This window comes from Neophocaena asiaeorientalis, unplaced genomic scaffold, assembly GCF_003031525.2.
Source record: "Neophocaena asiaeorientalis asiaeorientalis breed wild unplaced genomic scaffold, Neophocaena_asiaeorientalis_V1.1 scaffold32, whole genome shotgun sequence".
Taxonomy (NCBI): Eukaryota; Metazoa; Chordata; class Mammalia; order Artiodactyla; family Phocoenidae; genus Neophocaena; species Neophocaena asiaeorientalis.
Window position 1 is genome coordinate 4,446,117 of NW_020185327.1, and position 72,089 is coordinate 4,518,205.

Genomic DNA, 72,089 nt, shown 5'->3' on the forward strand with positions numbered 1-72,089 from the left:
CTTGTTATGGTACACACCTAAGAGGGATCCAGCTGATTGTGACTTTTAGCTGAGAGGATTAAGTAGCAAAAATGAAGTCACTAATTTTCTTGGCTATGGTAGAAAACAAATTACTTCAAAATGAGGGAGCAGGAAAAAAGCTACATAAGAACAAGCTTTGCTTTTGAAAAAAGAAAAAATATATTTTATCCAGTTGGCTTTAACATAGAAATGCAAAAGTTAACCAGAGCAATTATTCTAATCTCAGCCCTGAGAGAACCATTAAAGAGAAGAAAGACTCCATTTCAGAATGACACAAATTTAGCATAAACTTTCAAAGGCTTTCATTCCTATTTTTATTTAAAAATCTTTTAAAAATGCACAACCTTATAAAATTGAAAGCTTTGTATAATTCCTTAGAAGAATCTATTTGATAAAAGAAAAGCAGCTTGAATTAAAATGTTATGACTCAATATGAAAAATTGTCATGGGAAAGCACAGAAGACAAGTTTTTCATACATTAGTGTATAACATGGATGGTGATATCCATGCCCCTAAATGGACAGGAAAGACCATAAGTTCATCCATTCAATTTCCTAAAACAGTCCTGCTTATCTTCAGGCAGATGGGATGTTTTTACCAACAAGCATAAAGGAAAATCTCAGGGCCCCCTGGAATCCACTTCAGAACCACTATGGTAGACGTGCTTAACAAAGGTTGATCCTGGATAATTAAACTCTAGGAACAAAGTGAGAGATGAGTAATGTCCCATGGCACTTAACATGCTAATCAATTAAATGTTTAAATTCTGGAAACGTACCCTCTTCATACTGAACAAATATTTTTACTGAGTACCTGCTAGAGTAGATAGCTATTGGTCACCTTCACATTTTCCTCTACCTCATGTGAGAAATTGATGATGATTTTTGTAGACTAGTGAAATAGCTGTTAACTTGTAGCCTAACGTTTATACATGGATCCTTTGCCTAACAATGCTACAGCATTAGAGGCATGGCTAATACATCAGGATGGTGTTACTTGATTGCTATTTCTTGTAGCTTCAGTAAGTTTATTCATCATAGGAATAAGTTACTTTGAAACTGTCCTGTCCTCTGAAAGAAGAGGAAGGTCTACAGTTTTGCTATGAGAGGTCTTGTCTGCTCAAGGAGTTCAATCCATGTTGATAAGACTTCAATATTGAATAATTTCACAATTGGAAAGTTAGATTTTCTATCTCAAATTCTAGCACTAGTTCTGACAAAGGTAGTAAAGTTAAAAACCTTGGCAGATTTTAAGACTGGGACCCAGGAAAAGCCAGATCCCCAAATCCTCCCCAAACAATTCTAGTAGCTCAATTTTTGTTTGTAAAAGGGGACAGTCACTTCAATGTAGAGCTGGGATGCAGCCTGGGATAAGAGGACAGTTTACCTTTACCTTGTCTCCCCAGTCTACTTTGGTCAATTTAATAAAGGAGAATTTTAAACTGAGGGTTAAAAAGATAGAAATACTTGTTAAGAGTGGACAGAAATGTTCAAGCTCATTACTGGCCACAAACATTGGCTAGAGAAGATTCCATGATGTCTGGGACATGAAATTATTAGAAAATAAAGATTTTGAAAATAAAAACTCTGACTCCATTTTTTATATGGAACTGCAAACATCTTTTAAGCTTTATTCCTCCTTCTTTCCCTTCTGTCAGAAATCTGGGGAACCTAATAAATCTGGGTGTTCCCTCCACTGAGGTCATTGGAGATTCAAACCACACAAACCCTCACCCATGTGTGGGAATACTCACCACAGGTGCAATCTCTAACCACAATAAACACCTGAAGCCAGTACTTTTTTTTTAATTTAATTTAATTTTTTTATACAGCAGGTTCTTATTAATCATCCATTTTATACACATGGGTGTATACATGTCAATCCCAGTCTCCCAATTCATCCCACCCCCCCCCCACCCCCTGCTGCTTTCCCCCCTTGGTGTCCATACGTTTGTTCTTTACATCTGTGTCTCAATTTCTGCCCTGCAAACCGGTTCATCTGTACCATTTTTCTAGGTTCCACATATATGCGTTAATATATGATATTTGTTTTTCTCTTTCTGACTTACTTCACTCTGTATGACAGTCTCTAGATCCATCCACGTCTCAACAAATGACCCAATTTCATTCCTTTTTATGGCTGAGTAATATTCCTTTGTATATATGTACCACATCTTCTTTATGCATTCGTCAGCCAGTACTCTTTTTTGGTTTTGTTTTGTTTTGCTTCCTCAAGCCATTTTCAGATCAGCTTGGGAAGTCTGCCCATCTATCCCCAGAAAAGCCCCATTATTATGTAAGTGATAAACCTTTCCATACCTTCTGGGTGTGCATGTGTCATCATCAGTCTCAACATCTAACCCAAATTTTTGGTGGGAGACTTCCCAGCCTTTGTAAGTGTGACCAAAACAGACCTAAAGCCCACTGAGAATTTAGAAGATGTATTGCGAGTAAACCTCAAGTCTGATTCCCAGTGGCTTATAATGTGGGGCAAGGTCCAGGCCCCTGAGTTTACACCACATAGAAACAGGCTGGTTTTTAATATTTCCTATTTTGAAGGACAACTTCCCCAAAGGGAGGTTACATACAATCTTGGAGAAGAGATAAATGGGCGTGAACCATTTACTCTGAAGAGCAAAACCTGGGTTCAGCTGGTGGACTGAGACCTCACTTCTCCAACAAGGCAGGTAGATTTTGTTACTGTTGTCCAGAGGATATTCTCTGTGTTGTGGACAAGTGATCCCTGTTTCTCGTTTCTAGATATTCCTTCTGCAAGTGATATTTTTTTTCTTTGAGATATTTTATTTATTTATTTGCTTATATTTATTGAGATAACATTCATTTATAACATTAAATAATTTTCTAGTGTACAACATTATATTTCTATAGCATGCTTCCACCAAAAATGTTTCCACCTGTCACCATACATTTGATCCCCCTTACCCATTTCATCCTCCCCCAGCCCACCCTCCTTATCTGGTAACCACTACTCTGTTCTCTATATCTATGTGTATGTTTTTGTTTGATCATTTATTTTGTTTGTTTGTTTGTTTACTAGTTTTCAAAATATTCCACATATGAGTGAAATAATATGGTATTTGTCTTTCTTCGTTTGACTTATTTTACTTAGCATAATACCCTCAAGGTCCACCCATGTTGTGGCAAATGGCAAGATTTCCTTTTTTATGGCTGAGTAGTATTCCACTGTGTATATACACCACATCTTATCTTTATCTATTCATCTGTTGATGGGCACTTAAGTTGTTTCCATATCATGTTTATTGTAAGTAATGCGTCGATGAACATAGGGGTTCATATATCTTTTTGAATTATTGTTTCTGTATTCTTTGGTTGAATAGCCAGAAGTGAGATAGCTGGATCATGTGGTAGTTCTATTCTTAAGTTTTTGAGGAACCGCTATACTCTTCTCCATAGTGGCTGCACCAACTTACATTCCCGCAAACACTGTATGAGTTTCCCTTTTTTTCAACATTCTCACCACACCAACACTTATTTGTTGTCTTTTTGATAATAGCCACTCTGGCAGGTGTGAGGTGATATCTCATTGTGGTTTTTCCCTAATAATTAGCAATATTTAACATCTTTTCATGTGCATATTGGCCATCTGTATGTCTTCTTTGGAAAAATGTCTATTCAGCTCCTCTGCCCATTTTTTAATTGGATTTTTTGGGGGTTTGTTGTCGTTGTTGTTAAGTCATATGAGTTCTGTATATTAGGGGGATATTAACACCTTACTGGATATATCATTTGCAAATATCTCTTCTATTCGGTAGGTTGTCTTTTAGTTTTATTGATTGTCCCCTTTACTGTGCAGAAGCTTTGCAGTTTGATGTAGTCCCATTTGTTTATTTTTGCTTTTGTTTCCCTTGCCTGAAGAGACATATCTATAAATATATTGTTAAGACTAATGTCAAAGAATATTCTGCATGGTAATTTTTATTAGAGTTTATATGTTGGAGTGGATAATTTTTTTTTTTAACAATAGGTACTGGAATGTGAGAAGGTATATCTGTGCCTGATTAAGAGGACTGAACATCATCCAGTGAACCTAAAAATCAGAGCTAGATCTGAATGAGACTTTTGTTATCTACTTTTGTAAAGAAAATGAGTAAAGTCCAGGTTGATAAGAGTATATTGGAAAAGAGCATAGAGATGGTGTGGCTATTCATCGGTCAAATAGATTATTGTGAGTAGTTGTCAGTTTCTTCTCTAATATCCATTCACCCTTCTTTGTAACTCCCAAGGTATAACAAAAATCCCTGTGGTTTAGGCAAGCTGATTCCATCCCTTAGTTTCTGGAGCAGCTCACGTTTTCTAAGACAGTTAATCCCAGGACTCTTCTTATACATTTTATAATAGAGAGGCCATCCTCTTATTTTGGATAACATAGCTTGCAGATGTTAAGTTTGAAACTGCTGCAGCCTTTTTTTTCCATGAACAATACCAGTCTGGGCTTCCCTGGTGGTGCAGTGGTTGAGAGTCCGCCTGCCGATGCAGAGGACGCGGGTTCGTGCCCCGGTCCGGGAAGATCCCACATGCCACGGAGCGGCTGGGCCCGTGAGCCGTGGCCGCTGAGCCTGCATGTCCAGAACCTGTGCAAAACCATACCAGTCTGACTCTGAAGGATTAGAAAAAAAGAGTTAAGAAAATCTCAGGAGAATGGGGCTGGAGCACTGAGCAAATTACACTTGGAGGCTGCCCTACCCACGAACCTTTTCATTTCCACTAACCCATAAAGGCAACAAATTCTCTCTGTGTCTTTTTTAAAGTGTGGAGTTTTTGGTTATTCACAGTAATAAACATCCAGGGCATTACGGATTGAAAGAAAAGGTCATAACACATTGTTTCCCACAAACATGGCTCTCTCTTCTACTGTAGCATGAGGAAAAATGCCATCAAGTGTTAGAAGGCCAGGATCGTCCACTATTCATTCCAAAAAGAGACAAGAACAAAATAAAATTGAGCTCTGAGTTAAACTCAAATGTCTAACTTGCAACTAGACACCTTACATTGGATTTCTAAAATTAATACTTTTATTCAATATAGCTAATTTAATTTTCTGATCTTCACCTGAAATCTGCTCCTATTACCATGGCACCAGTGAATGTTACCACCAATCTTTCCTTAAGTAGGCAAGAAAGTGTGGCGTCATCCCTCCTTTATGTCATTCTCCATATATAATCTGTCTCTGTTGCTTGTAGGTTTACCATCCAGACAGCTCTCACTTTTTCCCCTCCAATAGATTTTACTCAGGAACTATTACATTAGGGGAATAGAGACCTCAGTATAGAACTGGGCTCAATTCCAAATACTGTATAGATAAGTAGAGATTCATAGCCAAGGAGTAGGGTGGGGGTGAGTGGACAGAAAATTGCTAAGAGGAAATATCAGAGGTAAAGGGGGATTTCTGGGCAAATGGATTTAACAGGATTCTTGCTGAAGTTGGGCCAGGATAATCAGGTGACTAGGGCGATTGTAGAGGATGAGGAATTTGATCAGATATCAAAGATGGGTAGTTCTTTCTAAACTGAATTCACATGATTCTTGGTGAAATTGGGTGATACAGGCCAAACAGGGACAGACACTGAAGGTCAAGGCCTAGAGGGCTTAGAGGCACCTGACTAGAGTTTAGTTAAGGAGAGGGTCTTGTCAGTAGCTTAGGAAAATATATAACCCTCCAAAGCCTCACTTTCTTCATTTATAAACTAGCCATAATAAACCCATCAAACTCACTCCGTGGGGACTTCCCTGGTGGTCCAGTGGTTAGAACTTGGCGCTTTCACTGCCAGGGGCCGGGGTTTGATCCCTGGTCAGGGAACTAAGCCACACAGCACAGCCAAAAAAAAAAAAAAACAAACAAAAAAACTCACTCCATGGAATTATTTAGATCATATAGTATGTCCACCATCAACAATTTCAGGCATTTAGACCTAGACATTGTCATACTGAGTGAAGTAAGACAGACAGAAAAAGTCAAATACCATATGATATCACTTACATGTGGAGTCTTAAAAAATGGTAGAAATGAACTTTACAAAATAGAAATAGAGTCACAGATGTAGAAAACAAATTTATGGTTACCAGGGGGGATGGGGGGTAGGGATAAACTGGCAATTGGGATTGATATATACACACTATTATGTATAAAATAGATAATTAATAAGAACCTACTGTACAGCACAGGGAACTCTACTCAATACTCTGTAATGACCTATATGGGAAGAGAATCTAAAAAGTGTATATGTGTATATGTGTAACTGATTCACTTTGCTGTACACCTGAAACTAACACAACATTGTAAATCAACTATACTCCAATGTAATTTTTTTTTTTAAATACAGATTTAGATTCCTTATCTTCCTCCTGGATGGGAAGAGGGAGAGTTTTTCTTTAGAATCCGAGAAGCATGTTGTTGTTTTTTGGTTTGGGTTTTTTTTTTGTGGTACGCGGGCCTCTCACTGTTGTGGCCTCTCCCGTTGCAGAGCACAGGCTCCGGACGCGCAGGCTCAGCGGCCATGGCTCACGGGCCCAGCCGCTCCACGGCACGTGGGATCTTCCTGGACCGGGGCACGAACCCGTGTCCCCTGTATCGGCAGGCAGACTCTCAACCACTGCGCCACCAGGGAAGCCCAAGCATGTTGTTTTTATTGCAATGACATTTTCTACATTTCTGCCTGTTACATCCACAGGCTTTCTACCTGGAAAACTCTTGTCAACTTAATTCATCTGATACTATAGACAATGACTCATATGCAAGTCAGGCATGATGTTGCCAGGTAGAGAATTGACACTACTTCTATATGGACACTAAAGAATTTGGGGCAAGCTAGAGAGAGACATTGGCTTTAAAGAAATGCAGTTCTGTCCAAATCCTGCCTCCACCACTTAATTACCTGTGACCTTAAGTAATCTTATGATTTTCAACCTGCTCCTCATGGAGATACTGGGAGGATTAAAAATAATGGGTACAGAACCTGGTATAGTTCCTGATACTTAGTTAGTGGATAGCAAATAGTAACCACTGGTGTTGCTGTTGTTATCATTTTTATCATTATTGAGAAATGTCACCTTCATGAGATTCATGATATAGAAAAAGGCAGAAATAGTAAGTCTATGATGCAACCATGTTTCATACTTCTTTGTGAATAGTCGTATATATCATTTACTGACTCATTCAAAATTTAATAAGGAAATCTGTTTTAGTTAGTTAATATATGTACTCCTCATAATAATTTTCAGAGAAAGATCCTTAATAAATTTTCTTTATTAATGAGCACATAGTTCTTCAATTCAATATAAAGTATATGATGGAACTGGGCTTCCAGAATACCCTGACAACTATGCCTACCATCATACAACTCTTGATACTTATCCCTTTACAAAAATTAACCCTACTTTTAGCTTTTGACTCATATACCACAGAATCTTCAAAGATGAATGAGATAGGTGCAGCTATATGCTATATGCCATAGAGATGAATATGGCACAGTCCTTGTCACTAACACTCTTTTAAGCTATACATAATACATTGTATTGTATTGCTTACTAGTATGATAATACATGTATACACAATGCATTAGAAATATAGGGTAGAAAGCCCCTATGCTTTAATCATTTAATATTTGAGTATTTGCTCAGAGTCACACCATATGTCCGGGATTATACCTGTAAACTGCTGATATAACAAGTTCTTTCGTTGACTTTTAAAATCAGCTGATCTCTGGGTAATAGTTTGACAAGCAGTGCAACTTGGCCCTGCACACATTAGGAGTTCTATAAACAAATTTAATTTGATTGCCATTGAAACTTAATGATATTATATAATAGAAGCTATTTTTATCTATATGAACACACAGGTTAAAGCATTATGAACAAGGTTAATTTAAGGTACAGTGGAAATAAGGTATAATAAAAAGATGATCAGTTTAAATTGGGTATTAATAAATGCAGCAGTCAGAGAAGCAAGTGTTTTAATGTCTTAAGTAGGTGACCTAAGGGACAAAATTTAAATGATCAATGTCTGAACTATAGGGGAGGGAGTAAATGAACCTTGAAAATATTAGCCTGGCTCTACTAGTTATAAGTAAAATTTGGCATTAATAACCACTGGTTTCAAAAAGATATCATTTATAAAAGAGAAAGCAAGAGTGAGAGTGAGAGAAAATGAGACAGAGAGTGGAGAAAAATGGGAGGATATAGTGAATTGAATTGTAACCCTCCAAAAGATATATCAACCTGGAGCCTGTGAATGTGATCATATTTGGAAAAAGGTCTTTGGGCATATAATTACATTAAAAATCTTGAGATTTTCCTGGATTTGGGGTGGGCCCTAAATACAATGACAGACATTCTTATAGAGCAGGAGAAACACAGAGACATAGAGGAGAAGACCATGTGGAAATGGAGGCAGAGATGGAAGATATGCAGCTACAAGCCCAGGAACTTGAAGGGGGATTGTGGAAATTCCCATGTTTGAGACCAAACTCCGACAGAAGTGCAGGTAGTTCAGGGATCTCTCCTGTGCCTGGCATCTAGCAAAAGCAGTCTTGTTAAGGACCTTGCCCTTTAACATGTGAGATCTGACACTAACCCTAAGGAGTTAGTTAGAATTGAAGGACTTTGCCCTTATCTTGTGGCATCTACACAAATTCTGGATAGTTAGTGACAGAACTGAATTGTAGGACACCTAGTTGGTGTCAGGGTGGGAGAGTTTCTGTTCATAAAGCATGCTCTGAAGAGAAAGCCAAAGATGTGGCTGAACCACATTTTGCTGAAGGGACCAGGGAAGTGGCTCATGGATCCAAGTACGCATCTCAGCAGAAACCAGGAATAGAGATGAGATCATACAGAAAAGATTTGTAGAGGACTGTTGTCTAATGGCATGGACCTGAGTTATACACAGGAGACCAACATGGTTTTCGAGAATCAGCAGAAACACTATGATCTTAGATTGAAAGGTACAGAAACAGGACACAATGACAAAAGACTGTGGGACCTCTAAAATTCTACAGGCAAGAATGGAATCATAGAGCTACTTGGCTGCAAACACATACTGCTATACAAGAAAAAGGAAGAATGACTCTGAGAGCAGCACAAACGCGGGGGGAGGGGAGGGAACTGGGGTAGGGGGCATACTGACAGCTCAGAGGACAAGGCTTCAAGCCACAGAGGATTATTCTCAGGCCTTGGACCCTAATGAAATTGTCTCTGATGGGTTTTGAACTTGCTGGGATCTGAATCAACCCTTTCTCCTTCCTATTTCTCCCTTTGGAATAGGTAATATCTATTCTATGCCTGTCCTACAATTGTGTTTTGGAAGAAGTAGATAACTTGTATTCTAGGTTCACAGGTCCACAGATGGAGAACAACTTTGCCCCAGGATAGACCATACTGTTGAAGTGGAGCCCAACCAACAGTTACACCTCCAATGGCTTGCTGTTGTTCACAGAAATACTTGCTGTTCAAGTTATGCCTTGGAAAAGTAGAAATTTTATATTCATCTCTTCGTTTTACCCTAAACAAACTTAGAGGCCTTAACAGAGCACCGAATTATTTATTGGAAAGGAGAAAAGCTGTGTTATTACCAATACTGTAAGGAATAAATATTGACAAAAAGAGGAGACAGATAAAAATAACAAAGGAAGGTTTGAAAAATATATAAGTAAGGTTTGAAAATCAGTGGGATGGGATGGGAAATTTAAAACATGATCAATAATAAATTTATAGTAAAAAATTCTTTTTCTACCTAAATTTATAGGATAGATAAATCCAGAACAGCAATGTACAAGATTCCTATTCGGACAGAATCATATTCTAAAATCAAATGTAATACCTTAATTCCCAATTACATATACATTTTTCTTTATAATACAACATTAAGCACAGAGAAGAAAGAAAAAAAAATACAATGCATGAAATGTAAGTAATTTTTTAAGAACATAATGTATACCTCAAAATCCAGAGGACATTTGTTGTGAATATAACTAACACATGCATATCCAGCAAGGGTTATAAATGGTGCAAATTAAACTGAATAATGACTTCACTGTCTAGTTGGTTTCTACATAAGAGATAAACATGGGGTTTGAAGCAAGTCAGTATTTATAATGCAATATAGAGTATAAGTCATACTCCAAGTTGGGATTTCTGAAATGTCACCAACACACTAATTTACTACTATTTCCAGAAGAAAAATAAAAGCATTGAACACAACCACTACAGACTGAAGGTTAACAGAAAATCTCAATTACAAACCGTATTTTTTCCTTTAAACTTTACTTTGCTCTGAGGGCAGCTTCAGATGTTTCAAAGAAAGAGAGGGAAAAGGAGAGAGAAATAATATTCACTATTTACTTAGAAGAATGCCATTTGACATATTAATAACTGGACCAGAAATTGATGACTTCAGATATACTTCAATCTATAAAGTTATAGTTTCATCAGAAATCCTGTAAAGGAATGCTGTTTTGTCCAACCCCCAACTATATATTGTTTGTTGGAAAGAGGATTGCAGAAGATAGATGCCAGTCACTTTTATATAAATAAAGCTACAAATCTAAGACTCAAACGAATTTCCGATCCGTTGAGAATTAAATCAACTCAAGAGTTATGTCAAGAGAAATTCAGTTTCAGAAATTTGTGCCAATCTAAAAGGATCCCATAACAACGTGATAGTTCCATCCTGGTTCCTCATGCTAATATGCAATGTTTGCTTCTTTAGTGCAACTGGATAGTGACAGCTGGAACACAGGACAGAGATAAAGAGATGTAAAAGAAAGCAATGTTTGACAGTGCCAGATAGTAATTCCTAATCAGCTTTAATCTTTACTTAAGCAATGGAATGTTAACACTTGTTATTTGAGTAAATGGTATAAAAAAAATTAAAAGAGAATTAAAAGAAAATAGATTTTGATAATGGTATGTTACTTACTGAATTTGAATAAGGAAAAAATCATTAAGAATATACCTACTACCTTCTATGGTGTGGTCTTGTAGCATACTGAATTAATAAAATGCTAAAATACAAAAATTGAAATGCCATATGTCATCTCTCACACATTGTTTTACCCAAAGCCAGAGGCAACAAGGCAATGTGCACTCTGTACTATAGAAAAGAGATGGTGTAGTATATCATTACATGGAATTGTTATTTTGCAAGTAGATTATTTGTGTGTGTGTGAATAGAGAAGAGAAAATGTAGTGAAACCATAAAAACTAATTACTATAATTGACTACCATGGAGCCTTTTTAAAAAGAGTGGTATTAAATGACTTTTAATGATAAGTATGTTTTCTTATGGCATCATTAGATAGACAGGGGAAGAGGTATATATGTGTGGTGATGGAGCAAGGGAGGTGGTTCTTTGTAAAAGGCAATTAGACTCTCATGACTCCTGTTATGCAAACTGACCTCAAAAAAATCAGCCTACTCGATGTTAATTTTACATGTCAACCTGATTGGACCATGGGGTGCCCAGATATTAAATATTATTCTGAGTGTTTTTGTTAGGATATTTTTAGATGAGTTTAGTATTTAAATGGATAGACTGAGTAAAACAAATTGCCCTCCAAATATGGGTGGGCCTCGTCCAATCAGCTGAAGGCCTAAATAGAACAAAAAGCTGACTCTCCCTAAAATAAAAAAGAATTCCTCCTGCCTGATTTCCTTCGAACTGGGAAACTGTTTTTATTCCTGTCTTCAAACTCAAACTGAAACATCAGTTTTTTCTAGGTCTTAAGCTTGTGTTGAACCACATCATTGTTTCTCTTTGTTTTCAGGCCTCAGAACTCAGACTAGAACTAAACCATTGACTCACCTGGGTCTCCAGCCTGCAGTTTTGGCAGGGCTACATCCGGCCTGCCACCTACTTTTGTAAGTAAAATTTTATGAAGCACAGCCATGCCCATTCATGTATCTGTGGCTGCTTTTGTGCTACAAGGATAGAGTTGAGCAATGGAATTGAAGTCCATATGGTCCACAAAGCCCCAAATATTCACTCTCTAACCTTTTATGGAAAAAGTTTATTGATCCCTAATTAAATCAATCTCTAGTTAGTTCACTTAAGCCTCTTCATAATACCATGCATACTTTTTGAGAGGAACCACCCTATCTTCTGTATATTCTATATTTCCATTAACCCCTAGTGAGGTTCATGCCATGGTGGATGCTTAAAAATGGATGGTGGGGGCTTCCCTGGCGGCACAGTGGTTGGGAGTCCACCTGCCAATGCAGGGGACACAGGTTCATGCCCCGCTCCGGGAAGATCCCACATGCCGCGGAGCGGCTGAGCCCGTGAGCCATGGCCGCTGAGCCTGCGCGTCCGGAGCACCACGCCAGTGTCTTTCTCAGAGGAGGTGTTCAATAAATGTCTTTAGTGAATGAATGAAAATGAATAACCTAAGCAAATGGCCAAAGGCCAGAAACACACTGGCTAAGAACTTAGTGCTGTTGGAGCATAAAAGGCAAGGGAGGGATGGTGAGAAATCAGGTCAGAAAACTAATAGCCATCATATTAAGAAAGGCCTAGTGAGACAAATTAAGAACTTTGATTTTATCATTTAGGTGATGGAGTGACCACTGAAGGAGAATAATTACAGAAACTATAAATACTATAGGTCTAGTTGTGTTCAGATAGATCACTTTCAAAGGTTAATATTAGAATATTAGAACAAATATTATTGAATAAGAAGTGGAGAATCAGAGGAATATTATGTGTCTCCTGAAGTAAATAAAAATATACTACACATTCCACAAAACAAATATATTTAACATTTTTAAAGTATATTTTAAAGCCATTTATAAATTTATTTAGACAACTAAATAAAGAACTCACCCACATAGATAAAACACATGTGGGAAGTTGAATCACTTTCCTAGAAGTTTTGGAAATGGTTATGTAATTCAGAACAGCTGCCTATCTCTATAACCTTTACCCAGAGATCATATTTTATTCAGGTAAGTTACAACTTTCTGAAAGGATGTCCCCATAGGAAGCTTCAATTACTACCACTTTGTATAGCAGACAGAACTACCAATCACCAAATCAATAGGGCATACTGATCCAATTTTGTTTTACATTTGAAATCTCCTAAAGATCAGTTTGATCCTATAACATTGGCGATGCAACAGATAAGCAAGAGGCCAAATGACTGAGAGCTGACATAAAGACTTTCCTCAACTTACCAAACTTTTACATAATGCAGTTTTTCCAATTTATACACATTTTACTTCCATGAAAATCTACTACACAAAAGTTACATTCATGTGTGAGATAAGAATAATACAGCATAAAGATAAGGGGCTTTGGAAGCAAGAGAGTTGGATGCAATTTTCAGCCCCATCAGAGTCAATGTGTGTGATTTTTGGTAAATAATTAACTTTTCTGTGCCTCAGTTTTCTCATCGGTAAATTGATAGTATTATATCTACTCAACTATATTCTTGTATAAATTACAGATAATGTATGTAAAACCAGTGTAACTAAATAAAGTTTCATATAGGTTATCTGAAGATATATTTTAATAGCTGTTCAACTAAATTTAATGACACATCATGATATAGTTACATTAGCAATAAAAAATATACCTCTATGTAATACATAGATAAATCAATTTTCATAAAAGTTACCTCATATATGTTTAAATAGGAATAAATTCTTAATGCAGTCAGACAGCCTTTGCCTCTTTATTTTGAAAGACTCCAGTTCTTTATTAATTTTATCTGCAATTATATTTTGTAAAAAGAAGAAAATGTTGAAAATGATGTTGCAAATACTGCTTATGTCTTCTTTGTGTTCTCAAAGGAAGGAAAAGTGCGGATTCTCTGGAAGTCATTGTCATATCTTTTTTTTTTCATTTTACTACACACAGAAGTACTGTTTCCTATGACACATGCTCTGTAGGATTTTAGCCTTTGTAATACATTTACTAAAATTCATTAGAATTAGTTGGTTCCATTTCTAGCCTTTTGGGCCTTCCTTTATGTTGCATACCTTATGTCACGGTTTTCATGTGAACTATTGAGAGAAACTGTGACATATTTGAAAAATAAAAATAAATGACTGAACTTTTTACCATAATCATATTAGTGAAGTTCAAACATCCACATAAGAATGAAACTCCCCGGGATGCTTTCTCACTTCCACTACTTTAATAGCCATTCTCTAATTATTTCCATTTTGTTTGAGGCCATTTAGCTGAGGAACTTGAATCACTGCGCTGATAATGAAATCTAATTACCATTCAATCCTTGCATTGACCTGCTAAACTTAGTTCAATACTGTATCCACAGTCCACAACAGTATCCCTCGCCAACTGCTGTCCAAACAAATGTCAGATTGCATTTTTCATCTCTGAGGAAAAAATTCCCTTAGAAATGGCATTATGGTGATTTGCTTTACATAAGGGAAAAGTTGTTAAACCTGAATCTCCTTGCACGGACATATTACACTAATAACATAAAGATGAGTCAAAAAAAAAGCAAACCATGAGTCAAATGATATATTTCATTTCTCCTGAAATTTCATTAGGAAAAAAATAAAAGGTAGCTGCAAGGTAATATTGTCCCTGTACTATTAAAAATGTTGATTATATATATTATTACATTTAAATTTGTGATTTGGGAAGTAGACGATTTTATTTTGTGGAGAAGACAAATTATAAAGAAGTAGGGAACCATACGAATATGCCCAGAAATAGCTAGTTTGCTTTTTAATATTGGTCTTAATTGATTTTACTTTTAATTGTAACTAAAATTCTTACTTGTTAACATTGGAGAGCTTTCAGGGCATATATGTGAGTACATGTTGATAAAGACAGAAGCTGTTGCTTTGTAAAAGGGTGTTTTATTTTCTCAGCTCATGTGATGCAATGGTGATTCCAAAGCATCAGCTTCCTGTACAATGGACCCATTGGTAATTATCTATATTTAACTCTTTTTAAGGGCTACCGTGTCATTAACATAACTGTCTCTAAGCAAGTCTTATTATTCTACCCCAGTTACAATTTCTGCATCAAGCTGTTCTGTACACCATCTGGAAGTGTCTGTTTAGTGTTTAGAATTGTGTTTTAGACAGGCCCCTTTGGTAGCTCAGTATTGGAATGAATTTGAGTCAGAAGCCACAGAGACCAACTAGAGCAGTACAATAAAATGGAAATATAATAGGATCCACCTAGGTCATAGCAAGTTTTTCTAGTAGCCACATTAGAAACATAAAATGAAAGAGGTAAAATTAATTTTAGGAATACATTTCATTGAATACAATAGATTCAAAATATTGTCATTGCACATAAAATCATTATAGAATTATACATGAAATAGTCTACATTCCTTTTTTTTTTTTTTTTTCTTTTGGCCACAGTTTGTAGCTTGCGGGATCTTAGTTCCCCAACCAGGGATGGAACCCAAGCTGTCAGCAGTGAAGGCGTGCAATCCTAACCACTGGATCACCAGGGAATTCCCTACATTCTCTTTTTAAATACTATCTTCAACTCCAGTGTGTACTTTATGCTTTCAGCTTGTCACTGTATGAACCTGCCAGATTCCAAGTACTCACTAACCACATGCGGCTAGAGGATACTTATACTGAACAATCAGAGCTAAAAGCTGGCTCTAATATCTCAAGGGCAAGATTACAGCCCCAGCAGATAAGCAGTAGCTAGGTGACATTGGCGGGTCTTAATGACTTGTTGGAGGTCATGGTGAGTGGGAAGGAAGAATCAACACACTTTCTTATTTGTTGACATATAATACATGTCATGGGGCAAGAAAAGGAAATCAGTTGAAAAATACCACTTGGCTCTTAATACAAGGCAAAATATGTTAGATATTCCACAAGCAGCTACCTCACCTTATGGGTAGGAAAATTACATAAATAGAAGATACATGGAAAATAGAATCATTTCATGAGTAGTTTGAGAAATGATTTTTTAATTATTTAGTCACAGAACAATCACATAGCTAAATAACCTTTACACAAAGATCATTTTTCATTCATATAAATTACTACTTTGGAAAACATGTCCCCTTGTTGAGTTTTGTAACTGCCATTTTGTTTCATGATTGCAGACTGAAATACAAATTGTCCAAATAGTAGTGTATATTGATCTGGTTTTATGTTGCAAATTTCATTAAGAAAAAAGTCTCATAACAGCTTCAATGAAACACACACACACACACACACACACACACACACACACACAATTTCATATAATCAAGTTGAAATGGAGATTTTTCTTCGTTTAGTAATTTTTACCAATAGTTTTTTTCAATTTATGTATTTTTTTGCTTTAATATAAAGTTACTTGAGAAATAATGTCAGGGAATAAATATTGTGATGAAATAATAGAGTACGAAGGGAATCAGAATGAGCTGGGTTTAAATATCATCACTAACATCATTTACTTCAATGGATTTGGGCATGTTATTTAACTTCCCTGTGCCTCAATTTTTCTATCTGATAAATGATGGCACACTACTTATTCTGCAGAATTCTTGTGTAAACTAGAGAAAATACATACAAAACATCTAACACATGCAATAGTTTAACAAATGTAAAATACATAACATACAAAAAGCTCTCAAAATATTATAATAGCTATTTACGTGGATAATGATTTCTGAATCATTGTAATTTTTCATATATGAAAATATATAAAATTAGCATCAAAAGAAAAGCTTGAGCATTCTCATAAATAATTTGAGAATTTTTTTAATCTTTTCAGCCAAATTCAAAAGTATATCAGTGTTATTGTTTTTATTAGTACTACAGAAATACCGATCTCTAAATAACATGGAAGAATCAACTTTTTTTTTTTTTTTTTGCGGTACGCAGACCTCTCACTGTTGTGGCCTCTCCCTCACATTGCGGAACACAGGGTCCGGACGCGCAGGCTCAGCAGCCATGGCTCACGGGCCCAGCCGCTCCGCGGCATGTGGGATCTTTCCGGACCGGGGCACAAACCCGTGTCCCCTGCATCGGCAGGCGGACTCTCAACCACTGCACCACCAGGGAAGCCCGCAGAAGAATCAACTTTTATACATCATCACTGAATAATTTCAGTGGAAAGGAAAAACATTTCAAGGCAATCAGATAAAATCTATATCACTTCTAAAGAACCAAAGTTTTTTACCAATGTTATCAGCAAAGCCCTTATGCAAAAGTGAAAGAAAATTGAAGTTCTGTTTTAAATTCTACTCCTTTTCTCTTTTTTCTTTAGGTTGTCAAAGAAAAAAAATTAAGGTTCTCCATACTTCAGTTCCATAGCCTAAATGCATGCTGTGGGGATTTTTTACTTGTTTTTTCATTTTTGTTTGTTTTACGTATCCTCCCTGAGAAACAATCCTACAACTCTCTTTTTTTTATTTTTCTTTTTAAATTTTTATTGGAGTAGAGTTGATTTGCAATGTTGTGTTAGTTTCGGGTGTACAGCAAAGTGAATCAGTTATACATACACATATATCCACTCTTTCTTAGGTTCTTTTCCCATATAGGCCATTACAGAGTATTGAGTAGAGTTCCCTGTGCTATACAGTGGGCCCTTATTAGTTATCTATTTTATATATAGTAGTGTGTATATGTTAATCCCAATCTCTTAATTTATCCCTCCCTTCCCCCCAAGACAACTCTTTCTATTCAGGTAACCTCCGCTTTTCAAAAGTTCACTTTATACCACTTCGCTTTTATGAAAGACCTACATTAATACCTGTTTTGCCAACTGAAAGAAATCCAAAGAGGATTTTCATTCTAGGAAAAAAGGTGAAAAGCAGAAGCTGGGTTCAGTGTTTGTTTTGTAGCAGCAAGCTGCTATGGAGGCAATGAGCACCTGAGCAGGGGGTGGCCAGGCCCCCAACCTGGCCAGGCTCCTTCCCTAAGGAATTAATTCAGCATCTCAGCATCTACAAGCGCCATAGCTCTAAGCCGTGTCTGAGAGCGCCTGCACTTTATCTCGATTTATTTTGTGCGTTTGTTAGCAACATGTGTCCTGAGCTGGTTGCTTCTTCACTTTACGCCATTTCGGCTTACTAAAGGTTTCATAGGAACATTCTGCTTTCAGAGAGTGGGGGAAACCTGTTTTGAACTTTGAATCCATTACTGCTTTTCTGCGGAGGCCAAACCAAAGTATTTATAATGAACTTGTAATTAACTTACTAAAATCCACTAGGTCAGCAGCATTTCTCAAACTATCTTTGACAAAACAAATTTTAAAGATCCAATACATCACAGTCCAACACTTAAAAAGAATTCAAATGAAATGCTAAATAAATAAAGAGGTATAATATACAAGCCCAAAGTTTTTCAGCCATCAGAGACAACAGGCGTATTAAATTTTAATATCCAATCAGAACAAACATAAGGAAATAATTAAATATATGAATTATTCATTGCAAATGTGAGTAATCAATTAATATAAAATATTACTCACTTTTTTGTCATTCTAGATTTATAACTAAATGGAAATGTATGAGGGATATAATGATTCTCCATATTAAATACCTGCAAGTACACTTAAATAAATAACACCTATATTAACAATCAAATAATAATGTGATAAATGAGCTTGCTTCTCACTTATTAACTTAACTAATGTAGGTTGCTTTAACAATAGTGCTACTAAGAGGAAATAATATGTAGCTAAACTGCTTCAATGTCTTGTTTTGATAACATTCGTTGCAGCGTACCAGTGTCACAGTGATGTGCTAATGGGTATAGAAGAGATTTTAAAGCAACTTCAATGAGCTCAAATTATTCATTTAAGCTTTTGTCCAAAAGGTAGCAAGTAATCTCTATTTTTAAAATTCATTTTCAATGTGTCATCAGTAGCTAGTTCCAATGATTTACCTTATAAATTTAGATTTAAGTTGTCTTTTGACTAAAGAAATCAATTTTGATCATAAACCTCCTATGCATGGATCTTTCTTGACAGAAATGTAATTCATAATGTTCTACCAAATTTTTAAGGTGTTCGGTGATAACTTTTCACAGATTTACAATATCAATATCCTAATTAATTGGTAATTATCCTTAAATTGTGGAATATAATGACAATTTTTAAACCTTTGTTCTTGTAGGTTTCTAAACTTTGTTTTGGCTCTTTCATCTCACATGCTATTAAAAAACATCCATTCCTTCTTTGCATGGAAATGCTAAAATCATTTAAAAAAATAATGATGATAAACAATAAGTGGCTGTCCAAAGTATGTGTTTATATCAAGACTAAACTGATGTCCTACCTTGCAGTAACACAAAAATGTGTTTGTCCATAATTCAGGCATCATTGAAATGATTCTTCTCCTTATTAGCTGCTGTACCTCGGCATACAATAAATTTATGATGTTTTGATATCATCATGTAAAAAGGAGAGTAATCCTAAACATAATACTCATTCTTTAGGTAACTCACAGTCCTTCATAAAACACTGACAACACTATTTAGTGAAGCTGAGGTTCTGTTTGTTGTCTGTTGTTTTGTTTTGGGTTTTGAAACAATACTTCCTCAACAAAGGAAGCAGCATATGATTTACATTAATGTAAAAATTTTAATCTGGATGTGGTAGCCAGCCTCTAAGATGGCCCCCAACGAACCACACCCTTTGTGTAGTTCCCTTTGTGTCAGGGTTGATCTGTGTGTCCAACAGCATGTGGTGATATGATGGTATGTAATTATATTCAAGTAAAATTATTTAAGACTGCAGCTTCTGTCTTGAGAGTGCTCACTTTTTCTCATTCTCTTTTGGGTCACTTACCCTGGGAGAAGCAATTCTGTGAGCCTCTATGAAGAGGCCACCAGGGCAATCAAATGGTCAAAGCTAGTGACAACTGAGGCCTGACAACAACCATATGAGTTTCTGGATGCTGATCTTTCAGCTCCATCTGAGTCTTCAGATGGTTGCAGCTCTGGTCAACAGCTTGACTAGAACCTCATGAAGTAACCTAAGCTAGAAGACCTACGCAGATGTCTCACATTCCTGACCCATGGAAATGATGAGTAAATAAATGTTTGATTTTTTAAGCCATTAAGTCCTGGGTGATTTGTTATGAGCAACAGATAACTGATACACTGGGCAACTAAACTATAAGGTTTTCCTATCTTTGTAGCTGGGTCATCGGAACTGAAGTCTCTCACAATGTACAGCTACAATGTTATGCCCTTCAGAGCTGGCTGTTTTATAGCAGTGAAGCTAAACAAGGGAATCATTCCTTGTTATCTTCATCACATTCAAAGAACTGCTGTTTTAACAATACCTGGGCATTCTGTAAGATAAAACAAAAAATACCTTGATAGTTTTATGTTGTTCTAAGTTTTGGTGTTCTGTATCATTAACCATCTCCTAAAAATGTCCATGTTATAACAGTTAACTGATACTCGACTTACCTTCATTGCCACCAACTTATCCAACGTTTATAGGTGCCCCTCTTTGATACAGTCTTTCACTAATTGTCCCTCTTTGATACAGTCTTTCACTAATGTCTCAGCAATTGTATGTGGTCCTTTAGTCTTCAACCTGATGTGTGACTTTATAAGAAGCCGTCTTATATGAACCAACATTTATATTTGAATTATTGAACATCAGCTTCTTTTGAGTTTTTAATTCAGTATATTTTCTTTTAAAAGGTAATCATGGTTGAATGTGTTCCTTTTTATTTTGCATATAAATGATACTTAAGTTGTAATAGAATCATTGTTTCATTAGTCAGTACATCCCTCATAAATAGCCTACTGTTATTCTAGCACTTCCTTGTGAATCACGCCTATAAAAGTAAACTCAATATTTGTACAATCATACATTTGAGTAAAATTAGTATCAGCTATTTTGGTTTTGTTTAGAATCACTTGCGTAGCTGTCATTAGGCTTACAACTACTGCTTCAAACAAAAGCATTCATAATAATTCTTGTCAAAATGTAATAAACTTGTTTCAACATATTAAAATTAGGGTGAAAAAATAAATAACACAAATTATGCTTTCCTAATTTAAATAATACTATAAAACTATACATTTTTTAAAGGCTTGATAAAAAAAGATGTTTATAAAAAACAAGTAATGAGGGCTTCCTTGGTGGCGCAGTGGTTGGGAGTCCGCCTGCCGATGCAGGTTCGTGCCCCGGTCCGGGAAGATCCCACATGCTGTGGAGCGGCTGGGCCCATGAGCCATGGCCCCTGAGCCTGCGCGTCCGGAGCCTGTGCTCCACAACGGGAGAGGCCACAACAGTGAGAAGCCTGCGTACAGAAAAAAAAAAACAAAAAAAACAAAACAAGTAATGCAGTAACTAAATGCTTAAGCTTTTTCATATTTTTCATACTTTTGGGCTTCATTTAGCAGATTAAACTTAAAATGTCATGAGTAATACTTCATTCATACATGATATGATTTATTACAAAAGATCATCAGCACCAAAATGGATCTGTTTCCTGTTCAGGGAGACAAGTCTTGGATCATGTGCTTTGAATAGTGCAGCAACGTTAAATTACTATAAATATTTTCAAAACATCTTCAATTTTTGAATCATCTTGTCCTGACTCTAACAAACAGTTCATTGACTAGCAGCAATCTGCAGACCACACTTGAAGTGCTACATGAGCTTTCAGAGCTCTTCTAAATTTGACTTCATTTTTATGAACGATAGAGAATCTCACATGAGATTTGGTGTAGAGCAATAAAGGCAACTCACATTTATAAAATACGGTATCTTTAGATTAATATAAACTCAGATGTCTGTATTGGAATGAAAGGGTGGGGAAAACTGTCATTTGTCTGTCTTCTCTTTTCAAAATTCCTTTTGGCATGTGACTGCTTATCCCAGTTGGTTGGGTCTACCTACATTTCAAATACTTTTATTACATTTATATATATATATATATATATATATATATATATCCTTGTGAAATATGTGGTATTATATTGAAAAAGGATTTACTTAACTCTAGCTCTTAGCTAATTATACAATTCTATATCTTAAATTGTTTCTTGCAGTCCTACAAAATATTCTACTGTGTCTAGCTTCTACTATTGTGATTGAGTAGTTAGCTATCATCCTTTGTACATAATCTGTCTTTTTCCTCCTGGCTGACTTGGTGCTGTTTAATTTCATTCTGATATACGTAAATATATATTTCTTGCTATTTATCCTTCTTGGAATGAATTATGCTTCCTGTATATTACTGTGTGTCACAACATTTTTTTCAAATATGTTTCTTACCCCTTTCCACTATTGTATTCTTCTGGGATTCCAATTAGATGTATATTGGATATTTTTATTATATCCTCAATGTGTATAAACCTTCTTTCACAGCTTCTGTTTTTTCTCTGTGTTGCATTCTGCATCATTTATCCATTTATATTTGTTAGTGCACTTATTCTCTTTTTTACTTTGTTTTTAATTTGCTTTGTAATATATTGCTTGTTTTTCAAATATGCAAACTTGTTTTTGAAAGTTGTGTTCATGTTTTTTATACAGATCATTACTTCTTTAAATAAATATTTGTAAGCATCTGCAGTCCTAATACTACATTTGTTCTTTCTGTGGACTCTCTCACATGCCGTACTGTTTCAATTGATTTGTAATTTGTTTGTGAGCTCCCATTCAGCCAATTGTATTTGATAGAAATCCCACAGTATCTAGGTTGAGCTTGAGTTTCTTTAGAGAGTATTTCCATTTACTTCTTTCAGAATCTCTAAGGCAGTGTCTCTTGGTCTTTACTGTGTGTGGTAGACAGAATAAAAGCCCTTCAAAAATGCTCATTTCTTAATTCCCAGACCTTGAGTATGTGTTACCTTCTATGCCAAAGGGGCTTTGCAGAAGGAGTTAATGGATTATGCAAGGGGGGCTCTCTCAGCCCAATGTAATCACAAAGAGTCTTATAAGAGTAAGGCAGGAGGGTCATAGTAAGGGAATGAGATGTGATGCTATAAATAGAGTAGAAAGGCAGAAAGGGAGAAGGAAAGAGATTTAAAATGTTATACTGGTGGCTCTGAAGATGGAGAAAAGGCTACAAGCAGAGAAATGCAAGCAGCATCTAGGAACCTGGAAAGGCAAGGGGATGGATTCTTCCCTAGAACTTCCAGAAGGAATGTGGGCTTCCAATACCTTGATATTAGAAATTCTGATCTCCAGGAAGATAATAAATGTGGGTTGATTTCCACTAAATTTGTGGTTACATCAGTTTGCTTGTTCCACTAAGTTTGTTACAGCAGCAATAGGAAACCAAGGCAACGTGCATGCAAATCACCTTGGGATCTTGTTAATAACACAAAAGCATCTGATGGTAGGCCTGGGAAAGAATGAGAGTTTCTGTATTTCTAGGAAATTTCCAGGTGATCCAGATGCTGCTGGGTGTTTGTGGATCACACGTTGAGCACCAGGGATCTAGGGTAATATTAGCCTAAAAACGCACTAAAAAATTCTCTACTTGAGTTTTCCCAGACCGTGAAGGTCATTGAAAATCAAACCTCAAATACTGTGTGAAGGCAATTTTCTTTTTTTATCACAACATTTCATGGAGTTGAGGTCCCTAACTTTTTGAAAAGGTCTTGTTTAAGGTTTCTCCTGGTGCAAACTCCATGGCTTTTTTCTGTCTCCTGAAGAGAACTTAAAACCCAAGGCACTAAATTTATGGTATAAGCAAATACATGTAAGAAAGCTTTTATCTCATGCTTTGTTTACTTTGCTGGTTTCATCTCCTCTGTCATTTTTGGTCTCTATATGGTCCTGCTCTCTCAGCTATGTATTCATGAAGATATTTATTGCATTTTATCTGGGATTTCAAGTTATTTTTGTACCAAGAGGAATATTAAATTTGCTATAATCCTAAAAATATAGTCTTCATCTATATTTGCAAATTTGGAAATTCTCTACTCATTTTTCAGTGAATGTCTACTCAATTATTTCTGTTTGTTTTTAGGTGATTCTTGCCACTACGACCAATTAATTGTTAAGTAAAAGTTTATGTCCTAAATAATAGTTAATATTGGTTTTGAAGAATAAAAGTCAATATCAGAGAGATTAAGTGTTTAATACAATTAATGTGTATGTGAATTGCTTTAGACATTTGGATTAAAGAAAGGAAGACAGTGTGGATAAATAGGAAAATCTACATTTTCTGTTGTCTCAATCACTAACTTAAATCTCTGTAGATGCCATGAGCCATGGACTTCATATACATTAATTAGTTCATCTGATCTTCACAACAACTTTACAGAGTAAGGATTATCCTGATTTTAGACATGAGAAAACTCAGAAGGAAAATAAACTTCTAGAGAACCCTCCTAGAAATGTAAGAACATATACACTTAAGAATTACAGTAATATTTATTATGTATCTGGATGTACCAAGATCAGAAAGAAACAATATCCTACAGCTTGAAAAGTGCAGAGTCTGTAGTGGAATCCAGGACTTTCTCAGACCAAGTCTATGCTCTTTCCACTATTCCATGTTAGGTCTAAAATTGTCCAAAATAGAGATTTGCAATTGATTTTGAGTACTGTATGGAATTCTATCTAAAGTTTCCTTACACAGTGAGATAGTCTCATCTCCTGCTAGTTGAAAAGCCAACTGGTGTAAATATTTATGGAAATTTTTGGCAAGAGCAAAAATATATTACTTATGTACATGAGCAAATAATCACTTTTGGATACATATATACACACAAACAAACGTAAATACTCTACCACTGATTGTTACTATTGTATATCAATGGATCACAAATTCCTGACCTAACCTCCTCAACATATTCTACATCTAATTTCTCCAAGGAGCTTTACATTTTCTCCCACTTCATCAATCTCATAAGTTCACTTCACTGAGAAGACTTGTCATTAGCATGAATTTCTTTGATTTCTCCTTCCCCATATTACATACTTCCCACAACCAAAAACATCCTGAGGTCACAAATACCACCTTCATTTCGAAGCCAACCCCTCCACGTGTTCTTAAGTCCAACACTTTGTGTCCCAGATATTGAGTTCTATTGATTATTACTGCAGGTTTTTTTACCTTTAATTTCTCCCTCTGACAATTTTTTTCCTTTGTTAATCATTCTTAAAACTCTCTCACCCTAAAAACTAAATTATCCTTTGCCTTCTATGCTATGTGTCCTGCAAGACACTGTTTAATCTTTTACTCTTTTCACTTAAACTTCACAAAGAAAAAACTACCCTCTGTCATCTCACTGAAAATTTATTTCTCAAGTCATGATAATTTCGTTCCTAATCTCACAAAAGAACTGAAACTTTTCTTAATAGCATTGAGTTGCCAAATTTAATGAAAACTATCCCGACCTTATATTAATATTTCCTGTTATATTTAGCATCACTAATCACTCTTTACATGAGAAAATGTCTACTTTCCCCTCATGGCTACTTCTAAGCTGTTCTTGGGAATTATTACATATTTATTTTCCATAGATTTCTGTCCTTGAGTCTCTGCTTTTTATCATTCATCATACTTCGATAGTTTAGGTGATCACTTCCATGCTCATAATTTCAACTTCCTCTTGGATGCTGGTAACTCATGAATCCATTTTTCTATCTGCCCTCTCTCCACCAAACTTCAGTTATTCTATCTTATTGCCTGAGGGCCAATTACCTCTGAATGCCCTACAAGTACTTCACATTGTCCAGATTCAAAATGGAATTGATTTTCTTCCCCTATTTGTGACGACTTCATATATCAGTCAAAAGTGCCACAATTAATCAGTTCATATCTGAGAATCACCCTTGCCCGCTCTCTTCTTCATGCTCACAATTAGTTCAACCATGTTCTTTGTCAATTAAAATCCAATCAGGAGACAGAACCCACGCAGTAATTTGAAATGAGAAAACAATATAAAGACTATATCAGGGGAATAAAAGGTAAGGACAACTCTAAAAAATACCTTTCTGCTGAAGGAGAGTGTCAAAAGTAAAAAACAAATTTGGAAGTAGAGGAGTTTCTTTTTATTTTTTGGATTAAGTTTTTTAAATTGAAGTATAGTTCATTTACAGTGTTATGTTGGTTTCAGGAGTACAGCAAAGTGATTCACTTATACATACATATATATCTATTTTTTTCAGATTATTTTCTCTTATAGGTTATTACAAAGCATTGAGTATAGTTCCCTGTGCTATATACAGTAGATCCTTGTTGGTTATCTATTTATATATAGTTGTGTGTATATGTTAATCCCAAATTCCTAATTTATCCCTCCCTCCATTTCCTCTTTGGTAATCATAAGTTTGTGAAAGGGTCTATTTCTGTTTTGTATATAAGTTTATTTGTATCATTTTTTTTAATTCCACATGTAAGTGATATCATATTATATTTGTCTTTCTGTCTGGCTTAATTACCTTCTTCAAGACAGGGTTTCAGGGCTTCCCTGGTGGTGCAGTGGTTGAGAGTCCGTCTGCCGATGCAGGGAACACAGGTTCGTGCCCCGGTCCGGGAAGATCCCACATGCCGCAGAACGGCTGGGCCCGTGAGCCATGGCCGCTGAGCCTGCGTGTCCGGAGCCTGTGCTCCGCAACGGGAGAGGCCACAGCAGCGGTACGTGGTCCTCTCACTGTTTTGGCCTCTCCCGTTGTGGAGCACAGGCTCCGGACACGCAGGCTCAGCGGCCGTGGCTCACGGGCCCAGCCACTCTGTGGCATGTGGGATCTTCCCAGACCGGGCCATGAACCCACATCCCCTGCATCGGCAGGCAGACTCCCAACCACTGTGCCACCAGGGAAGCCCCACTGGCTTTTTTCATTGGCTTAGCCGACTACAATCTGTCCTCGGGAGCTCTCACTCCGTGTTTTCATCCATCCGTTCTCTGAAAGAATCATTTCTTCTATTTTGGTCTTGTTCCAAGAAAACTACAATAGTGTTAAACGGACGCTCCTGAAAAATGGTAGGGAGACTAATTCAAATTGTAGTTCTTAGGGCCAGAACAGACATGAGATAAATAGAAACAATGAGGAGGACTTATAATCATTGTCAGTCAATTGTATTTGTTAGCACTAAAGAGCAATAAGAGAATATAAGGTTAACATCCTCCCTTAATAAGTTTAGATTATTTTAAAAATATATAACAGAGGAGTTTTCACTGGGTCTTAATAATTTCAAGAAACTTGCCCTTTTTCTGCTATACTCAGGGACAGAAATGCTCCAAAGATTTTGAACTAATTGGCTTTCTTTCAGCTGATTCTGAGACATTGCTCATTTACCAGCTAAGGGTCTTGGAAGGCAAAGGCCTTGATACTGTCATGCCAATTCACCATATTCTCAGGTAGATTCCACCTAAAAAATATGTTCGCCCAAGTCTGCTGTGACCACAAACATAAAGGAACAGAAAAATTTGTCAAAATATGTAAAGTTACTTCATGTGACAACCAACCTCTTTGTATCATTCATCATCAAATTGTGTATTATACGGGAATTGAAAATATAAATCTCATCTTCATCTGATCTATGATGCAAGTTCAGGAGATATATACCTCTTTTTAGGTGTAAATGTCATGGAAAAGGATACAGTCATCATTCATTTATAAATGGTTTTTTGTGGTAGCTATTTTCAATTACTAAATTAAACATTACATTAAGCAGATATTGGGAAGTTTTATGATATATCCAAATAATAAGTTTTATTTAATAAAAACCCTTTAGTACTTATAAGAAAAAATTGTCATAATGAGCACTGAGTACCTGAGTACTGTCAAAATAAAAAAAATAATAAGATCATTGAAATATTGAGTCCATGAAGTAAAAGAAACACATCCTTCCTCAAATAGCAGGAAGGAATATATTATAAGCCAAAAGATACCAGTGATCTCTATTCTTTGTTCTATGTAGCCAAGGATATGATATCCTTTAATAAAATAGTATCAATATAGTTTATATACCTTTATGGAATACTTATTAAGAATTGAATATAATGTATAAAATGGTGTATAATAATCCCACTTAGGCAAGACAGAAATTTGGTAGTTTGATTGGCAATTTTTGTCTCTATGTTTTATCAATTTGTCTCTTTAATATAAACTCTCCTTAAACTGTATGTTTCTGTGTATGAAAACTATGATCTGACATAGAAAAGGCTGTAGACAAATTTCCTAAGACTTGTTAATACCCTTAAGAAATAAGCAGAAATATTTGCCTTTCTATGATAAATATATGTTGCTGCTAATTAACGCAGATGAAACACAGAATATTCCTAAAAAACATTGTCTCTAACCTTACATACCAGACATCATCATTCTTCTGACTTTTATCTTCTTCATTTAAGACATTTGAAGTTGCCAACTTTATTTGCTGAAAGTATAGAAAGCTTTGGGATAAGAAGAAAAAGTATTCAATAAGCACAAAGCTTTTCATAGTAACTTGAAAAGGTTAAATTAAAATGTATACATTGCATAACTGAAATTGTATGCCCATTAAACAATAATTCCTCATTTCCCTCTCCCTTTAGCTCTGGCTACACACACACACACACACACACACACACACACTCACACTCACACAAGCATACAAAAATGGTTAGCTAAACAGCCAATGTCAATTGTACTTCTTTCTCTCCAACAGTAAGATATGAAAGGATACCAAATAAATTGAGGCTTAAAATCTGGCAGGTGGAGCCTCCCGTAACAAGCACAATGACATCTGTAACAAGAAGAACAACTACCCCTACTTCAAAGTATCAGGTTCTGCTTTTGATTAGAGGACAAAATTACAATGTAAATCCCACAATAGGAAAAAAATTAATATGCCATGAGTAAGTGGGCTTTATATCAGATTTCAAAAGTTGGTTGAACATTCAAAAATCAATTGTAATTCACCACTTGAACAGAGAAAGATAAAACTTGTGATCAGTTCAATAAATGCAGACAAAGGAATAGAAGAGACCTTTCTTAATCTGATAGAGGAGATCTAGCAAACCCTATAATTAATGTTATACTAAACAGTGATGTATTAAAGTCTTCCCCTATAGGCTGCTCCCTTAATAAATCACTTTCACAAGAATTAACATCTCAGTTTCAGCATTTAAGTAATTGAAACTTTCCCAGAAATATATCATTTTATATTTTTAAAGATATTAGAAAACAAATAATATAATCACAATGATACAGGATATTAGAACTAAAAATAAATACTGAAATTAATGAAATAAAAAGAAATAAATATTTAAAGATAAGTCTAAACTTATCTTTAGAAAAGATTAATAGAATAGCCTTTATGAACCTGATTAACTAAAAAAGAATTAAAAAACAAGATTAGGAATAAAAAAAGAAACATTTTATATTTCTCTTATACCTGTGTGGTTATACATAAATATAAGAGAAATAAAAATAAGAAGATACCATGAGCAAATCTATAACAAAACTCTCAAAGTCTAGAGTAAATTATTTATAAGTAAGATTAAAACATTTTTAATAACCTAAGAATAATTAGAATATTTTGACATAAAAGGGATTCCAAACATGATTCAAAATTATCAGAATCAGCTGCCATTACAACTGATTTCTGTTAAAGAACTGCTGAGTCCATTATATTTTAAGTATGCTAGAAAATTTATATTCTATAAATAATGTTCTAATATTAGAAATAATGTTCTAGAGGGACTTCCCTGGTGGTCCAGTTGTAAAGAATCTGCCTTTCAATGCAGGGGATGCGGGTTCGATCCCTGGTCTGGGAACTAAGATCCTACATGCCACGGGGCAACTAAGCCCGCACACACCACAACTGAGCTCATGCGCCTCAACAAGAGAGCCAGCATGTCACAAACTACAGAGTCCATGCGCCCTGGAGCCCACCCACCACAACTAGAGAGAAGCCCGAGCGCGGCAACTGCACACCAGATCAATCTCACTTATTGTATTGTAAAACCTAAAATTTCAAGTGCTGCCTTGACATTTTTGAGCCTCCACAGGGCCCCATAAAACCCTAATTGTGAGTTGCGTTTGCCAGATATGCACCCCACCCAGTGGGAAATGCTCCCCGCCCCCATGCCAGCCAGTGCCCTGATCAGCCATTACCTATCCTCAACCGATTGGATTTCACCTCCTTGCCAACTCATGAAACTTTTCAAAGAAGCCAATCACACAGTCCTGATGGGACCAGGTGTTATTCTACCCTCTGGATACTATGAAGCATGCCTCCCTTGGTCCCTATTGGGTCACTTTGCTCCCGAGTGCAACCCCACTGTGGCCCTGAACGTCCTGTGTGTCCTCTTCCTCCAGGGTGTGAGTATATTTGACTAATAAACTGTTACCATCTCATCTGTCTAGTGCCTAGTGTCGTGTACTCAGCCATTGCATACTATTTATTGCATACTCTTTACCAGAAGGTAAATTGCAGTTGTTCAGAACACTTAAGAATATGGATACAGGGCTTCCCTGGTGGCGCAGTGCTTGAGAGTCCGCCTGCCGATGCAGGGGACACGGGTTCATGCCCCGGTCCGTGAAGATCCCACGCATGCCGCGGAGCCATGTGGGCCCGTGAGCCATGGCCACTGAGCCTGCGCGTCCGGAGCCTGTGCTCCGCAACGGGAAAGGCTACAACAATGAGAGACCCGTGTACCGCAAAAAAAAAAAAAAATATATATATATATATGGACACAAAAAAATCTAAGTAAAAAGCAAACACGCCCTGGAGCCCACCCACCACAACTAGAGAGAAGCCCGAGCGCGGCAACTGCACACCAGATCAATCTCACTTATTGTATTGTAAAACCTAAAATTTCAAGTGCTGCCTTGACATTTTTGAGCCTCCACAGGGCCCCATAAAACCCTAATTGTGAGTTGCGTTTGCCAGATATGCACCCCACCCAGTGGGAAATGCTCCCCGCCCCCATGCCAGCCAGTGCCCTGATCAGCCATTACCTATCCTCAACCGATTGGATTTCACCTCCTTGCCAACTCATGAAACTTTTCAAAGAAGCCAATCACACAGTCCTGATGGGACCAGGTGTTATTCTACCCTCTGGATACTATGAAGCATGCCTGCAAGGGAGGTTTCATGTGAAGAAATCCATCTATTATGTAAATATAGAGTAAGAAACCTCTCATTGAATACTGATATTTTATATATATAAAAATAAAATTTTTAATGTTATAAGAATTAAAGGTAGCTAAATAAATATAATAAAAATAATTTTCCAAAGTCAAACACGTTTTAAATAGAAGAACGTTAATAACATTAAAATTAAAATCTGTAACTTTGCAAAAGTGGTCTCTGTTACCATTTTTTTTTTTTTTTTTTTTTTTCGGTACGCGGGCCTCTCACTGTTGTGGCCTCTCCCGTTGCGGAGCAACAGGCTCCGGACGCGCAGGCTCAGTGGCCATGGCTCACGGGCCCAGCCGCTCCGCGGCATGTGGGATCCTCCCACACCGGGGCACGAACCCGTGTCCCCTGCATCGGCAGGCGGACTCTCAACCACTGCGCCACCAGGGAAGCCCTCTGTTACCATTTTTATGATTCACTGTACTTCAGGAGTTCCAACGTATGCATTTTTCTGATGATACATTGCATATTGGTAAAACCGAGGAGGCTCTAGTAAAATATGAGAAGCAGTAGTAAACTTGCTATTATGATAACGGTATACTTATTCCATATATTAAAATACATTTATTTTTCTAAGTACTAAAATCAATTCCAAAATTCAGGGAGGAAAGTTTTTTAAACTTCTCATGTGGTCTCAGAATGTATTAAAACATTATACTGCAAACAGAATTTGTTTATGTGTCACGTTTTTTGTGATTATTAAAGTGAAGATTGATTTACGTTGCTAAATTAAAAATAGCTTATTATTCACTTTCTCAATTAATAAAACGTTCTATCATGTGCGATCCAAAGAAAGCTTGCAGTGAAAACTGGTTTCCTAACCCAGATCATTGGAGAATCCTATGTTTCATCTGGTTCCCCTTTATTCCTGACAAAGAAAAATGGCTGGGTCCAATCTATATATGGAACTACCTAGACATGACCATTTATATAACACATATTTATTGAAAGATCATGTGCCAGTCATTTGGTCAAGACCCTGGGAACTCATTAGAAAACAAAAATATTAACACAGAGTATATATATTACATATATAATCATCAGAGGAGCCATATTTGAGTAAGAGGAAAGAACAAAATGAATTGAGTGACACACTAAAAAAATATAGTAGTTACTGGGGTAAAGGAATGTGAAGTGTCTGTGTGTGTGTGTTGCAGTTTAAATAGGGTTTTAAAGCGATTTCTCACTGTGCAAATGTCATATAAGCAAAGACTTAAAAGGAAGGGAATCAGCCCATGTAGATATACAGGGAAAAACATTCCAGACATAGAGAAGAGTGAGTGCAAAGAGCCCAAAAAAGGCAATATTGTTACCAAAAAAGCTTTATCAAAAGTCCGGGCTTTTGTTCAACTCCTCCAAAAGAATTTGGATGAGGAACACAAAACACAAAGGAAAAAGATAACACTGAGGCTGAGATCAAAGAGAACAAAGAAGCAGTTTATTTAGGGCAGAAGCAAAAGTCACACACTCAGAGGAGAAGAGTGCAGGGCAGGTGGCCATCCTCACAAATGAAGGGCATGGAGCAGGGTTTTTTCTCCCCCTTTTTATCTTAATTTTAGCCCTTGGAATGGGTGGGGCCTTTTTGATTAGGGATGGAATATTCATTGAGGGGAGGGTTGAGATGTGGCCTGATTGCACCAGGTTGCGTCAGCTCTCAGTCCTGCACATTTGTCTCCTGAAGCCACTGCACTCCTGCTCTAAGGGCCGTTTGGAAGATCATACACGGTCGTCAGCAAACTGTGCAGTTTTATTGCACTTGGTCCACCGTTTTCATGGTCAGAGTTTCTGTTTTATATCCCGTTCCTTCATGTGTCCTGGCCTCATTCTGCCTAATGCCTATGCAGGAGGAGGCTATCCTTTGGCCCGGCCCTGCCTTTCCTGCCTCAATATGCTAAAAGGGAAGTGAGCAGGGGGAAAGGAAAAGGAGTTCAAGGTCAGAAAGCTATAGCAGGATTCAGATGGGGCTTATAGGCTAATGATAGGATGATGGTTTTTACTGGGGGATGGGGACCTTCTGGGAGCCTTCGAAAGGAAGGTTGGCATGACATGACCTATTTTATCATTTGAAGAACTCTAAAAGGCAACCAGGTGCCTCCCAAATATTACCTCTATCAGCACGTCATAGTGTTGTGTTAACGTCATCCTTTTAGGCTCTTCAGGAACACACTAGAATAGAATGAAGAATCACGTTGAATAGAACAGTAAGGGAGATTAAGCCCAGCAACGGAGATGGAGCCCAGCAATAAGCAAGCAAGGAGATCACATAAGCAGCAACTGTGGTGGTACTAGAAAGAATTCTATATTAGCCTGGTACATATAGAAATGCCATAGTGGACGTGTTGCTTTTAATATTTATGCTCATAGAAATCAGCAGGCTCTCCCACATATTAACATAGCTTGGAAGTGGTAGCTTAGTTTGAGAGCATGAACATAGAAGTGAAGCAAGACGTAAAAGAAAGAACTTCCAGTGTGCAAAGGAAGTTCTACCCCAGGCTGAGGAGTCTGCACATATTCCACGTTCAAGAGGGCATCAGAAAAACCAGAAGGCCTGTTCTGAGCTACTTCCAGTTTTCATAATTTCTCTGTAGGTGGTACAAGTGATGCTTATTAACAGGAAAGATCACACCTGAAAGCATTTAACTAGTAAGATGATTATCAACTTTGACAATACATTAGAACATATTTTACATTTACTTCAGACAATTAATTGCCTTTATGGGGTTCTGGGTGTGGGCTTGTTCTTCCTATAACTCTTAATCTACCAGACTCTCATGCGGGGCTGAGAAAAGCCACCAGTCGCCTTTTTCCATTTGTCAACAGTGCCCAAGCTAGTTCTTCTCTAATGGCAGGTGTGTCTCACAGCCCTGGTGAACATTGGTTTCAGTGTACGATCAGGAGCATTCGTGGTTTTTTTGTAGCACGCAAGCTGTAGTTGTAGTTTTTTTGCCATCCAGCCCTGCAAGATGCACCCCTGGTCTGCCTACATAAAACCGTTCCCAGCTCTGTTGCTGGGCAGGGGCTTTCCAGGAAATGGGCAGAAGAGAATTTAGGCTGAAGTGGTTGCATAGGAGAATTAAATCTGAAGCCTACTTACAACCTTCATGACCTTAAATGAAGAACTTAAATTACCTTTGCTTCATTCTCTTTATCTTTAAAATAAGTGCAATAATTTATATTTCCCTTGTTTGTTAGGGTGGTTAAGTTAAATAGCATAAACAGATTATAGTGGTCTGGAAAGTCATGGAGTCTGGAAGTCTGGAAAGTCACTTGTATGGCATCATTTGCAATGTGATGATACTATTAACAATAATAGATATTAATTGTTTTTAACCCATATAGGAATTCACCTATGTTTCTCTAATTTAAAAAAAAATTTTTTTAATTATTTTATTTATTTTTGGCTGTGTTGGGTCTTCGTTGCTGTGCGCGGGCTTTCTCTAGTTGCGATGAACAGGGTCTACTCTTCATTGCCGTGTGCAGGCCTCTCATAGCGGTGGCTTCTCTTGTGCAGCACAGGCTGTAGGAGCTCAGGCTTCAGTAGTTGTGATGTATGGGCTCAGTAGTTGTGGCCCACGGGCTCAGTTGCTCCGCAGCATGTGGGATCTTCCTGGACCAGGGATTGAACCCATGTCCCCTGCATTGGCAGGCGGATTCTTAACCACTGCGCCACCAGGGAAGTCCCCTATGTTTCTCTAATATATTGAAATAAAATTCCACTGGAAATTCTAACCATATCATAAATATGCTTTTTAGCTCATCATTTTCCTATTTTTTTGTAACAAATGCCAGTCCCCACCCATACTTGAAATCATTGTCCTTAGTGTTTCACTAGCTAGACATCTGTGCCTGTTTTTTAAAGACAAGGGTAAAACTAAAATATAACTCTTTGTATTAAAACATGCAAAGAGTTAACAAAATGGCATAACATTCACTTATTTTTTATAAGAGAAAAATCGTGCCTAACAGAATTGCATTACTCTCCTTGCATATTGCCTGCAGAAAGGTCTGTCAGTGATATTAATCACTCTGAGAAATGCATATCTCAGAGAGCTCTGCTAGAGTAAACTAAATTTCATTTTTCTAGACTAAAATAGGGAGCAGTTTTTTGCCTTCTTAAGGCAAAACATTTGCATTTCGATTGACATTATCCTTTTGAGTTTTTAAGGTTCTCAGCACCCCTCTCACAAGACAGCGACTCCTTAACCGGTTTCTCTTGTTTTTTTTTGTTTGTTTGTTTGTTTTTTTGCGGTACGTGGGCCTCTCACTGTTGTGGCACTCACAAGACAGCGACTCCTTAACCGCTTTCTCTTGTTTTTTTTTTGTTTGTTTGTTTGTTTGTTTGCGGTACGTGGGCCTCTCACTGTTGTGGCCTCTCCCGTCGTGGAGCACAGGCTCCGGACGCGCAGGCTCAGCGGCCATGGCTCACGGACCCAGCCGCTCCGCCGCACGTGGGATCTTCCCGGACCGGGGCACGAACCCGTGTCCCCTGCATAGGCAGGCGGACTCTCAACCGCTGCGCCACCAGGGAAGCCCTCTCTTGTTTTTAAGTGTACTTACCAGTCAGGATGATACTTGGAAAGCATAGATTTGAAAGTGGTTATTCGATTATTTTAGACTGCTACAAAGAAAATTCTACATCATGAAAGGACATGGTATTGCACCACAAGGAAGAGACATACACAGTATTCTCTTCCAATAATAAAAGCACTGATGGGTGGATTCTATGGAACAGAACTGGAAGCCACCGGATTGCCTCCCTTCTTCCTCCTCTGAATTCACTTGCAGGAGAAATAAGAAAACTGTCGAAAACAAGTCCACTTCAGAAACATCTCAAAGGCTCTGGCCATTAGAAACCATCTAACTTGTCTACAAGGCTTAGTCTTAGCTCCTAAAGCTCCAGGCAGTGAGGAAAGGCCTCTCAGATTGTGTCAGTCCCAATGCCCTCATTTCACAGATGGAAGAACTGAGCCTCAAGAGGTGGAACAATTTGCCCAGGATCTAGGAAGAATAATGGCAGAGTAGTGGCCCCAAACCAAGTCCTTGATTTCTAGTTTACACTGCTTTCAGTGTGTTGGCTATATCACTAACATCAGACTGATCACAAAAGTTTCTTCAAGATTCCACACTTAGCAAAGGGTGATTAACCTGCTAAGAGGTAAGAAGGAGAAGGAAGGAAGAAAGGAAGGAAGGGAAGAAGGGGAAAGAAAGAAAATAAAAAGGGAACTAACTGAGCTGTTTCACTTGACTTCCTCACCTTATGCAAGCTTTTTTTTTTGGTGCCAATCACTGGTACTATGATCATCTCTTCCCTGTACCTATGTCTCCTCCACTAATTTTTTTGGTTCCCATCACTGGTACTATGATCATCTCTTCCCTGTACCTATGTCTCCTCCACTAAACCGCTAATTCCTAATACTGGCTGCTTACAGTAAGCATTCAGATACAGAGGCTCTGCCTAGACTTAATGAAAAAGGATCTCCCAGGGAAAGGCCGAGTTGTTTTTACTGCTAACAAAGTGATTCTGATGTATGGTAAAGTTGGAGATCTGTAACATTAGATATAGTTCCTGAAAAGCAGGAATAATTTCTTCATTTTACAACCTGATGCCTGGCATGAAGTAGGTGTGATAAGTATTTTATAAATTAATGAATACATGAATTGTTTTCAAATCAGATAGTAGTAAGGAGCTACAGGAAAGATTCAGACTTCTGACATAAAATGAGAAAAGTCATTATGAAAAATGAAAAACTATAAAAAATGAAAAGAATTATATAAAATAAAAAAACAATTATAAAGCTGGAAGAAACTGTAAAAGTCACTTAATTCATAACCATATTTTAGATATGAAGGAAATGAGATCTAGGGAGGTCAGCGTCTCTCCCATGGTCATACAGGTAGTTAGACAACTATAACCAAGAATTAGGTGTCCTGACTCCTAGCCCTGGAGAGAAAATTGTAACTGAGATGATCCATCAGGACCAGCAACATAATATCATCTGGAACCTTGTTAGAAATGCAGAATTTTAGACCACACTGCAGACCTACTGAATTGAAAACTCTGGGAATGGGGCCCAGAGAGCCATTTTAATAAACCTCTAGGGGATTCTGAAGCATTTGAACTTGAGGACCACTGATCCTAGTAGGAATGTTAAGTAGTTTAGCATATGTAGATAACAGTTTGACAGACCCTCAAAAAGTTACACAGAATTACCATATGACCCAGAAATTCCAATCCTAAGTATATACCCTAAAGGATTGAAAATAGGTACTTAAACAATTAACATACTGTTGGTTTTGGGGGGGTGGGGGGAATATGGAGCAACTGCTTATTGTGTGTATAGGGTTTCTTTTTGTGAGAATGACAATATTTTGGAACTAGACAAAGGTAGTGATTATGCAACATTGTCAATGTACTAAATGGCACTGAATTTTCATGCTAAAATTGTTAATTTCATGATATGTAAATTTCAACTCAAGAGTAATAGTGGTAATGATAATAATAATAAAGAATTATTCCCTCTAAAGTTTTTGGAGTGGCTCTCCCCCCAACTTTGTTAATTTTTTTACATGCATGCTCTGATCGTTACTCATTTTAAGGGTAATCCTCTGCAGATCTCTCTTCTCTTGTACTATAGCGAACTCCCCCTGCCTTGCCTCCTCCCCCCGCCCCACTCTCAACTCTGTCTCTTTAAATTGGGGATATGTCTGGCATCTACCTAGTTTCCTACTACCTATGTTTGAGCTTTAAAATTCCCTAGATAGTAAACTGGAACAATCTTGGGCTCACCTCATTTATCTCCTATGTCTCACGTATCATTGTCCTGCACAGCCCAAGGTTCAGTGCCAGAAAACCATTGTTTTATGTGTGTTATCTAGTTTTTAGTTTTTGGAGGATAGTAAATCCAGTGTCTGTTATCTCTGGTGGCCAGAAACAGTAGTTAACATTTATCTTTTACTGGAGTGTTTCTAAAGCTAGGTTTGACATCTTTATTCCCAGGTGCTCATTTTGTAAACATATGTACATGCACTTATGCACATACACACAGAGATATTTATCTTTTTAGAGATGTAGGTAAAGTGTACTATTTATGTGTAAGAGACACAGATCTAAATATTCCTAAAGTTGGAGAAGCATACACTATGACACTTCAAATTACATTTTATTCCCTCTAGCAACAAGAATTCGTAGCACCATAAGGCTTTTATCTCAATGAGTACCATCATTGGAGCTCTTCTTAGAGCTCAAAGGATGCTCTCTAATTAGATTCTACTGCTAAAAGTAGAAGAAAATAAGAAAGCACATCTGTACATGCAACCCATTCATGATACTTTAGATGTTAATCCTAATGGGTCAATGAAGTCCATGGGTTCTTCAGTATTCTAAGGGAATCAGACTGCCAAGGACAAACATTTTATATTGAGTAGGAACAGTGACTGACAGTAATGTAACACATATTAAGAGAAAGGATACCAATTAAAAGAGAAAAAGAATGTTCACCAGGGCAACATATATTTGATGAACTAATCCTGTCCAATGGGTATATGGAGCACAGAGCCATCTTTCCTCAAAGGGCCACATGAATCTATATTCTAACTTATTTTGAAAGATTGCTTTTAACATGAAGGATGGCATGTCATTCCTGGAAGTATGTTTTCTGGTTGTGTTATTCTTGTTCTCAAAATTATTTGCTTGGTAATCTGATTTTTTTTTTAAAGTACTCAGTACAATTTGTAGGAAAAAAATTTTCAACCAATCAATTTCAGAACACAATTGCAGGAGTAGCCTTTTATTAATTTGTCCCAGGCAGGCACCTCTTTTGGGTCATCCACCCACCACTCCCTAACTGTGATAAGGGAGCAAGGGGATCACAACTGCAGATGAAGCCACGGAGGCTTACTGTCCCTAAACACCCTGGGTTCTTTCCTGTCTCTGTGGCTTTATAATTGCTGTGTCCCTACCTAGAAGACATTCCACACTTTCCCCATTCTAGGTAAACTTATTCATCTTTCAAGACCTGTTATAAGTGTCATCTTTTAAATAGAATGCTCTCCAATTTCCTAGTGAATTAAGTAACACAGCCTTCACTAAACCACTACACCAGAGAGATAATTTCATTGCATTACAGATTTGATTTAGGGGCTGGTTCCCCCTACCCCCCAACTTCTGAGCTTCTGGAAATTCTGAGCCTTGTTTATGTTAGAACATCTTTGGATGTTCTGCCTCCTGGTGCATAATAGACCTTTGAGAAATAATTGCTGGAATGAAGATAGGAGGCAAAGAGAAAAATGGATACAAAAAGTGGAAATGAATGAACACCTTATTGTAGGTATTAGGCAGCTCAAAGGTAAGAGGATATCCTACTTCTGACATTTACACAATTGAACAACTCAGATCACCAACATCTGGCCACAACATCTGAATTAAGATGATTTTGATAAGCCCATGCATTACAGAAAGTTCAGAACTTCAAATAGCAGAGGAAATTCTAACATGAGATAATCTGACAATGATTTTAAACCAATGCTATAAAACCTGAATATATGGAATAAATATACAGAGAAAATTTTTACTATGAAAGAAGTATTAGCTAAAGAATCAGAAAGATTAATAACAGTTAATGATCTCTCCATTGATTATTCTTATGTTGGTTGATTGTAATGTTAAATAAAAATACATAATTCTCTCACTGGGTACCAAGGAGAAATGTGGAAATCATAGAAGACACTGAAACTAGTTTACAATCTAGTTGAGGTGATAATACATATGGTCTTTAAAAAAGATTTAAAATAAACGTTCAACTTGATATAAAGAACAAAAAATAAGACTTTACTTCCAGCCTTGAACTACTCATGTCTACCCTGGTAAACTATGAGGAAGTAATTCCCCTCCGTGGGACTCACTGACAGTATGAAGGCCCAAGTACCCTCCAGCTAGAATATTCATACACAAAAATATATCATCATGATTGAAATCAAATGTAAAAATATTGAGAGGTTGTTAACAAAGAAGAAATTGAGCTATGGGAGCCACTATGTCACAGATGCACAGGTTTTTCAATTAGCAGTATTTGTCTTGGCCTAAAAACAAAAGAAAATCCAGAGATTTATATCTCAAAAGTTATATAGCAATTTAAAGCAGTTGGCATTGAAACACAAACTCACTTGAGCATCTGTTGCTCATAGGTAACTACATTTACTCAACCCAAAGTGAGCATTTGCTGGTAAAAAACTTAACTCCAGTTGACTCTCTCCCTTTCTGCTGTTCTCAAGTATTTTCATTTCTGAATAAAATGCATTTAATTAAATTCTGATCTTTTCTGAATTCTTCTTTATTTATTTTTGGCTTTGTTGGGTCTTTGTTGCTATACGCAGGCTTTCTCTAGTTGTGGCTTGCGAGTTCTAGAGCTCAGGCTCAGTACTTGTGGCTCATGGGCTTACTTGCTCTGTGGCATGTGGGATCTTCCCGGACCAGAGCTCAAACCTGTGTCTCCTGCATTGGCAGGCAGACTCTTAACCACTGCGCCACAAGAGAAGTCCCTTTTCTGAATTCTTAAGCAAAATAAGAGGGCTCATTTCAGGAAATTACCAAAGACATTTTTTTTTCTTTTACCTTTTATTCTGTGACGGAATACTAGCAAACTACAAGAGATAACACCTAAGGAAAGAAATCATAGCAATTATCTGAATCTTCTTTTTTGGAAAATTAGCAAATCTATGAAATGGTAATCTCTGAACACTCATATGTTTCAAGTAAAGTGTTTAATAGTTTTTTCTTAGCCTCCTCTTGTAAAACTTCCTCCTAATACAATTTAATCCATTTTTCCACACTAAGATTCAGAAAGAAAGCTTTTATTAAAAAGAGAGAGCTCAATTTTTACCAAGTTCTATGTAGTGTGTAATTAAGTTCAGTAAAAATTAGAAATTACTATTCAATTCAAAAATCAATGACTCAAATCTCTAAAATGCAATGCTATCTCTAAATAAATCAGTTATTGAAAAATGAGGATCATTATAGTCTAATAATATGGTGAAGGGCTATGCCATCCATAAATGCCTGTTTCTATCGTTACTGATGATCAATAATATGGATTTGGCATAAGCATTTTATTTTATTTATTTTTTACAGTTGTTTTCTAGCCAGTCTCTTCAATTTATAAATGAAATCAATTATGATTTCTGTAGTGGAATGTTCCAATTGTATATTGAGAAATTCATATATTTTGGAACTGTCTTAGAGATTCTTGAGCTACTCTGATGATGATTTCTTGAAATGACAATGCAAAGTCAATTGAAAGAGAACCTCTTCTGAGCAAAGAGCTTTATACCTAATGATGGCTTATCCATCAGAGAGAGAGTGAAAAGGTAAACCACATCATTGTTTTTGCCAATAGTATTTATTTCCTAAGGTAAGTGTCACAAAATTCATACACGCTGGGTGGGCAGGATCTTTTCATTAAACTTTGTCTCACATACAAGATTAAATATCACTGCTTTGGGATTTCTCTGGCACAGTGTAACACACAAGGAAGAGATTCATACTCTCCCATTCAGATTTTTATAAAATTGTAAAATTCTAGTTGTTTGAGGCATCAAACAGCTCATAAATATTTTACATGAAAGAAAATCTCATGAATAGTTGCAGAACATTTTCAGGATTTGTCATGTCTAGAAAAGCAGTGACAGCTATAAGGAGGGCAATTGCTGGGAATTTTATTGGTAGAACCTGGAAGGGAATCATGGAAGAATCTCTGACCCCAAGGCTAATATACTGCTAACTCAGGGGGTATCATTCATGTTGAGATCTATGTAAATGGTGTCTCTGGTGCTCAGGTGAAATTCTCATTGAGAACTCTCTAAATTCCTGAGGCAAGAGAAGATCTACGCAGAGGGTTGGATTTCCTATGAGCGCACATGGAAATCAAAAGGGAGAAAGATTCCAATGACACTTTAAACAGCAGGTGCTTCCAACAATGTTTTCATCCTAAGCTTCTGAAACCTTTCTTCCTGGAGTTCATTTCATTTTCAAAGGCCTGAGAGTAGATCCAGAAGTGTAGGGTAAAATAAAGTTCTTGGGATGTTTCCATAAAATACTCAGGTTTTCCAATATAGCAAAAGGGGACTGAGGCTGAGGTTGAGACAAAATCCCTGTCTCATATCTGATTTTGTCACAAACTCCTCATTGCCCTGGTGAATGCTTGTGACCATATCTGTGCATCCATTTTTTCTACTCTGTAACATGGAACTACCAAGTGACATCACTGTAAAATACTTATGAGATAGTAAATGCAAATCACTATAAGCATTATAAGGTGTCATAAAATAAATGTAATTTTCCATTTAAAAGTCCACTTGTCAGCCACTGGTCTGGATATTATGAATACATCTTAATATATCAACATATTTGATGTATGACTTATGGTCAAGGTAATGGTGATAGAATTCATGTAGAGGGAAGTTAGGAGTCATTTTTATTTCTACAGTAGTCTATACACTATCTTCTAATTGTGGATTTCATTAGTAGCTGCTAATTCAAGAAAAATTCTTCCCATTCCTTTAATGTAATATTTAAGTCAGCATTCATAAGAATATTGACTACCAGAATACCAAGATTGTATTCTGTTACAAGCTGAGATCATTGGCTTGTTAATGTTCCTCTTCAATAGAATCTGAGAAAAATTGAAGTATGGAAGTTCAGTTTATCTGAAATCTGAAGGGTGTGAAATATTAAGCTTGGATCACACGTTTCTGAGACTAAAATTAGAATTCCTGGTCCACAAAAGCCTTTCTGTGTGATCACAGGAAATGCTTACTTCCTCTTCGCTTTTTATTTCTTCCATCTTTCAGATCAGAACTATAATGCTTATCACTATGTATGTATATATAGTCTCTCACTTTCAACCATGATAATGGAACGTATAAGAGATTCATTCTACCTCTGAGAGAAACTATAAAGGATGGATAAAATACGTAAACAACCATCTGATGTTACAGGAGAGCAATCAGGGCAGGCAGGAGCAAGGAAGCACAGCAAGGGAAGTCCCCATTCACGTCTGTTTTTGTGTTAGAAAATTGGCCAATCTCATTTTAGGGAAATGAAAGCCGTGGTAGCCTAAAGATATGGGCACTCAAACTGGGGAAAGGAGACAGTCTGGAGTTTGGAGTTCCTAAAATGGCAAAAACTTAAGGGGCAAAAGCACCAGAGGCAGGAAACCGAAAAGAAATGAGCCGAGAACTGTAGGTAATGACCTACTTTGGGCATTGTGCAATTCTTACACTGTGTGTGTTCAAGCTGACACTCCTAAAAAGCAATTGAAGAGAGTATCTGAAGAGCTAAAAAGCTTAGAAAATAATTTGGCTGTCTAGCTACAAAGAAGTTAAAATTCAGGACTGGCCATGGAAGTGAAAAAGAGAGAAAGAAAGGGAGGGAGGGAGGGAGGAAGGAAGGGAGGAAGATTTTCAGGTGACACATAAAAGGGCTATACTTTATGAGTGGGGCTACACCCTAAGAGTAAAAGCAAACTAGAATCAGACATCCCTATTAAAACTGGAAACACAGACTCCACTGGAATAAGGTGATTTATCTCTACTCTACCCACTTGCCAGAGTAAAATTAAACACTCTCTGGAAAAAGATAGCTTAATCCAAAGCATAGAAGAGCTAATATTTAGTGAAAAATTAATAGGTATGTCAAGAAACAGAATCAAATAACCAAAAAAATCAAGAGTAAAAATAATAGAAAAATACCTGAGTGATCCAGATATTAGAGATATCAGAAAAGAAACTTACAGTAATCATGTTTGATGTGTTTAGAAAATACAGAAAAAGACAAAGAATTCCAGCAGGAAGCTGAAAACAATTCTGGAAATTCTAGAACTGAAAATAAATTAACAAAATTTAAGAATTCAAGAGATAAGTTTGATAGAACAAGAATATAAAAAGATATTCACATAACTAACATTAGAGAAATTAAAATTAAGAACAAAATGTGCTATCACTTCACACCTATTCAAATTGAAACTATTAATTTAAAAAACACTGATAATATGATAAAAGAAAAGAGTGTTGGTACTGGTGGTGAGCACGTAAGTTACTACTGCAACCACTGCTCAGGAATACTTTTGGTAGTAACTACTGAAGCTAAACACACACAATTTTATTCTTAAATTTTCCAAAATATATTTGCATGAGTGTTGATAGCAGTGTTATTCATAATAGCCCTAAACTAGCAATGATCCAATTGCTTTTCAATGTTGGAATAAATAAATTGTGGCATGTTTATTAATGGACTATAATACAGCAATAAAAATAAAGAAATTCTGATACACACAACAACATGGATAAATCTGACGGAAATGATGTTGAGTTAAGGAACCCAGTTGGAAAAGTATTGGATACTATATAATTCCTTATGTGAAATTCAAAAACAGACAATACCAATTTATGGTTAAAAGTCACAGAATAAGTTACATCTATAGGATGGGAATTGACTGGGAGAAGAAAGAAGGGAAGTTTCTGATGTGCTAATCTTGTTGTTTACTTTTACCTAGGTGATCATTATAAATGTGTATACATTTGAAAATTTTCATTTGTGCAGTTAAGTTTATATTATGTTTCACTTTAAAAGTTTACAAAAATTATGACAAATTCAGTCATATGGAAGTACTTGAAAAAGTAAAAAAATGTAAGCATAATACTATTTTTGTCTGCTTGCTATTTCTGATGCCCAGTTTCACATTCAAAGTCTCCAAAAGAAATAAATGAATAGTCCTCTTGAGGCAGAAAAGCAGGATTTCTCTGAAGACATCTCTCATCTTTTAAGTGTCAGGTGTCCCCACAGAGTAAACTGTCAATATTGGATTTACTAAAACTAATTTTAAATTTTAAAATGTCATTTCAATTCACCTTCTCTCAACTCAGAATTATGTGCAGAAAAAGACATTTTGTTTGCCTAAGGAGCAGGTCACTGGAACCTTACAAAGTCCCTCTGAAAGGTGAAAAATCATTTTATATTTGGGGAACCCAATATTTATTTGAGTCAGCAGAGTAGTCTGGGGCATAACAATGAAATATTTGGTTCAAATGGTGTTAAATAAAGGAGAGAAATAACATACACACATGGGAATCTGGATGAACACTTTACTGAAGTGTGTGGTTTCACAGCTATTTCTTCATTTATTATAGATCTTTCTCCTCTTCTGTTGTTAATGAGTAATCAATGCTCTAAGTGAAGAACAGCCTCTTTGTACAATATTAAGGCACATGAACCCATGCCCCTCAAAAAATATTTTTGTTGACATTTTCCCATGAATCTTTGATGCCCAAAACCATTTTTGGATGTATCAGGATTGAAATCACCAATATAATAGATTAATTTCACTCTAGATAATTTTATATGACTGGAAAGGACCTGAGAAATATTCCTCTTCCATCCCCTTGTTTTTGTTATATTAAATGATGTGAGGTAGGTAAGCTGAATTTATGAAGTTCACACAGCTTTCTGATGCTAACAATAGAAACTTATTTTCTGATCACTTTCCTTGTTTTTGTTTTTTTTTTCTTTCCCCAACGGGCGGCTATTGCAGAATTAGCATAAAAACAGCATCAAAATAGGACCCAAATCTCCTCCCTCTCAACTCATTGTCCCAGAGCTCTTCTGTCACATTGGAGTTCCATACTAAATTTTACATTAAGAACTACAACGTCAACCAATAGCTCCTTTGCAAACAGATAGCCTAAATGTCACTGTTTTAAGTAACAGCTAAAGGATTTTAGAAGGGAGAGTGTATATGGCTTAAGACAATTAGGAGTGCTTAATGGAATAGAAGTTAGAGGAATGGTGAAATTTGAGATGGACAATGGTCTTTAATCGGAGTCAAATCATGTGGATATTTTTGTCTAGTTGCAGTATCTTAGCTCTGATAAATGGTGGTGAAAGGGAATATCTCTTGGAGTATCTCCAGCCTTTGACTAGACTCTGAGTTAGCAGCTGGGGGGAATTGGTTACCCATACAGCACACCAAAGAGTCTTAACTGTAACTGCCTGGCTGAATGTTACGTCAGCAAACAGAAAAAGCATTGCCTTACCTGATGCCTGGGTTGTACTGGTGTTTAGCCTGCTCATCTTTTTTCCATCTTTATCACCACAGAGGTTACGTGAAAAGTCACTATAGAATGATTGGAAGTGAATATTGCCGATTTTGGAGAGCACGGCTTGGGTTCCCAACCTCAAAATCTCAATCACATTCTCCTATCCTATATTCATGTTCCTTCTCTCTCCTGTGCTCCCCTTCTTCTCCCTCTCCTTCCATCTCAGGCTGAAAGCTCATTAGCTCACTGATTTGAAAGTCTGTGTTAATGAGAAGCACATCCTCACTTTATTTCATTATTGCCTTCCCACACCCCCTACACCTCACTCTGCTCCTTACCCACAGACTGCATTTTTCTTGTGGCATTTGTCTTTTACATGTGTGACCCTAATTATAGAGTTGAACAGGCCACTGGGTATGAATGACTCAATACTAAACCGTAGTTTTTTTCATGCATTCCTTCTTGCTTTCTTTCTTTCCTCTTTTATGAATTAAAGACACTCTTGAGAGCCAACGATATTCTATGTGTGGCTATGAGAAATTCTGGAGCTATAAGGAAGGAAGACCGAGTCCTTGCTCTCCTGGAACTCTGAGCCCCCTTGGGAACACATCGGGAAAACGAAACTGTGAGCACAGAAACAGGAAACACAGATGAGCCTTCTGTGTCCAAGGAAACAGCAAACAGTGAAGTATGAATGCAGCACAGAATCTGAAGGAGTAGATGAAGGAGAAGGACCTGATTATAGTGGTTCTTCCCAAATGGGAATTCTGAGCACAAAGGGATGAAATAATTTGCCAAAAGTCACTCAGTACGTAAGTAGCTGAGCCTTCTCCTAAACTCCAAATTCTACCCTCTTCAGAAGTATCACACTACCTCTCTACATCTACTTTTACCATCTCCTTGACTTTGCTTTCATTCTCATTTCTTTCCATTTTTTTGAGAGCCTCGTGGTTTTACTGAGATTTCCACTATCGAAACTCCTAGGTTTGCCTTTCACTGTTATGACCTCATAATACTTAATTTTCTTGAATTGAAACCCAAAACAAAAAACATTATTTTGCACTTTATGTTTTACATTCATACATCCCTGGTTTTCATTTTCTTAGTCATCTTCTCTTCAAATTAAAGCTCACTGGTACATCTTATCCACAAAGTCAAAAAATCCAGAGGTCCTTTCATTGAAGGTGGGAGGGGCAGCTTCCACTCTCACGTTAGTTACTTGCTTCCCGTACACTATCCGGATTTGATAATGACTAGTGGAAAGATACAGTGTGAGGTCTATATACTTGTAACTATTTTACAGATGAGGGCACTGAGCCTAACTTGCCCAAGTTTCCAAAAGAGAAAGTGGTGTGGAAGAAACTTGAACTTCAGACTTCAGTTTGGGGGGTTTTATTACTACATCACAAAATTTAAGGTTTAATTTTACACGTTTTCAGTCTTTGCTCCTAGCCAGCTCTCGTGTTGCAAAGCATCATAAAAACAGGTCTGGAGGGGCAGGGGGAGTCTTAGACTTTGGGTTTCCTTTGGAGATACAGAGGGCTGGAAAGAGTACTGCTTTCAAACTTACAGAAATGGTCCCGCAAACAGCAAGTTCATGACTTTTCCTGAATCCCTGAGTGTACTGGGGTTACAGGGCAATCAACAAATCCAACACAGGGGCTTCCCTGGTGGTGCAGTGGTTGAGAGTCCGCCTGCCGATGCAGGGCACGCGGGTTCGTGCCCTGGTCCGGGAGGATCCCACATGCCGCGGAGCAGCTGGGTCCGTGAGCTATGGCCGCTGAGCCTGTGCGTCCGGAGCCTGTGCTCCGCAACAGGAGAGGCCACAGCAGTGAGAAGCCCGCGTACCACAAAAACATAAATAAATATTTTTTTAAAAAATGAATAATAAAACAAATCCAAGACAGGTAACTTTGGGAGCAGAGGAGATAGCAGCACTGACATACCTGCGCAAGATGCAGCTGTACACACAGAGTCCATCTAGGTCACTGGTGACTTGGGCGAGGCTGGGTGATGAGCAACGGCAAGACGGTGAAGTCCCTGGGAACTGTGAACAGATGTGGAGTCCAGGCCCTCTGGAAGGCTCTTTTTTTGTTATTTTTGGTTTCCTTTTTTCACAAACCCCATAAGACATTCCCTGAAAAGATTCAGAGAATCATCAGAGCGTCTCTCATATTTCAGAACTACAACTGGGAACAGCAGCTGCTTCAGGAAATCCAGGAAACTGAGACTCTGAACTTCTATTTCCTGTATGGAATGAAAGCCTTAATCTGTGAAAGGAACGCAATAACACTGTAGAGCTGGAGGTACCCGTGAGAACCCATTGCATCTAAAAAATCCTTCTGAATCTGAGAGAGGATCAAGAATAGCTTCTAGAATTAGAATTGTGGGGAGTGATGGGAGAAATGAAAATACTACATCCTTGAGGCCCAGGGACACAACAGGGGGTGTGTCTGAGGCTGAGATTTTGGTCAGAACGACAGAAAATGCCTCCACATTGAATACCCCACCCCCATGCTGACAAATATCTCATAATAAGTAACTTGCAAAAGACTTGCTGAGATGGAGCAGAAAGGAAAGCCCTAATCTGAGAACAAAAACGCATTGGAAAAAAAATCTGGCAAACCGGCTCCCACACAAAACACAAAGTATTCCCTGGATAATTTAACATCTGTGGCACACAGAGTAACCACAAAGACAACAAAGGTCAAACCCAGTCCCATTTCTAATTAGATTAGCTCAAACCCCTGCCCTAAAGACCCAGTAAAAGGAAAAGTGCACCCATTTCTAGGTTGAAAAATCTATTTACCCCAGTCTCAACTCTGCTACACAATGTAACTGGCTTTCGGGAAAAGAAAATAAGCATTAAAAAAAAGGCAAGAGAAAAGAATACACTCCTGAGAGACAAAGAATCATCAACACTAGATTCATATATGACAGAGATATAGAAACTAGCTAATAAGTGATTTAAAGTAGCTATGATCATTATGCTAAAGAGTAATAAATAGTAATAAGACTTTGATACTCTGTATCATCTGATATGACATATTAGAAATGGCACATAACCAAAAATGTATAGCCTCAATCCAATAAAAAGAAAGCATCAGGCACACACAAATCAAGGAATAGTCTACAAAATACTTGAAAAGCATTCTTCGAAGTATCAAGATTATTTAAGACAAGGGAATACTCAGAAACTGTCACTGGTCCTTAGTAAACTAAGAAGACACAACAATTAATGCAATTTGGCTTCCTGGGTTGGATCCTGAAATGGATAAAGAACGTTAGTGGAAATCTGGTGAAATATGAAAAAAGTCTGTAGTTTAGTTAACAGTATATCTTAACATTAAGGGAAGCTGGGTGAAGGGTATTTGGAACTCCTTACTATTTCCTCAACTCTTCTTTAAGTCTAAAATATTCCAAAATTTTTTTTAAAAAGTCCCTACTTGCCTTCTAATATTCACCTATGTAGTCAACAAATATTTATTGAATGCCTGGTATATCCTGGGCACTCTAGGAGGCACTGAAGAAATATTTCATGGTATTTAAAATATATCAATAAATAAGCAAACAGATATTTTGTTACAAACCTTGAATGAAAGCTAGACTATAGCATAAGGAGCCATCACATGGGCTATTACCTTGAGGCAGCGGTCTACAAGTACATTACTATGCAAGCAATCCAAGAGGTCAAAGAACAGATTTGCTCCCAAACTAAGTTAAAATGCTTGAATCACATGGTACATTAAAATGTATTTAGAGTACATGGGAATGAGCAGTGGGAGAGAGATAGGGTAAATTAATATATACAGAATACTGGGCACATGAACTGTAGCTTGTCAGTCAACTTGGTAAACAGCCATGGGCTTTAATTTTGTGCTTGGGCAGAGGATATATGGGACCAAAATTGATGGGACCAATAGGTGGCCATATTAAGACCTCATTTCGAATATTCTGAATGAGGCTCTCTTGTATATGTAGTGTCTACTAAGTATCATGCATATTTAGAGTACAATGAATATTTAATATCCAGGCACCTCATGAATATTAGGTATCTTTCAGTCCTTCCATCACTTCCTATCTATGTGCAGTCTTCATAACCCTCTCCTTACTATACTACATTTGGCTTCTCCAGAATTGCAGTAAGGGATGAGAAGTTCAGAAATAAGTTCATTGCTAGAGTTGTAATGTGGCATCAGTGCATTTAGGATACCAAGTTCCTCAAATGTTTTCTCCCATGGAAATTTCTGTGAATTTTTCAAATACCCCCCCTTCCCATATTACTAGGTCATTATTACCTGTAGTTGCCTGTCATGAGTGATGGGTAAATTGGGTGACTGCTTCTAACAGCCCATAAGCCACAGACTAAGGGAATTCTATTGGAGGACACCTCACACCTGCACTTAATCCTCTCCAATGTGGATGCTTCCAAGATGAGATCCTTTCATAAGATCAATGCCTAAACCTTGAGGAACAAGATGTTAACTCCTTTCTTGGTAGAACAGCTTCGTTCCACTTTGATCCATTTCTTCTGTTTTGCAATCAGGGGCTATTTCAGGAGTGAACCAAGTATAAGTTTCTGCATTCATATATTTAAGCCTGAATTCAACTGGCTGGAATTGAACCAGTTCACTCCCATCCTCCCTGAAAACACACTGCATATGGATTGTACTCTCCAAAGAATTTCTCACTGTTGGAATCTACCCAAGAGCAGAATAAAATAAGGGTTGGAAAACTTGCTTAAAAATCTGTTGCCCTCTCCTTCATTAATGGTTAGACCTCTGCTAATACTCTTAACTTAAGAAAAAAAAGTTGAATTTAATATTCTGTTCTTTTTTTCAACATCAACACACTATTACTAATTTTAATCACCATTAATCTATGCACTGATTAATTTACCAGTTACATAGTTGATAGTTGTTTTCCCACATTGCCAGTTAAAAAGAAAAGTACACCCTAATGAAAAAGCATGTTATAATTATTTATATTTATTTTCTGTAAATATTCTGTCTATATTTAGATAAACTATATTGCCATGATTTCTAAATGCTTCCAGATCATTTTTAATAAGGAGAAATCTCTAAACCTTTTCACGTTCCCCATTCACATGAAGATAAATCCAGAAGCTCAGTAGTAATGCTGAGAATGAACCGCTTACATTTTTTAATGCAATTTTTTCATGTTAGAGTCATCTTGGGATACTACTCAGGATAAGTTCCCCAGTGAAGAGGGGGTCTGTGTCTCCACTGAAACAAAGCCAGAAGGTAATATGACAACATAATTTTACCCAATTATGATACAAGAGTTTACATAACCCATTCAATTGAAAAGGTGACAAAAATTCTACTTAGGGTTCTTAATTGCTCATTTTTCAAGTATTTTATAACTTAGTGCTGGACAGGAGAGTTTTACAAGTAGGGAATGGGGTGAGTAAACATGCCCTTAGGAAAAGCCTACAGATTGACGACCTTCCTGTCACTCTTTTTTTTTTTAGCCTTCCTTATGATGGAGGATAGAACAATCCATCAAGCTGCAAAAGGTTGACCTGATTTAGTCACAGCAAGCTGGGGAGAAATTCAACTGAAAAATGGCCAATTTAAAGGCGCTGTAAAGACCAAACAAGCTTACTTCCCCGGGGACCAACAGAGGAGAAAAAGCAATGAACTGGCAAACAGTAGAAGAAAAAAGATTGACTCAGCCTCCACATTGCTGAAGCTGGGTGGGCACCACTTCAGTCCCTGCAGAGCAAACATGCAGAAATTAACGAAATAATCTCATTTTGCCTCATGGATTCTATCGGGCCCTTTTTTTGTGATGCTTTCTTCACTTTTCTGATCCTGATAGCTTTAACACTCAGAGTGTAAAATTGACATCATATTTCTGGTTAAGCTCACATTCAAAGTTAGACTCTGAGGACTTTTCTTGTCTTGGAAGATACAATAATAATAATAGATAGATAAAAGACAATTTTTAAAAGATATAGCCCGGCTGTAAAATTTAATAAATAAGTGCCACTGGGAATTCCCTGGTGGTCTAGTGATTAGGACGCCACACTCTCACCACTGAGGGCCCTGGTTCAATCCCTGGTAGGTAGGGAAACTAAGATCCCATAAGCCGCATGGTGTGGCAAAAAAAAAAAAAAAAAAAAACCTCTGAAAACCAGAAAACAAAGCACAGAGCAGAGCTGAAGCCAGGAGCACTCCAGGCTTCAGATCCAGAAGCAGCTGACACACATGGGATTACAAGGAATAAACATTTTCCACTGTGTTAAAAGCAGGGCATGATGAAGAACCTTTGCTTATAAAAGCAAAAATGCTAAAAAATGTTTCTGCCAACCACTGCTGGCAACACAGCTCACATATCTCTGCTTTCTTCAGAAGCAAAAGGATAGAGACACAGCTGCTGGCTCAGTTATTGGATCAGCAATATCTGTAGTCACCATGGAGTAGGAACTGAGCCATATCCAGGAGGCCTAGTTCTCAGCTGGAAGCAATTACAAAACCACAAGAAAGTGAGCATCTTATGGAGAGAGAGAGAGGGACCTTCCCCTAAAGAGCAGCAAAACAAAACTCTGAATATTTAAAGTACAATTGAACTATAGAAGTTATCGGTAAAATCAGCATTAGTAGATGAATTTCCTCCAGACAAAAAGAAATGACACATCAATGAGACAAAAAAAAACTTCAACATGACTATATTCAGAGACCTTGAAGTGATTATGAATAAATAATATACATTAAAAAAAGTATGAAATTAAAAACTGTGGAAATGAAAGTTGATTTGTATACTCTACAACTCAGTATTACCTCTGCTTGGTGTATGTGTCAGAGAAACTGAAATAAATTTAGCAAACTATTAATTTTATTGAAGTCTTTATCATAAGACTTCTTACATGATATTTTTGCATAACAATCACTTATTTAACTAATTTAATTCCGTTGTTAAAAATCCTTAAAATTTTTATAGCAATCACACGTCTTTTTCAAATTTATGGATACTAAGTACTTGGTAAGGCAGGTATTATCTCTATTTTATAGAGACATAGTGAAGCAGAGAATTTTAATCGATTTTCACATACTGACAACTTTGTTACTCAAATTTAGGTCTCAAATTTAATTACTCAAATTTAGGTCTTCTGATACAAAAGTCTGTTAATTAGCCCCAAAGGCAATTCATTTAATTTATTTGCAATCCCAATTTCCTCACTTGTAATTTATAAGTAAGTTGAAAAAATGAAATGTCATAATTAAAGCACTCAATGGGTCTTCGGTAAATTTTACTATCATTTCCTTTGTTCCTTCCAGCAACTTCTTGCTTCTCTTTGTTTTTCTTGTTTATTATTTGACTTTTGTTTCTAAATTGATTGAAAGTCTATGCAGTTGCAACCAAGTTAAATTTTATATTTCTTTACCCACTCTACCTGTCATTACGAAGTATATATTTCCATTACCTATAAGAATAATTTGGTTCCTCACAGCTAACATATAAAGCAGATAAGGAAGGTATTTGCATTCATTTTAGCATTTTTTTCAGTTAAGAAATCTGAGGCCCAGGGTTACATTATTCACTCAAGCTCACACAACAAAGAGAAAATTGAGCTGCAATGTTTTATTTGGTTTTCTGATTTCAAATCTAGAATTTTTCCGGAAACGTGAGGTTTTCTTATCTACCTACGTACCAATCTTTATCTATTCATTGCTGCTTTCAGAACTCCTGAGCAAAATCATGACTGGAGGCTCAGTTTGTAGAATAAATGACAGTGAATCTGTTATTCTTGTGAGGACATGGTGGGGCATTGTAAAGGCAAAGCTCTAGCCCAACGTTCCTGATTGAGTAGGTCTAGGCTGGGGCCAAGCATTTTCATGTCTACCATTTTTCCCAGGTAAAGCTGACACCACTGGTCTGGGAATCAGAGCACTGCTGTTCTAATTTCTTGCCACTCATTGTGTGACCTGTGAGCAGGAGCTACAACCTACTTTGGGAACTTCTTAGAAATGCAGCGCTTCATACCCCACCCCCAGATCTGTTGAATCATAATTTGCATTTTTCTAAGACCTGTCTGCATATAAATGAGAAGCTCTGATTTGTTACACTAGGTCTCAGTGCTAGGTACATATTAGCATAACTTAGGGATGTGGTAGGAGGTAGAATCACCCCTTGACTGGACAGCTGGAGTTGGCCAAGTAGAGTAAATTGGAGCTCTGTTTTCCCAGACATTCCAAAGACCAAGTTAGTGGCAGGAGTTGAGCTCTGCTGGAGTAAAGAGACAAGATGACCACTCCTGAGGTCAAGGAGACCTCCCCAAGGCCACAGGCACAGAAAAGCTCCTTGGGAGGGCTCGAAAGGGAGGGAGTGCCACCCCATAATAGGTGATGTCAAACCTCCCACGGGCCTCTGTGCTGGAATCTATCTTGGCAAAAAGATGCACACACATATTGAGGAGGGCCCTAGGACAGGTCAGATGTGGAAAAGAAATAAGATAATTGGCCAAAGGTAAACAAAAACCCTAAAGAACTGCCACTACATAAATGATTTAGCTGCCTCTTTATGGCAGTCCTCTTCATCAGCGAGGATGCCCACACTCTTTCTCTCCGGGTGTGTATTACTGCCTTGCTTCTGTCTTAAATAAACAGTTCCTCTGTGTGCTCTCCCACATGTTACCTGTTTTTGCAGTTTTTGCCTCCTTGAGAAATTCATTTTTCAAACAGGACAAGAGCCAGGGCAACTTTTTCTCTAGCCCCTGGTAGACTAGTGTTTAGGATTCCTGGTTTTCACTCAGGCTACTCAGGTTCAATTCCTGGGCAGGGAGCTAAGATTTCACTTCAAGCTACCACTCACTGCTGTCTCTCTGAGATCAGGGAGATATAAAAACACACATAACTAGGTCTCTTCCTAAACAATTTTAAAATTTAATTGATCTAGGGTATAGGCAAGCATGAGTGGTTAAAAAAAATGTTTCCCAGGTGACTCAAAAGTACAGACAGAATTGTGAACCAGTGGTCTAGAATACACCATTTTCCACACTTACCTTAGGCCAAGAAAGATGTGAAAACTTGATAAGGAAGTAAATTCTCAGCTACCTCCTATAAAAACATTCAGTAGACCAAAGAGGGGCCAAGCCTATATAATATTAACAAGAATTCTAAGTAATTCTTATGGGCAGATAAGTTTAAGAAACTCTACTCCAGAATTCTACACATATCCCTAAAATAAATGAACTGCATGTTGGAAATATTCTTACCTATAGTACCATTTTTAAAGTGCTTCAGTCAACATTTTGAATTTTAAGGAAAAAGGTCAAGGCTTATACTTTATAAAAATATATATGTATTGATTTCCTCAGAGATAGGCATTATTTAATGGAATGGAATAATTAATTTTGAAAGCTGGTAAATTGTATCTCTAGCCCTGACTGTATCTTTAATTCCATGTATCAATGTCAACTATTTAGTTAACATCCTTAGGTGTCAGTTTCCTCATTCCTATATAGGAAAGAGCACACTGAAAGACTGTGGCTCTAAAAAGTATTGTCATTTAGTTAATGGGGATGAGATATGTAGCAGCCATCAGAAGGTTAACTGCCAACCTAAGAACACTTGATTTTAACATCTGGTGCATTCTAACCTATCTCCCCAAATGTCTCTATTAATGTACTCAAATCTCAACTCACCACAAGACCTCCAGCCAAATCTGTTATTCAAGAAAAGCTGAGCAGTAAGGGAGAATACCATCTTGACCAATTCTTAACAGTGTCTCAAAAAGGCAAAAATTGGGATCTAGCCTTCATCAGGTTTGTAGCCAGGTCTGGGTCATTTTAAGGTGTCTTGAAAGTGGGGACCTGGCTGAGATGAGGCAGGGAGAGTATATGACCTAATACTTTTGGATTAATGGGCACAGTAAAGTGAAGTAACGGGCTTGAAAGTGAGTTTTGATGAGAAAATTGTTAATTTTGTTAAACTGTTTAGGTGGTTCACAAGATCATATATTTCCTGGAGCAAGCAGCTAAGCTATTTTTGCCTGATCCAGTGTTATTTAGCACAAAAGCAGGACAATACTTCCCCTCCCAGAATGGTTTAGCACAAGAATAAAAAATACATTGGTTTCAGGTCTCAGCATTTAATTAAAATCAAGTTTACTTGTTCTGTTACAATCATTTGCAATCATGTTGTGAAGTGTGTGGTGAACCCCGGCTCCTTTCCCCATTAGTGCCCCCTTATTTGACCAGCATCTCTCTACTCTGACCCTGGGAGTTCTCTAGCTACATAATGAAGCCAAATCCAGCCTCTGTACCCCAACACTAAATTAAATCTCACAGAGTTTTGGGTAAAGTAGAAAAGAACTGCTTTATTCCTTTGCAGGCAAAGGGGACCACAGGGACTAATGCCCTCAAAGCTGTGTGTCCCACCTGGAGTGGGTAGTGAGGAGTTTTATAGTAATGGTTCAAAGAGGGCGTGATTAGCTCATGGACATTCTTCTGATTGGTTGGTGGTGAGGTAAGTGGGAGTCGGCATCATCAACCTTCTTGTTCCAACTGGTCTGGGTCTGCCTGCTTGCGGGCAGCATATACTTAACTTCTTCCACCTGGTATCTGCAAAACAGCTCAAAGATATTGATATGTGTATCCCTTAAAGCGGCACCAGGACCCTGCCCCAAGGCTGCACTAGTGTTCCTTGACTGCTTCTCCTATGTCTCCACATCCCCTCCCTTCCCTAATTAGCAACTGTTTGAACCTCCTCCTTGGAACTCAGGGAAGGTCGTGGAGGCTGAATGAAGCCTACTTCCTGTAATCAGGAAATGGAGGACATAGAAAGGTTTTCGTGTCCAGGAGCCTCACAGGGTCCTGCTGGGTTTCAATAAGCCCTGATGTAAGGATATTTTGCCTCCACCTACTAGTAGGATATTCACTAGGTTTGTCCCATGGCTTTCAGGATCATGGTTATTCTAGGTTATTTACAAAGTACAGTATTAAATCCCAAAGAGAGTTGGCACATTCAGCATGGTGACAGTCCATTCTGATCCAACATTCCTGCTATTAGCAGCAGGAACTCCCTTCCTCAGTCCTGACCTCCAGGGTTCTTTGTTAATGATCCTTTGTACAGAGTGCAGAGGGCACCCACAGGGAAGCTGCCTGGTGTGGCATGAACTTTCATTCTGGAAAATAAGAATTTAGAAGTTTTTCAAATAAAGACAACTGCTGGGTTATAAAATGGAAACTGAGCATGTCAGCAAGGACAAGCTGAGAAAAAGGTCGGACTAGCAGTCATAGTAAAGAGCACAGGACAAGGCATCTGCAAGGGGAGGGGGAAAGGAATTAACAAAGATATTAAGCAAAAACTGTGATTCCAGAAAGATGATGAGTCCTTTATATTTAAACTTCATTCGACTCTCACAGTGCCCTTGAGATATGTACATCCTTACCTCTATTTTATACAAACAGAAGGAACTCAGCTCAAAAGAAAGATCAGACTTGTCTTCAGTCACAGAGTAATACTACAGGATAGAGCCAGGCTGCAAACAGAGTACTTGTCTTTCCTCCCTGCAATGTTGCTTCTCTTTGCATTAAGATGGGAAGGCTTGTCCCAGAACTTAGGCTGTGGTGAATTCAAGGTATTAGTCTCCTTTGCTGTAAAACAAAAGGATTCAATTAATTTTTAAAATTGTCTCAGAGAAGCCTAAAATATCATTGCGATAATAAACTTGGATTTGTTGGATTCTATGTCGTGGAGAAAGTCCATCTGAGAATAAGACAAAAAAAGAAAAGCAGAGCTAAGAAATGAAGGGCACTTTTATCCTAATTGTATCTTTTGGGAGCCCTGGGTTTTGTTAGTCTAGTTCCAGGACATTTTCAGAACATGAGCTAAATAGATCCCTCTTTTCGCTTAATGTTTAAGTTAGATGTCTAAAAGAAGTCCTGGCTGACTACAATCATGTAGAATTTATGTCCTTTGGAATTATATAAAGGAGAATGTTTTTCTGTAATTTTTTTCTGCAAATTCTCTGAAGTTGTCTAAATATACAATAAAAACATGTTATGCCAATTCCAGATTGAATAATTCACTTTAGTGCCATGAGTTTTATGCCACTTCCCTCTACTTATCCAAGCTAAAACTTTTATATATCCCTTAAGCCAGAGCTCAAACGCTGCGTTTTATTAAAAACATCTCTTGTTTCTCTATAAGGACATTTTTCTATATGACCCCTCCAATAGTAAACTATGAAGTATTTGCGAACAGGGTCAGTAAAACCTATTGTTATATTTTTTTTCAAAGAATATATGTTCAAGGTAAAATATTTCAAACACAGAAGATCTTACCATTACGTATAAACTACCACACAGCAAAAATCATACCTTTAACTCTCAAGAAATTGTACTCTTAGGAGTTGCCTATCTTGCCAAAAATTTTCTTTGTATAAATATATCTATTTACTTTTTAAAAATAATAATAAATGGAAGCCAATTGTAGACATGTGTACTAAATTTTTTTTTCAAACAACCACCTTGGTGAAACTTTCCATTTTGGCACAGTATATCAGCTTAATTTCTTTTCTTTACCTTTTTAAATTATTCTATTATATGCATTTACCATAACTTGTTTAGCCTAGCTCTTATTAATGGGGATACACACACACGCATGTGTGCGCACGCACACACACACACACACACACACACACACACACACACACACACAGGACTAGATTTTGCTGTTACAACGCAATGCTGCAATGAACATTCTCTTGTGGCAAAAGTCTGTCTGAGAGATCAAAAAAGAAAAGCAAAGCTAATTAGGCCCCAAATCAAACTAGTCTATCTCCAAGACATTTTTCAGAACCAGAGCTAATAGTTCCCTCTTTTTGCTAAATTCTGTTTAAGTTGGAAGTCAAAAACTGAACTAAACTGGATCAAAGCGCATGGTTATTTACATTTTATGTTAGATATTGCAAAATTGTTCTCCAAATTGCTTTCACTAATCTGTCCTCCTACTAACAGTTAATAAAACTTAGTTTATTCCTTCGTAAGCTCAGCAATATCACATATCATTATTTTTAGTTTACTTTTGCTAATATAATGTGATATGAGTTCATAATTTGCTTTATTTTATGAGTCAGTTTTTTTCTAATTATGAGTGAATAGTTTCATATATTTATGCCACATTTGACCTTTAGTTTTTATAACTCCCTATATTAGTCAGTATTCTCCAGAGAAACAGAACCAATCAGGTATATATATATATATATATATATATAGAGAGAGAGAGAGAGAGAGAGAGAGAGAAAGAGGGAAGATATTTATTACTGGAATTGGCTCAAGTGATCATGGAGGCTGAGAAGTCTGAGGAGTCCCACAGTCTGCTGTCTGCAAGTTAGAGAACCAGGAAAGCCAGTGTTATGATTCAATCTTATTCCAGAGGCCTGAGAACCAGAGGGTCACTAGGTAAGTCCCTGAGTTGAAAGGCTGAAGAACCAGAAGCTCTGATGTCCATGGGCAGAAGAAGACGAATCTCCCAGCTTAAGGAGAGAACTCACCCTTCCTTTGCCTTCTTGCTCCATTTCACCCCCAATGGATTGGATGATGCCCACACTGGTGAAGACAGATCTCTTTCTTTGGTCTGTGTAATCAAAGGTTAATCTCTTCCAGAAACACCCACACAGACAAGTCCAGAAATAATATTTTACCAGTTATCTGGGCATTCCTTAGGCCAATCAAGTTGACAGATAAAATTAACCGTCACATTCCCTATTCATATCCTTTGCCTATTTTATTCCTATCGGGTTTATCATATCTTTTTTATTGATTCTAAATTGCTTATTATGTATTTCTCAGTTTGTCTTTAGTATTTTGATATCTGATATTCCTTTCTCATGCATACATTTTTAATTTTATACAATCAAATTTATAAAATATATTTTGTGAATTCTGGATTCTTCTTTTTTATTTAGCAAAAATGTTTCTTCTCCAAGGTTGTTTAAAAAAAAAAACTCTAAATTGTCTTCTAACTTTGTTTGGGGAGAAGTGTGGTATAAAAAATGTAGCATCTTGGGACTTCCCTGGTGGTGCAGTGGTTAGGAATCCACCTGCCAATGCAGGGGACATGGGTTCGAGCCCTGGTCAGGAAGATGCCACATGCTGCAGAGCAACGAAGCCCATGCACCACAACTACTGAGCCTGTGCTCTAGAGCTGTGCGAGCCACAACTACTGAGCCCACATGCCACAACTACTGAAGCCCACATGCCTAGAGTCTGTGCTCCACAGCAAGAGAAGCCACCACAATGAGAAGCCTGCGCACCGCAACAAAGAGTAGCCCCTGCTCTCCGTAACTAGAGAAAGCCCACGTGTAACAATGAAGACCCAACGCAGCCAAAAATAAATAAGTAAATAATTTTTTTTAATGTAGTGATCTAAACTTGTTTTATTTTTACTTGGATTATCAGTTTTTCAATTATTCTTTTTTGGCTAATTCATGGATTTCTCATTGTTTTTAAATGATTGCTTTATTCTATGTTTAATATATTTTATGAAATCTTCAACCCATTTCATTTATCTATCTGCTTACTTCTGTGCACACATCAAAAGTTTCTATCTGTAGAAATTTTATTATTAATTATGTTTATTATTGATTTTATCATGATTTATCATTATTTTTATCATTACTATTTATGCCTACTTTACATATTTTATATATGAGGTTTAACATTGTGTCAAAGAAACGATATAATCTGCCAGTATTTTATTACTCCCATTAAATTACAGATTAATTTTGAAGGAATTGAAATGTTCATAACATTTATTCTTATTGACTAAGAACAAGGTTATTTAGGTATCTTATTTTATCTCCCTTTGTAAATATGGTAAATTAAAAGTGGTCACAAATTCTTTGTAGCTTCTCCCATCAAGAGATGGAATCTATTTTTCTAAACTCTTGAACCCAGGCTGGCCTTGGGTCTTGAGTGTATCAGGGAGGAAAAAACCTTTTCCTCTACTCTCCTATATTCTGTACCTGAAACCTATAAATTAAACTTACGAAGGACAAATTAAGAAGAAAAATATTTATTTGTATGTACACAGGAGTCAACAAAGAGGTAGCTGGCTTGTTAAAGTCAAAGGCTTATATACCAAACTTTGTAGGGGGAAGGAAGGGAGAAGAAATGACTTGTATGGGAAGAGCAAATAGGTTTCTTTAGGAAAAAATAAATTTTTGTTTTTTGGTAGAACAAATGGGAGGCAAAAAATTTTGTGGTAATATTTTTCTATACAGGTATGAGTGGTCTTCAGGGCCATAAAACTCCCCCACAGAGGGCATTTTTAGTAGGTTTACTTCTGGACTCTCTCCTGGGAGCAGAAGTGACCCCAAAGAGGGAATTTATGGCCATCGTCATTTCTCAGAAGTTTCTGCTTTGAGTCAGATAGGAGAAGCCCCAAGAAGACTTCTTTCTGCATCTGCTGAATCTCAAATGTCTTCAGCTTAAAATAATTTTTGTTCAAATTTTCTCAAGTTCGGAGTGAATGCCTACAAGTTCTAAGCTGAGGCCTAAAGTAACATTGTGGTTTATACATTTGCTGTCCTGGAACACAGTTGCCATCCTGTGAATAAGCCTGGGTTCGCTTCAGAAAGGATGAGAAACCATGTAGAGCTATAGTCAAGGCCAGCACCACCACATGGGGCAAAGAGTTGTTCCAGCAGAACCCAGCCCAAACTGCCAATCAATAGAAGCAGGGGCAAATATATTATCATTGTTTTAAGCCACTAAGTTTTCAGGTGGTTAATTACACATAATGAGGAACTGACGGATACTTGAAGATTCTTCCTCTAGGTCCTAGACATTCCTTGTTACATTTATTTGTATAATTTATTTGTATGTGTTTACTATTGTAAATAAAATCTCTATTTCCAAGAGGTTGTTGTTTATAAATATGAAAGCTGAGTATGTTAATTTTGTACCTCTACTGAAGAATTTTCTTTTTATTATTATTGTGGAGAGAACACTTAACATGAGATCCACTGTCTGAACAAAATTCTAAATGTAAAATACATTATTGTTGATTGTAGGTACAGTGTTATACACAGATCTCTAGAGCTTAGTCATCTTGCTGGACTGAAATGTTGTGCCTATTGATTAGTAAATCCCCATTTGCTCCTCTTACAAGTCACTGGCAACCCCTACTTCACATTTTTTTATTTAATCTTTATTGGAGTATAATTGCTTTATATTATTGTGTTCGTTTCTGCTGTATAACAAAGTGAATCAGCTATACGTATACATATATCCCCATATCCCCTCCCTCTTGCGTCTCCCTCCCACCCTCCCTATCCCACCCCTCTAGGTGGTCACAAAACACCGAGCTGATCTCCCTGTGATACGTGGCTGCTTCCCACTAGCTATTTTACATTTGGTAGTGTATATATGTCAATGCTACCCTCTCACTTTGATGCAGCTTGTCCTTCTCCCTCCCCATGTCCCCAAGCCCATTATCTACATCTGTGTCTTTATTCCTCTCCTGCCCCAACATTCTCCAGAAACCTGTTTTTTCTTTTTAGATTCCTTATATATGTGTTAGCATATAGTATTTGTGCTTTTCCTTCTGACTTACTGCACTCCATATGATAGACTCTACGTCCATCCACCTCACTACAAATAACTCAGTTTCATTTCTTTTTTATGGCTGAGTAATATTCCATCATATATATGTGCCACATCTTCTTTATCCATTCATCTGTTGATGGACACTTAGGTTGCTTCCATGTCCTGGCTATTGTAAATAGAGCTGCAATGAACATTGTGGTTATAATCTTTTGAATTCTGGTTTTCTCAGGGTATATGCCCAGTAGTGGGATTGCTGGGTCATATGGTAGTTCTATTTTTAGTTTTTTAAGGAGCCTTGATACTGTTCTCCATAGTGGCTGTATCAATTTACATTCCCACAAACAGTGCAAGAGGGTTCCCTTTTCTCCACACCCTCTCCAGCATTTATTGTTAGTAGATATTTTGATGATGGCCATTCTGACTGGTGTGAGGTGATACCACACTGAAGTTTTGATTTGCATTCCTCTAAAGTTTAGTGATGTTGAGCATCCTTTCATGTGTTTGTTGGCAATCTGTATACCTTCTTTGGAGAAATGTCTATTTAGGTCTACTGCTTATGTGTGGATTGGGTTGTTTGCTTTTTGATATCGAGCTGCATGAGCTGCTTGTATATTTTGGAGATTAATCCTTTTTCAGTTGCTTCATTTGCAAATATTTTCTCCTGTTCTGAGGGTTGTCTTTTTGTCTTGCTTATGGTTTCTTTTGCTGTGCAAAAGCTTTTAAGTTTCATTAGGTCCCACTTGTTTATTTTTGTTTTTATTTCCATTTCTCTAGGAGGTGGGTCAAAAAAGATCTTGCACTGATTTATGTCATAGAGTGTTCGCCTATGTTTTCCTCTAAGAGTTTAATAGTGTCTGGCCTTACATTTAGGTCTTTAAATCATTTTGAGTTTATTTTTGTGTATGGTATTAAGGAGTGTTTTAATTTCATTCTTTTACATGTAGTTGTCCAGTTTTACCAGCACCAATTATTGAAGAGGCTGTCTTTTCTCTGGTGTATATTCTTGCCTCCTTTATTAAAGATAAGGTGACCATATGCGCATGGGCTTATCTCTGGGCTTTCTATCCTCTTCCATTGATCTATATTTGTTTTTGTGCCAGTATCATACTGTCTTGATTACAGCAGCTTTGTAGTATAGTCTGAAGTCAGGGAGCTTGCTTCCGCCAGTTCCGTTTTTTTTCTCAAGATTGCTTTGGCTATTCAGGGTCTTTGGTGCTTCCATACAGATTGTGAAATTTTTTCTTCTTAGTTCTGTGAAAATGGCCTTGGTAGTTTGATAGGGATTGCATTGAATCTGTAGATTGTTTTGGGTAGTATAGTCATTTCCACAATGTTGATTCTTCCAATCCAAGAACATGGCATATCTCTCCATCTGTTTGTATCATCTTTAATTTCTTTCATCAGTGTCTTATTCTGTTCTGCATACAGGTCTTTTGCTCCTTAGGTAGGTTTATTCCCAGGTATTTTATTCTTTTTGTTGCAAAGGTAAATGGAAGTGTTTCTTTAATTTCTCTTTCAGATTTTTCATCATTAGTATATAGGAAAGCAAGAGATTTCTGTGCATTAATTTTGTATCCTGCTACTTTACCAAATTCATTGATTAGCACTAACATTTTTCTGGTAGCATCTTAAGGATTCTTTATGTATAGTATCATGTCATCTGCAAACAGTGGACAGTTTTACTTCTTCTTTTCTGATTTGGACTCCTTTTATTTCTTTTTCATCTCTGATTGCTGTGGCTAAAACTTCCAAACTATGTTGAATAAGAGTTGTGAGAGCAGGCAACCTTGTCTTGTTCCTGATCTTAGTGGAAATGGTTTCAGTTTTTCACCACTGAGAACAATGTTGGCTGTGGGTTTGTCATATATGGCCTTTATTATGTTGAGGTAAATTCCCTTTATGCCTACTTTCTGGAAATTTTTTTGTAAGTGAATGTTGAATTTTGTCAAAAGCTTTTCCTGCATATATTGAAATTATCATATGTATTTTATCTTTCAATTTGTTAATATGGTTATCACCTTGATTGATTTGTGTGTATTGAAGAATCCTTGCATTCCTGGGATAAACCCCAGTTGATCATGGGTTTATGATCCTTTCAATGTGCTGCTGAATTCTGTTTTGTTAAGAATTTTTGCATCTATGTTTATCAGTGATATTGGCCTGTAGTTTTCTTTCTTTGTGACATTGTTGTCTGGTTTTGATATCAGGGTGATGGTGGCCTCATAGAATGAGTTTGGGAGTGTTCCTCCCTCTGGTGTATTTTGGAAGAGTTTGAGAAGGATAGGTGTTAGCTCTTCTCTAAATGTTTGATAGGATTTGCCTGTGAAGCCATCTGGTCCTGGGCTTTTGTTTGTGGAAGATTGTTCATCACAGTTTCAATTTCAGTGCTTGTGATTGGTCTGTTTATATTTTCTATTTCTTCCTGGTTCAGTCTCAGAAAGTTGTGCTTTTCTAAGAATTTGTCCATTTCTTCCAGGTTGTCAATTTTATTGGCATAGAGTTGCTTGTAGTAATCTCTCATGATCCTCTGTATTTCTGCAGTGTCAGTTGTTACTTCTCCTTTTTCATTTCTAATTCTATTGATTTGAGTCTGTTCCCCTTTTTTCTTGATGAGTCTGTCTAATGGTTTATCAATTTTGTCTATCTTCTCAAAGAGCCAGCTTTTAGTTTTATTGATCTTTGTTATTGTTTCATTCATTTCTTTTTCATTTATTTCTGATCTGATCTTTATGATTTCTTTCCTTTTGTTAACTTTGGGTTCTTTTTGTTCTTCTTTCTCTAATTGCTTTAGGCATAAGGTTAGGCTGTTTATTTGAGATGTTTCTTGTTTCTTGAGGCAGGATTGTATTGTTATAAACTTTCTTCATAGAATTGCTTTTGCTGCATCCCATAGGTCCCGGGTCATCGTGTTTTCATTGTCATTTGTTTCTAGGTATTTTTTGATGTCCTCTTCGATTTCTTCAGTGATCTCTTGGCCATTTAGTAGCATATTGTTTAGGCTGCATGTGTTTGTATTTTTCACAGTTTTTTCTCCTGTAATTGATATCTAGTTTCATAGCTTTTTGGTCGGAAAAGATACTTGATGCAATTTCAATTTTCTTAAATTTACCAAGGCTTGATTTGTGACCCAAGATATTATCTGTCCTGGAACATGTTCGATGAGCACTTCAGAAGAAAGTGTATTCTGTTGTTTTTGAATGGAATGTCCTATAAATATCAATTAAGTCCATCTTGTTTAATGTGTCATTTAAACCTTGTGTTTCCTTATTTATTTTCAATTTGGTTGGTCTCTCCATTGGTTACAGTGGGGTGTTAAAGTACCCTACTATGATTGTGTTATTGTCGATTTCCCCTTTATTGTTGTTAGCATTTGCCTTATGTTTTGAGGTGCTCCTATGTTGGGTGCATAAATATTTACAATTGTTATATCTTCTTCTTGGATTGATCCCTTGATCATTATGTAATGTCCTTCTTTGTCTCTTGTAATAGTCTTTGTTTTAAAGTCTATTTTGTCTGATATGAGAATTACTACTCCAGCTTTCTTTTAGTTTCCATTTGCCTGGAATATCTTCTTCCATCCCCTCACTTTTCAGTATGTGTCCCTTGGTCTGAAGTGGGTCTTTTGTAGACAGCATATATACGGGTTTTGTTTTTGTATCCTTTCAGCCAGTCTATGTCTTTTGGTTGGAGGATTTAATCCATTTACATTTAAGGTAATTATCGATATGTATGTTCCCATTCCCATTTTCTTAATTGTTTTGGGTTTGTTAATGTAGGTCTTTTCTTCCTCTTGTGTTTCCTGCCTGAAGAAGTTCCTTTAGCATTTGTTGTAAAGCTGTTTTGGTGGTGCTGAATTCTCTTAGCTTTTGCTTGTCTGTAAAGGTTTTAATTTCTCTGTCAAATCTGAATGAGATCCTTGCTGGATAGAGTAAACTTGGTTGTAGGTTTTTCCCTTTCATCACTTTAAATATTTCCTGCCACTCCCTTCTGGCTTACAGAGTTTCTGCTGAAAGATCAGCTGTTAACCTTATGGGGATTCCCTTGTATGTTATTTGTTGTTTTTTCCTTGCTGCTTTTAATATTTTTTCTTTGTATTTAATTTTTGATAGTTTGATTAATATGCGTTTTGGCCTTTTTCTCCTTGGATTTATCCTGTATGGGACTCTCTGTGCTTCCTGGGCTCGATTGACTATTTCCTTTCCGATATTAGGGAAGTTTTCAACTATAATCTCTTTAAATATTTTCTCAGTCCCTTTCTTTTTCTCTTCTTCTTCTGGGACCCCTATAATTCGAATGTTGGTACATTTAGTGTTGTCCCAGAGGTCTCTGAGACTGTCCTCAATTCTTTTCATTCTTTTTCTTTATTCTGCTCTGCAGTAATTATTTCCACTATTTTATGTTCCAGGTCACTTATCCATTCTTCTGCCTCAGTTACTCTGCTATTGATTCCTTCTAGATAATTTTTAATTTCATGTATTGTGTTGTGCATCATTGTTTGTTTGCTCTTTATTTCCTCTACGTCCTTTTTAAACGTTTCTTCTATTTTCTCAATTCTATTTCCAAGATTTTGGATCATCTTTACTATCATTACTCTGAATTCTTTTTCAGGTACACTGCCTATTTCCTCTTCATTTGTTTGGTCTGGTGGGTTTTTACTTTGCTCCTTCATCTGCTGTGTATTTCTCTGTCTTCTCATTTTGTTTAACTTACTGTGTTTGGGGTCTCCTTTTTGTAGGCTGCTCATTGGTAGTTCCCATTGTTTTTGGTGTCTGCACCCAGTGGGTAAGGTTGGTTCAGTGGGTTGTGTAGGCTTCCTGGTGGAGGGTACTGGTGCCTGTGTTCTGGTGGATAAGTCTGGATCTTGTCTTTCTGGTGGGCAGGACCACCTCCGGTGGTGTGTTTTGGGGTTTCTGTGAACTCATAATGATTTTAGGCAGCCTCTCTGCCAATGGGTGGGGTTGTCTTCCTCTCTTGCTAGTTGTTTGACATGGGGTGTCCAGCACTTGCTGTGGACAAGTTTAAATAGCTTGCTGGTCATTGAGTGGAGCTCGGTCTTAACGTTGAGATAGAGATCTCTGGGAGAGCTCTTTCCAATTGATATTACATGGGGTCGGGAGGTCTCTGGTTGTCCAAAGTCCTGAGCTCAGCTCTTCCTCCTCTGAGATGCAGTCCTGACACCTGGCCAGAATACCAAGACCCTATCAGCCACACGGCAAAGTACCTGGGAATTTTCTTGCCTTTTGGGAAGTCTGAGGTCTTCTGCCAGTGTTCAGTATATGTTCTGTAAGAGTTGTTCCACATGTAGATGTATTTTGATGTATTTGTGGGGAAGAAGGTGATCTCCATGTCTTGCTCCTCTGCCATCTTGAAGGTCCTCTTCCCTTATGAATTTATTTAGAGTTTTTAATAGATTTTCAATTTATATATGTGGAATAACCAGCTATATGTTCTCATTATCTTTAAATAAGGATAAATTTGCTTCTTCCTTAACAAAGGTGTTTTATGCACATATAGGTTTTTCTTGTATATTTACTTTGACTAGTATTTCTGGAATAATGTTAATAGTCATGAGAATAATACACATCCTTTATGTTTTCTGAATGTAATGATAATTTTTTCCATGTTCCACTATTAAACATTACACTAAAAGTATCCAGCAATCACAATTTTATTGAAAGTTAGGTGATTTTAATCAAAAATATATTTTACATTTTATCATATATCTTCTGGCCATCAATCTAGCTTTCACATATGTTTTGATAGTAGTTATATAAGTGTTTGTATATTTATGTTTTATAGTAATTGTATACTATGTTGTATATGTTTTAATGCTAGTATATGTTTCATACTATGTTATAAGCAAATATTTTTTAGTATTAAATGAGTCTTTGTTCTCGAAACAAACTCCAGTTTTCTATATTTCCCAATTTATTTTTTTTGCTGGAGTCTATTTTATTTGAGACTTTTAAGTCAATATTTTTAAATGAGTTTTCTTTCTTTGTACTGACTTGTCTGGTTTTGATATCAAGGATATATTTGATTTTTAAAAATAGTTTTGAACTTTTCCTTTGCTCTCAGTGCTGTGGACAAGTTTAAATAGCATCAGCATGATCAATTCCTTGAAATATTGATAAAACTCACCTATAATAACCTCTGGTTCTTGGGCTTTTACAGGAGATTAGAGATGCAATGGTGAGGATGCTGTTTTCTTCTTGAACATGTTTAGTTTCACTCATGCAATTGGTTTGCTAATGTTTACTGCCAGTTCGTGAGTTCATTTTAGCAATTTGCATTTTCGAGAACCTCATTTATTATATTCGGCTTTCAAACTGATTTGAAGAAAGTGATGAATTATTTAATTCATTTAATTCCTTCTGTCTCTTTGGTTCTTTCCCATTTCCTCTCTAATCTTTTGTGTCTAAGGCTTCCTTCCTTATCTTTTCCTGATCAGGCTAGATTTTATTGTTTTTGAAATGAATCACATTTGGATGTACATATTAGTACTACATTTGTTTCCAATGTGTTCTCTATCTTGTCCTTTATTAATTCCATCCTTCCTCTCTCCCTGTGCTTTTACTATTATTTACTTTTCAAAATCCTTGACTTCAATGTTGAATTTGTTTGCCTTTTTTCCTCTCTCTGTCTCTGTCTCTATCTCTATCTCTTTTTCTTTCTCCCTGTCTCTGTCTCTCCCTTCCCCTCCTTGTCTCCTGGCAAGATTGTTTTGAGATGTTTGTTGCATTTATGTTATAATATTTTCATACACCCCCAATCCCCCTCAAAATCACAAGATTATGGAATAACACCCTTAAAAAAGACCTTTCACATACTAAGCTTCCATAATTCACATACCCATACTATTTCACACTTCAGTAAGTATACATACTATATATCTAGGTATACAATAATTTTTGTCTTCCAGTATCAAGGCAATCTCACAGCATTTCAGATAAATTGTTAGAAAACTGGCTCGCATTTAATTTAGTAAAGTGAAACCTGAATATTCAAAACATTAAAAAAGCTATGATTCTGGCCATTTTTTTTTTTCTATTTTATATGCAGAACAATCTCTTGCCTTGGTGGAGAACCCACAAATTTAACACCAAAGATAACAATCCTAAATAATTGAATACTAGAAAGAGAAAAAAAGAAATAATTATCTTTTCCATTATACATATTTTTCTGTTGTCAAACTAATTTGCTTTAGTTTTACCTCACTTCTGGCTAAAGAGTTCTTCACAGTGAACCCAGACAGTTCATATAGGTATTTCATTATCAAAGATCTACAGAACTCAAATTACCACTCTTTTTGGAATGACAACAACAATGAAACTAAAAATAATAACAGAAGTTTCCTGGCACAGATTTGAGGAAGCAGCTCTTTCCTTCTGAACCTAAGCTCAGAAAAGGAAGCTGCAGCCATTTGGTCTTCTGTTACCTCTCCTTGTATTTGTGTGGGAGCATCACAGAAAATACTTCCTTGGCTTGGTCTAACATTGCGGACCACTTCATCTATTGAAATAATTTTATGTGCATATATATAGATGAGAAAACAATTTCTTCAGATCAGGTTTTTGACCACTGCAAAGGCCATTTGTAAATCTCTTCTTATTTATTCAATTTTCTGGGGCATTTTCAGGCTTCATTAAATTTTCTAGTTCATTTGAAATGGATTTAAATCTTTCTCTGTTAACACATTTTATCCCTCTCATACTCTAGGAGATGTACTGGGTCTAAATTTCTCCCCAGGGAGTCTTGGGTAAAATTTCAACTTCAATTTCCAAGGGTTTCTCCAGTCTATTTCTCCCCAAAGGGATAAACAGAAGAAAGAATGAGCAGATTCTTAAGTTATGCTCACACTTGGTTTAACATGTCAGTTAGATGTTATGAATGATCTCACTGTTGTTACCTGCACTCCTTACCCGTGTATAGATCTTTTATCTTGTAAAACTTGCCCAGTTAATGAATAGTTCAATAGCATGATGTCTCATTACAACATTGATAATATAATTTAACATTCAAACTAGGACAATTTTGAGAATGAAAAAAAGTTACAATATATTGGGATTAACATTGAAGTCACCAAAGTGGTGACTTCCTGGCTATGCCTTTCCTTAATTTTATAAACTTCTGGAATATTTTAGGTTCCTGTTATTCCCAAGTCTGTTTTCTCGATCTCCCATGAATTCTGTAAAGTCCTTCATAAGATCAAATAAAGTGCATAAGAAAATGTATTGGACAAATTGTTCAATCAATCAGTGCTTTCACTGAAAGGCAGAAAGGCATAATGATGAAAAGAGAATTTCTGGGGTTGTATGATCTGGTTCAAATACTGACTCTACCTCCAACCAGCTTTGAGACCCTGGCCAAGGTACTTAATCTCTCTGTGCTTAGTCCCCCTATCATTAAAGAGATGGTATTATGTTAAAAACAATGTATTATGTAAATTATGTAAATGTATTATGTAAAAATTGATGGTAATTCTTAGTGAAACATAAATGTCATCTTATAAGTTAAAAAGTTAATGTCACTTATTTGAAATTTAGGAACATTACACAAGATGGTCATATGTACATAAGTTTTTGGGTGATTTTAAATACTGTGTTGAAATTACTTTGGCTAGTAAGAAAAGAAATGAGTTTATATAGTTGACTGACAGATGTGAGATAAACAAGGTGGCTCATTTGTGTTCAAATGGGGTTCAAACTTGGCCAAGTTAGAAAAGGATGCTCTAAGTGTGCATTTTTATAACTGCTTCTCCATGCCAAATATATTGTTAGAAGATATGCCACATGCAACTGAAATAACCAGCATGTTTGGGTTGGGTTGCCCATACACGTCCAAGGGAAGTCTAGAGAATTGTGAAAGATTTTTTGTTTTGTTTTTGAGAAATGGGTAAGCAAGAAATGAGAGGAGAATGAGCGTCTGATTATAAATCAAAGAAAGTATGCTGAGTTTGATAATTAAGAATGGTTATTGCAGGACTTCCCTGGAGGTGCAATTGTTAAGACTCTGCGCTTCCACTGCAGGGGCCATAGTTTCGATCCCTGGTGAAAGAATTAAGATCCTGAATGCCACGCAGCACGGCGACAAAAAAAAAGAAAAGAATAGTTATTGTATTCTGATAACATAAATAGGGTAGTGTCAACTATTTCTATGACCTCATGTTATACCTGACGACTGCAGCACAGGAAAGAATGCTAGAACTAGGTGAAGATGGAGCCATTCCTCTAGGGCAGTGATTTGTGTAATTGCCTGGGGCTTCTATAAATATGTCAACCTGCTACCTTGATTGTTCTTACTGCTCCTTGCTGTCACCAAGAAAGTTGACACATTCCAAAGGGGTTAGGATGGGTCATCAGTGGATTC